This window comes from Cucumis sativus, chromosome 2 (assembly GCF_000004075.3).
Source record: "Cucumis sativus cultivar 9930 chromosome 2, Cucumber_9930_V3, whole genome shotgun sequence".
NCBI lineage: Eukaryota > Viridiplantae > Streptophyta > Magnoliopsida > Cucurbitales > Cucurbitaceae > Cucumis > Cucumis sativus.
In genome coordinates, this window is record NC_026656.2 from 15,178,181 (window position 1) to 15,248,589 (window position 70,409).

Sequence of the window (70,409 nt, forward strand, 5' to 3'; positions counted from 1 at the left end):
CCAAACTATATATCTATATATACACGCACAATTTTGTAAGTAGAAAGAGTCAAGAAAAAATCATTGTTGAAAGAGGGGTTATCTTTTTTTTGTATTATTTGACGCCGGCTTTGATCAAAATTAGGGTTTGGCCGGCAAGTTCAAGAAAATCATGATGCTATTAAATCCTCCCTCAATAACTTCATCATTCATCATCTTCTTCATCATAAACATATAATATATATATTAAACTAAATAACTCATCGTACATACTTATGAAAATGATCAGATCACCAAATCAGCTGCCTCAATTTCTCCTCTTCATCTTTGCAACTTCCCTTCTTTGCTTCAATAATTTCTGCTGTAAGTAGTAGAGGCTTAATTTTTATCAATATTTGTGTACATCTAATCGACCTGCAACGATCGACACCCCCATCTTTTTGTAGTTTATTTAATAGTTGGATTGTAAAAAGATAGATGGATGTTATTCTTAATGCATGAAAAGTAGTTTTCAATTTAGATGCTTTACTTTTTGCAAATTTTTTAAAATGTTTCTTATACTTTAGTATTATTCGTAAAATTCCTATAAGTTATAATTACCTTATTACATGTTCTATTTATAAGTTTGATTTTAATTATATTTTAGTGAAAATTTAGTTTGGGCTGTGATTCTACGAATGCAAAATTATTTTTTTACTAAAAAAGGTAATTCATAGAATCATTTTGCAATCACATTTTGAAGAATCAACTTTAATTAAAATGGTTTTTCCACAAAATATTTTTGACTAATTTGATTATCTATTCCAAGAGTGTGACTTTAATTTGGTTCAAAAATTCAAACAAAGAAAAAAACTTTTCAACGTATGAAGAAAGTTAATCCAACATGTTCTATCTTAAATACAGATGCAAAAAAAGTGATGATGGAGTACATCGGAGCGACCGGCATTCCGATCACCTTCGACAATGTCCCAATCTTTGATGATATCGACTTCCATTTCATCCTCAGCTTCGCCATTGATGCAGATCCCTCTGCCAATCCTCAAAATGGGAAATTCTCTCCATATTGGCAGCCCTCCCTTACCCCAGAATCAGTTGCAGCCATTAAAGCCCAACACCCCAACGTCAAAGCCCTAGCCAGCCTCTCTGGTTGGAGCCTTGACAACATCGTCCTCCGGTGGCGCAACCCTCCAGACCCTAACCTTTGGATCTCCAATGCCTTCTCCACTCTCCAAGACCTTGTCAACGAATACCACCTGGATGGCATCGACGTGGACTACGAGAACTTCCCGAGACATGGCTCCAACTTTGCTTTTTGCATTGGCGAGCTCATAACCCTATTGAAGAACCAAAGCGTGATCTCAGTAGCCACAATTGCACCATATTACTCAACAGTTTTGCCGTACTTGGAGCTCTTCCATGGCTATGGGAAGGTGATTGATTTTGTGAACTACCAATTTTATACTGATAAGGTGACAACTGCGGAGGCATATTTGAAGAGATTTAAGACTCGAGCTAAGGAGTTTGGAAGTGCAAAGTTGTTACCCAGCTATGAGGTGAATGGAAGAGGGATTCAAGGGGATGCTTTTTTTGAAGCTTTGAGTTTGTTGGATGAAAATGGATTTGATATTAATGGAGTCATGATCTTCTCTGCAGATGCTTCCTTGTCCAATGATTTCCTTTTTGAGACTAAATCTCAACAATTTTTACTTAATACCGCATAAATTCGACAAATTCAAACTTAAAAACGATGAGATGTCTTATCTATTCAATTATATGTTATTCGAATTATATATTTAAATGTGAATAAAACTATTTGTGTAATTCATAATCTATATATATGAGAGCGTTGAGGAGTACTCGAAGACTTTTTTATTTTTACTAATTAGGCCTTGCAACCCTCATAATGTTAATGTTCGTGAAAAGAGGATATAATTGATGAGATTAATTGGTATTATAAAATACTTTTTCATATATTAAGGTATAGTTTTTTCATTTATATATTTAATTTTAACCCGAACATTAGGTTGTAACCTTTTGGAAATCGATGTTTGAGTTGGGATATTTTGCTCCAAATTGGCTTGCTCCTCATACTTCAAGAAAGATCACGGATTGTAACGTTTTGTATTAGTCGTACGAATAACAATATAACTAGCATCATAGCCAAAAACTTGAAATGAGCAATAAGATGCGATCTTTCTGTACATCTCCTAAAAGGAAGAATAGCTACTCTTATTTATGAACTTCCATATGGCAAGGTGGGAATGGACTTCAACTTAGACAACGACGACCCTCGGTCTCAATCAAGTGGATTATTTTTAGGGTGGTAATTATTTGGGTCAAAAGAAGTAACTATCTTGGACTATATCATGACCTAATTAGATCCAACCAAAAACCTATTCAATTCAATAGTCATAATGGACGACCTTGTGAGTATGTGACGTTATGATTTCAAGCAACATAAGTATAATCAAAGCATCATCATATAATCTAATAAAAAGAGAGAGAAAAAGATTATATAAAATTAAGAATAATATTAAAAGTAAAATATATAAAACCAGTTTGCAGAGACCCAAATGAAAGGATTTAGGTTTACAAATGGAAGTAGGGTAGGGTAATTTAATTTAGGGAGAGAGGGGTAGCTAGTGATAACTAAGATCATATGGGTAATAATTATATTATGTAAACTTGTTAGAGATATTGTTGCTAATGTCTTGAGCCACAGCCTTTGCATCAAAAGAAACTCCAGCCAGCCCTTGCCTTGACAGTCCAACACAATACACATTCTTCTTTCCCTTCCAATGATTTGGAATCCCACTTTTTGGCATTCCCTTTTCATTTAGCACCAATTCATAATCCTACAATTATTCACATCATTAACATTTTTGTCAAATACTCAATTTGTATTCTCGGTTTGTAAGAAGTAAAATTAGCAAATTTACCAAAGTAATACCTGCAGCCAGTTGTTAGCAGAGCTTCTGTAGCCAGTGGCAAAGACAATGGCATCAAACTTCTTCCTCACTCCATTTTCAAACTCAATGGTTTCTCCATCAATGTTGGATATTTGTGGAACAACCTATATTATTCATCACAACCCAAGAATGGTATACTATATTTTGGAAATTAGAACACCAAACACATATATTCTTGGCCAATTAAAAATGATTCACTAATTACAATTAATTTTAGTAACTAGTAAATTGCAATCTTTTAAAACAATAATTAATTTTAAAAAGAAAAAAAGAAAAAAAACCTTAATTTGACCATCCTGGATCTTGGAAATGGTTCCGACGTCAATGACGGGGGTCTTGCCGGTAGCGTATTTGAGCTGCATAGGACCCAACTTGGGACGACATATCCCATAAGCCGACATGTCGCCAAATTTGAGCTTAGAGAGGCCTACAAGAATTCCATCCACAACACTAACTGGCAAATACTTCATCAATACCATTCCCACGCACACCACTTCCCTCTTCAGCACGTGCAACTTCAAAATACCATTTTCATTTCCAACCCTTAGATTTTATCCACCATATAAATTCTTATAATAAAAAATCAGATCACAATACAAACTTCCATCAAATGAGATTTTTTTTAAAAAAAAAGGTGCATTTAGATGGATGGATGGATGCAAATTCATAAAAAATTCCATTCCCATCTATAAGAACTAAAATAAAATCTAAATTATTGTTAAAGAAAATAACCGAATAGAAAAATTGTATTGAGTAGCTAAAGTTTCACTTAAACGGTCTATAAATATACTAAATCCTTCGGTAAACATAAACATATATATATATATATCCATTTAATTGTTAGTTCAATACGTGTTGTTAAGTCATGATTTAGAGGAGTAATAATGGATAATATTAAAAAAGTGAATTATGTCATCCATTGCATGGTGATGGATGAGTCAACTCTAAGATCAATATAACCTTAGACAACATACCATTTTAACTTACAAGTCTTTAAGGAAGAAAGGATAATGTTAGGATATGGGCAAGATTATTATTACACCTAATTTCATGCATCCTTTTAGATAGTAGAAAAATAATACGATTTAAAAAAAAAAATCTGTCATTGAATCTTTTAACTTTATATGAAATTTTAAAATTTTGCAACGTAGATTATATATACATATAGCTTAGTTGGCTATAAACATGTACTTAGAAAGAAAGAGTATCAAATTTTATATATGGATATGGAAGAAATGAAGTTGCTTCAAATTTTATGGGAATTTGAAATATTGTTGCATGTACATACAAACAGTTTCAACTTTATTACTTTCCTATTATGAATGAATGTTAATTAAACTATAGTTTGAAAATCTAATATTTATTGAACTTAAATATAGAAATAAGTACTTACAGGGTTTCTAATAATAATTGAAGGATGAGCTCCATAATTAGAGAGGTCAAGAGCAATTTCCATGCCGGAATTCCCACATCCAACCACCAATACATCTTTCCCTTCAAATGCTTTTCCACTCTTATACTTACTGGAATGAACAATCTCTCCCTCGAACGTGTCCAACCCCGTCACCTCCGGCACGTGCCCTACGCTGTTCTCTCCGCTTGCAACCACCAGGAACTCTGCTTTGTAAGCCTCCATCTCCCCCGTCTCAATGTGCCTCGCCTCCACCCTCCACTTCTTCATCTCCCCGTCTTCTTCATCCTCCAACCATGCCCTCTCCACGTTCCTGCGTATCAACAACAACTCTGTTGAACTTCTGTCTACGAGTTGATATTTTCGTTTAATATGGACGATATTAAAGGTTAATCAAAACGCTATTCTTTGTGAATATTTCATTAACAATAAGAAAAAAACCTTAACCCCCTAAGTCCGTTAACGTATGTTTTCTAATATTTACAGAAGTTTTATACTCTATTACATGAACTTAAATCAAAAAGATCAACCAATATGATTAAAGCTAAATATCTGAGTGTAAAAACAATTCAAGAGTTTATTTCAAAAAAATTATTTTAATGGTTGAGTACGATTTCTTATTTTAGTGATGTATTTGTGAAACAATGAGACCATAACATTTATAATATAAACATCATATATATTACCTGCTATATCGAGGCTTGATGTTGAACTTGGAAACGTACTCATCGAGGTACTTGAGAAATGTAGCTCGGGACATGAACGTTGGGGTGGAGGAGGAGTGGGGCATCAAGGGAAGAGAGCAAAACTCTTTGGCTAAGTGAAGGCATAAACGATCATAAGCTCTTTTCTTCCAAAGAGAAGCATAACAGTCTTCTTTCTCTAAAACAATGTTTGGAATTGAGAGGTGATTTAGGTAAGCTGAGGTAGCCAAGCCAGAAGGACCAGCACCAACTATCAAGACTCTCACTTCTTCCATTTTTACTATAATATGAACAGCTCTTTAGTAGTTTTTTCTTTAATTGTTTACTGTGTGATTTGTCTTTGAAGATTCATTTTGCTTTTATAGTGAGAGGGAGAAGGTAGCTGCCAAAGTTGTGAGGTTAATATAATTATCTTTGTAACGACGGTTTCATTATTTCTTGGTGTTTGTTTCCAGCAAAAAGCACTTTTTCCCCATGAATATATCGCGTTTAGGTTTGGTATCACCATTTTATTTGAAAATTGCAAAAGCAGTACCACTTTTTATCCCTTCTTCTAAGGGTTCAATGACATATTGGGATAGAGATTAATCCATACTTTCTTTTAGTTGATGACAAATGTCTTAACCAGTTAAAGGTATATGCATGATGCAATTAACGTTACTAAAGTCTTGTTTGATAACTATTTTTATGACTTTAGAAAATATGATCGACATGATCACCTTGTTTGAACAAAAATATTTTGATTCAAAGAAAAAAATTTAAAATGAAAGGAAAGTTCGGTTTGGTTTTTAAAAATATGGTAAAAATAAAAGAAGTATAGGTAGAATTAGTGAGAGTGTCGAGTCTTTTTAATCAAATCAAATATATATTCACGATCCAAAACTTCAACTAACAAATAGGAATCAGTAGCAAGACCAAGTTGAATTAATTATAGGAAGGTGCAAAGATTAGTTCCTCGAAGTCCATTTTCCAGTTACAATGATCAACACGAGAAATGAGTGTTCAAGATTTGAATATGCATGAAAAATAAAGTGCAAGCTAAGGAAGGTAAAGAATAGAAATGCGACCAACGTTCTACAACAGTCATTGGAGGAATAGCGAATTGACCAATGAAATTTTGATCATTGAATTATCGGGTATGATATTTTAGCTTCTTGTCTATGCATAACTCAATTGATTAAAATCCTAGTCAACATTCAATTATCTAATTATCCAATATGAGTATAGAATCCGTTCTACACAACACTTCCAAACGAATTAAGTTATGAACACTTCCTAACCCTAAATTTTTCTACATACCGCCGTTATTTTTTAAAACTAAACCAAATTGTGAAACTTGGCTTAATGCAACAAAAAAAATTCAAAACTTGTTTTTGTTTTCAAATCTTGAGTGAAGATTCAAATGTTTATACAATGTCCTAGCCTGGATTAAGATCCACGTAGGGATTAAGCTAAATCTGAATTTGACACCCGGTAGCTCTAATATTGATCTTGCAACTTGTCAAATGTTATCACTATTCGTCTCAAAATGCTTAATATTATTTTCATAAATCAAAATGATTTTTTTTTTTTTTTAGCAATTGTTACTTTCTCACTTACTCACATATTTTAAAAGTGTAAGAGAGTTACATGCATAAATGAATTTACCACAAAATTTACAAGTATCAAAGTCCCATGATGCCACATTGATGTCTATAATTATAGGAATTATAAACTCTCTCTTTCCAAAGTAAAATAGCCCACCCTAATCTAAATTCTAAATTAAATATATTTTGCTAACACACAAATGATATATATAGATAGAGTTGCGTGTGTATTTATAAAATGTTTTAGTTCGTTTTTTTATATTTAAAAACAACTATTACCTCTTTAATTTTTCTACATTGTACTAATTATTATTATATTATTGGAACACAATTAATATGTTTATGATTAATGTCACTTATAGCCATTTTTATACTAATTAAACAATGTAAATGATGATAGGTTTGAAGTATTTTAAAAAGATGTCATCTACACTTGATATAAGTATGAATCGAGATTTAACGTAATTGGTTACTTGTAAAGGACGAAATCGCAAAAGGTACATATTGGACTATACTTATAAAAAACGTTTACGTCGATATAATATGTTATTATTGACGTTATTTCGTTATGTCGATATAATATTTGTCATGATAAATATAGTTGATGAGTATTTAATTATTGTCGATCAATTACAAATGTTTCCATTCCATTATTGAAAATCTATTTTGAGAAATTAGGATATGATTAAGACCATTGGTTTAACTTTTTTCCAAATATATTAAGAGTGAGAGGAAGAGAAGAAAAATAAATGAGAGTTGGCTTCATTGCTACATAAATAGGCTTTTGATGACATTTAGAAAGTGTCATAATTAACATTTGTGATACTTTGTTTTGTGTGTCGTTGTATTGTCCGTAAAGATATGAACATTGCAAATAAGTTTTTTTTTCGTAATTATGAACTATACAAATATTTTTTCTTATGTTATAAAAAGTAATACTTACTGGAAATTCATAGTTAGTAAGATTGTCTCTCATTTTACCACTAGGTCAAACTATGATGGTTGGAAAAAGAGCAATTTGTAAAAAATTTATTTTGTTTTTAAAATTTAGCTGCGAATTCAACTCTTTTACTAAAAAAAAGATGAGGAGACCATTGTAGAAATCGAGAGTAAATAAGTATTGAGAATTTTGGGAAAATGTCATTTTTATTAAATTTGCAATATCGGGCCATTACTCAAAATATTTTTGAGAAATGAATTTGGAAAATATAGTAGTTGGAGGGAAAAATTGAATCCAAACTCTAACTTTCTTTTCCTATTTAATTCGAAATGTCTTTCTATATTGTTTTGTTTGATCATTAATGAAGCGAGAATGATAAAAGTGTTAAAGAGGTATTCACCTAATGAAAATGTCTAGATGCTATCGATCCAAAGTGTCCTTTTTCTTCAAAGAATCCCTTCCAAATTTTCATGATATATGAAAATGACAAAAATATTCTCAAACTACTTCACTTCTCTTAGTTGTTATCATCGACAACTACCATCGATCACACATCAACTTCAATTATTACATAAAAACCATATCAACAATTGTCACCACTTATCTACTAGTGATTGTACCAGTTGAACACAACCAACTTTGTTCGTCGGGGTTTGCCAACGACGACTATCACGAAAGGTCCCTTTGCAAGTAACACTAGTCACAATTACTATTTACCACTAATTGTCACCCAGTTATGCGTCAACTGATAATTGAATTGTAGAGTAAGTTACAAAATAAATTTGTGCATAATTTTTCCTCTTTTCTAATAAAATTGTAATCAAACACATATGAGTGTTAAATTCCAATCTCTTTTTCTTTTTATATTAAAAATGCTTAAAATAAAATGTATTTCTTAAAGAAGCTATACACAAAGTAAAAGTACTTAATGGAAGAAAAAAACTAATTAAACAAAGAAACATTCCCACCCATTAAAGAAAAATTTCCAACTATAAATATTTTCAAATTAGAAAATGGATAAATACCAATTAAATGGGAATAATATATTATTGTACCAAAAATAAATATGGATCATATAGTGTGAAAACTCTTCTATAAAATTAGGGTTTATATAGGATTGCTCTTCACATATAATTGAATCATAAAATTTGTGAGTGTGACAAGTCAAAAGTGTCAATGTGAATATATAATTTGAATTAATGATATAAATAAACACGTATATGATCTTCAATAATTATATTTCACATGCTATGTTGAACTAATAACTAAAGAGAATACAAGTCAAAACTTACTAGATTTTTACCATTTATTAAAGTGAAACTTAATTTTGTTACATGTGGCAAAATATTATGCCATGTGGATTCAACTCTATTTACTATCTAATTTAATGCACAATATCTTACCTCTTTTCAAGTTATTATGGATTTTAGGTAGAGAACACAATTTCTAATTCATCTAATTTTTTAGGTAGAGAACACAATTTCTAATTCATCTAATTTTAAATGCATTCGTATGAAATTTTAAAATCATATAGTATATGCTAGAGTGAACCTAACTAGTTCAATGGTATAAGTGAGAATAATTAGTTGACATACGAATAGTGGCCGAGACCTATAATTTTATGTTAGGGACGTAACTTTAATTTATATAAATTTAAAAGTTGAGTTCATTAGATTTTAAATTTGTATAGTGATATAGTAGATCAATAACATCTTGATTTTTTTTTTTGTATGTAATACGTCTTTTTTATTATAAAAGTGAAATGATTAGTTACAAATTATTTGAAATTTTAAGATTTAATTAGAAATATATATATATATATATATATATATATATATATATATATATATATATATATATATATATATATATTTATTTATTTATTTATTTATTTTGCCTTTACCAGTAATTTATAAACATTATTTATAATTTTAAATTTTAAATTAAAAGTTTAGATATCTAAACCCTAAATCTATTAGATAGTTATACGCAGATAAGAGACTTATTAGAGTCAAAATTGAAACTTTAGATACATATTAGTTATAATTTTAAAACTAGGGACGATTAAACTTGTACTAAAATGAATGTAATTTTAAACTACGAACAAAAAAATTCACCTTTTATACTTTTTAATTTTCAAAAACTAAAAACCAGTTTAAAAAATATTTGTATATATAAACCGCTTGGATCTAGATGTAAAAATTAAATTAAGTTTTTAACCCATTACAAATGTATCTATTGTACATATGCATATACACACGTACATGTACGTATGTATATAAATAAAGCAACGAAAATTAGTTAATATGTCACTACTTAACCAATGTAGCAAAGTGCCAAGTTTTGATCTAATGGAGGCATGGGTTAGGTATATACAAATGTATAACATCATGATGGGGAGGTATCTGCCTCCCTTCACTCATTCATTAATTTATTCACTCGTCATGTTGATCATATGGAATCTATGAAAATGTGAAAACAAATTGATAAAAATTTAATATTGTGTTCATGTTGCACATAAATATCAACTATAATATGACATAATAAATATAAATAATTCAAAAATATATATTGAAAGATTAAACATGTGTCATTTCAGGCAAGTTTCATCCTCATCTAAACTACTAAGGAGTAAATATCATATAACTCAATCGATACGTTGTTTCGTTCTAAACTTTAAACTAATAACAAGTCACTAGTTTTACTTGAAATTTCATTTGATATCCATTCAAAATTACTCGTAATTTTATCAACGGTTCAAACATTGATTAATACATAGTTTGAGTTTATAATTGGATACAAAAATGGTGGTTAGGTTTTAAGGGTTTTGAGCAATACAGACTTTTAAAGTCTGTGGGTATGAAGATATAGATGAATATTATGGAAAAAAGTAAAAAGAGGAAAAACCAAAGATAATTATAACAATTGTATTTTTTTGACAGGCAGACCCTTAGAAGGTGTGAATTATGAAACTTGTTGAATAACTTTCATATGACTTTTTTCACTAACAAAATGTAACGTAACTGACCATTCCATATTGTAATTCCCAATTCATAAATTGGCATTTGCTTACCATTCCATATTGTAATTCCCAATTCATAAATTGACATTTGCTTAGTTGTGTTCACAAATAATAATAATAATAATCCAAAAATCATGCACTGGATTTTCTCAAAGTCATGTGAAAGCTAACTTTTACTCTTTTTGTTTTGGTAAGATGGTTTAATATTTTGGTGGTATCTATCATTAAAACTATACCAAAAGGAGAAAATTTGAATTTGCATAGTTGGAGAGTTTTGTACTCTTTTCAAATTTTGAAATCACTTTCATACAGCTTCCATATTTGGTATGGCTATGAAGAATATATTCCACAAAACAATTTAATAAGAAAATGTCTTTTTTTTTTACACTTTAAGTGTTTAAATTATATACTTATTTATATTAGAACCATGCGGTGATACGCTCTTGTTTTCATAGTACGGTTTAAGGAGTCAATCGACTAAAATCTTGAAAATATTTATAGATATAGTAAAGTTTCATAATGTATCAATGATAGATACTGGTAAGCTTCTACCAATGTTACCTGTCAACACTGATAAATGACTTTTATTTGATTGTCACTGATAGACTTGTTTATCAGTGTACATCATTGATAGAATCTGAAATTTTGTTATATTTTATAATTAGTTTGGTTCATTTTATTATACTTGAGAATAACTCATATATATATGTATGAACAAAAACATCAAGTTTATGTATAACCATTAAATGAATTAGGACATACTCTTCGTCGCAAATGAATAATTAAGACACACTTATTTTATATTTGGTAAGGTAGCCAAATTTATTAGTTAAACACACAAGTTCATGTCGTTGCTACTATGCGTAGACTTAGTTTGAATCTTTAATCATTTACGTTTATTAGTATGTCTTATAAGTACATTATCATCCATTTATGATGGTTAAATTTATCATGTTACCTAACGTTGATAAACTATTGATACGTGTGTACATTTCGAATTTTAAGAAGGAGATATGAATGAACTGAAATATCACTGTTCAATGAAACAACTCTTGATGACATTAAAGTAAGGTTAAAGAAAAGCTTATAAGAATTGAAATTAAAGTCACTGCTTATATCAATAATGTACACATTCATGTCCAATGACTCAAACTAAAAGCTTCAAAGTTAAAACGTGTTTAGCTTGGAACAATCCTATATTCCTATATTGGATAACTTTCTAAAAAATTTTTAAAAAAACATGTGAGTGAAAACAAAGCATGCTTAAAAAATTTGTGTATTGGTTTATGAAAACAACTTTCACACTTATAAACCTTCAAGACAAACAAAAATGACGCAGGTGAAGTCGTAGGAGATAGAAAGAAATTTTAAAGTCTCGTTATTGGATCAGAATTCTAAGTCCTATATGATTTACACATTTTGGATTACGCAAATATTTTAGATCGTCTCCTCCTTTCAACTATACATATTTAAGAGAATACGTTTGAGCACCTATAACAAAGAATGTGTTGTTGAGCACGTATAGATGTTAATTTAACAAAGTTCTTGTTAGCATAGAGGTACATAGTGGAGTCAAGAACGATAACCTAAACTTTTTGAAGTTAAAAATAAAGGAAAAGTTTATAACTATCAACAACACTAACCTAAAATTTTTTAAGTTAAAAATAAAGGAAAAGTTTATAACTATTCAAACGTGAATTATGAAGTCTAAACAAGTGACAAAAAGGTTAAAAGTGAGGGTAGAATCTCGAAGTTTGCTAAGATGGTAAATTATGTTATAAACTTACCGTGAAAGATTTATGTATAGACTAATTGAGGTTTGAAATACTACTCAAAATCAAAATATTGAAATCTCAATTCCGTACTAAATAGTCTTTTTTCTTCTTATGATCTTTTTTTTTTAATATTTATTAGTCTACTACATAGTTTTTTTTTTCTTTTTATAATCTTCTTTTTCTAATATTTATTAGTCGTAAATTCAAATATCAGATTAAATAGTATTTTTTCTTTGAAATCTCATTTTTGTACTAAATAGTCTTTTTTTTTCTTTTTATAGTCTTCTTTTTTTAATATTTATTAATCCTAAATTCAAATAAATTCTCTTTTCTAATATTTATTAATCCTAAATTCAAATATTAGATTTATTAGATCCAAAGTAATCGAGTACGTAACTAAAATTTTAAAAAATTTACAAATATAACAAAATTTATATAAAAAATTTACAAATATAACAAAATTTATGATATAAGTCTTAACAAAAGACCACACGAAGTAAAACTCTACGTAGTCTATCAACGAGAAAAAACTACACAAAGTCTATCAATAATAAAATAATAGACACAAAGTAAAAACTACACAAAGTCTATCAATAATAAAATAACAGACACAGAGTAGGTAGTCTATCAACAATAGAATGAAAAAATCCTATCAATAATAAAATAATAGAACAATAGAATAATAGAGATGGTCTATTAACAATAGAATAATAGAACTATCCGTAACAAATAGAATAATAGAACTATTTTTGTTATAAAATATTGTTATATCCTTCCTTATTAAAATATGGTCATCAATTTGAATTGCAATTTTCCTATATAATTCGTTTAGGGTAATATTTTCTTTTGGGCCTAGGCCCCTATTTTCTATATTTGCTAGATCTTTTATTTTGGGCTTTAGCCCATTTATTAATTTTTTATTTTGGGCTTTAGCCCATTTATTAATTTTAGGTCATTTGAATGAGAACTTTTCATTTATATTTGATGATTCAACAACCAAAAACCAAGAATATAATTACAAAAGAAAGAAATAACAAAAAACTACAATTCTCAACATCAACCTTTCAAGTTACATGAAAAAGTAAAATTCATACCATGTAAAGCTAACAGTCATCCGAAAACTTAAAACAAATATTTCCATAACTTAACCTTGGTATCAAAAAGTCCAAATGAAAAAATTAGAATAAGGTAATAAATTTCTATCCATCTTCCAATATTCTCATAAAAATTGATATTTTTATTCATAAAACATGAAAGAAAAAAAAAACCATAAAAATAAATGATAAACGTTTTACCATATTCAAATTGTGTAAACTATTTATTAATTTAAAATTTCCACCAATAACAACAATTGAAAGCTCCTTAATTATTTACATTACTATTAAAACATTACAAAAAGTTGAACCATTGTTCTTTCTTTCTTTTTTTTTTAAAAAAGGATGAATGGATGGAAATTAAGACTTGCTCCTTTCAACTAAAAGAATGAAGACAGAAACCTTTACATGTGTGTGTATTTTCATCAAAAGAAAAAGAAAAATTAAAAAGGGGCAGAGACAATGTCTCTAAGTTGATAAAAAGGTTGTAACGACTCATCAATCTCTTCATCATGGTACCAATTTTTCACTATTGAATCTTTATCTTCCATAATTGCTTTACATTCCACTGGTTGTAATCCCTGCACCCATTATTTTCCACCCAATTTATTCACACCTCAATTATATATATTGGGTAATACCAAAAAGAATTTGTATATATATTTGTATCTAATTAATAATAATTACCTCTGTGAAAATCTTCATCGCTTCTTCTATTGTTGCTGTGTTCATTACATAAAGTGCTGCTTCCTGAAATATATATCAATCCAAATTGGTCATAATTAAGAAAAAATAAATGATGAGCTATATATATAACACCAAATTCAATCACCCAATCTAAAAAATAAAGCAAAAAAATATAAAATAGTGAAAATAATTTTGAAAAAGAGAGAGAGAGAGAGAGAGACTTACTCTTGCAAATTGGATTTGATGCATTTTGAGAGTTCTTGGCTCATTTTCAATGGACGATTTTCTATCAATACTTCCCATTATTGTTATTATTACTACTACAATTCCTTCTTAGCTTTTCTTCAATCTTCTTTAACGACAGCAAGTCGTCCCAAACACACAGCTCTAGAAAGAGAAACGAAGGATTATATGATCGAAAATGGCTTCCAACTGTTTTCACTTTTGAAAGAGAAAGAGAATGAAATGTTCCTCTTTGGTTGTATGATGTCTATATATACTGGAAGAGGAGGAGGAGGAGGAGGAGGAGAGTACTTGATTGAATCTGCCACGTGGAGTCTCTCAACCATTAGATTCGGGTACAACGTGGCAAGAGAAGGACGGGGATCTCCGACCACGTGGCCTTCTCATGTGCCTGTCAGCGTCACCTCCAAATCTCTTGTCTTGATCGGGTCTTTGCGTGACGGACCAATGGGCAGCTGCCATGGCGACACCACGCTGGGGTCGTGGCGTTGTGGAGAATCGCGTCCCAAGTGGACACGTGTGTGGTTGGAGAGAAGGGTGCATGGGACATCATGCACGTGAGTAGTCGTAGATTGAATTTCTATTACATCAACAGAACTAAACGAAAAGTCTAATTATAATATTTTTATATTTTTTATTATTTTTTCTTTTAAAAAATGGATTTAATGAATTCCATAATATTAATTAAAAATAATGTATGAGTTTTGATTAATTAATTAATATTTAAGTGTTCCGTAATCATCTTTTCTTAACAATAATAATATCTAAACACCAAGTTATTGATTAGGTTAGGTGGTAGTATATGTTGGATATATACCTAATCATTTTCTCACTACCCAAACAAATTAATCTTCAATAATAGCATCCTTCCATTTATATTTTATATTTTTTTATCGTTTCTATTTAAACGGACTAAAATGAACTAAAATTTTTGTAGTTTGTATCAATGATAGATATTGATAGCTAGACATAGATAAATTTCTATCACTATGAAGTTTCAGGGGAGTCTTTTAGCAAATTAGGTTAATCATTAGACATTGTTTGCTAATATTTTGCACGATTAACTCCTTCGTTAATTAATTATAACATGTCTATAAAGTCATTTTGGAAAAGTGGTCCATACCTGAGAGTGAAAGAGGAAAGCAAAATTAAAAATGGTGAAGAATATAAGATTTCAAATAGGATTTGAGAATTACTTTGTTAGGAAGAGAAAGATGAATGTACAAGTGTAACGTGTAACATTGGAGTTGTATAAATATAGAAAAAACCACACCACATGCAACATGCGACATTCTTTTGCCCATTTAGGTTTGAGAAATCATGAGATAATTAATCTTTCTCTATGTTAAATTCATGTATTTTTAAAATTGATATTTACTATTTACACTCATGGAACAATATTTTACAATTCAAACCGAGTATCGATTGTACACGTGTATAGCTAGGGTTTGGGGAAATTTCAACAAAGAAAAAAAAGGTGCATTTGACATTATATGCACGTGGAATTTTGTTATAACCAAACCTTAAGGAAACTCTTTTGGTACTTAAACATTTTCTCTTCAACTTTTTCTTTTTCTTTAATCAATAAATCAATTCCGTAATCCTTAAGCATGAGTGTGATTAATTAATATTTAATAATTATCTGAATTCCAAACAAAAATCTCACACAACTTTCCACAAATGTCTTATTCATTTTTATTTTTATTATTTTTAGAATTAGTTACATGACTTAATAAAGTTTTCAAAAAAATTTAGATTATAATCTAAACTAAAATAATTTACGCTACAAATCCAAACTATTCTAATCAAACTATAATAACTCACTTTTTTCTTTGAACACTCCTTAAGTGATTTGACACAAAAGTAAAAACTCTGCAACCCTATTCAATTGGTGAAGACATAAGACATATATACACCTTGATCAAGAGGTAGAATAGAAGTTTAATTTTCTCTGTTTTTACAAACAAGAAAAATAAGTAAACCTCCCAATAAATCAATAGTCTCCTCTTGGGAAATTGGTAGAAAAATTAAGGTTAAAAAAAAGTGATGTTAATTCAAACAAAAATATAAAATTAAAATTTGTCCTCCATGCTATGCCTCGCTTTACCATGACTAAGGGACGTGATGTGTTTGTGGTTCAGTGTGACATACAATAACACTCTCGACTTGAGCCCAAAACTAAGTTGTGTGCATAGGTTGATCTCGATTTTATTATTTAGGATGCTTTAAATAAAGTTCTTTTGTACATGATTGTTATACATACATCAATGTATGTAGTGGAAGTTATGTTAGCGATTGTTGATGAATTTTGAAGTGAGCCAAATATAAATTGTAGGGTTAAAAATTAAGACTAATTTTGGAGTAAATTATAGTTCTTGTAGTTGTAAATTATGATTACCAATGAAGACAATATATGCAATAAGAGCTATGAATTCTTCACCAATAAGAGCTACGAATTCTTCACTTGCTATCACGAATTCTTCACTTGCTATCTTTGCTAAGATGGAATTTGTAACGCATTTTGCAAACTATTAGAACAGTAACAATTCCACATAAAAAAATGTTAAGAAAAGAACGAGGGCTCTAAACACTAAAATTAACTTTGTAAGAAAAACTTCTAAATTTGGTGTTCATCAGTTAAATTCTCCTTTTGTATTCTCTAGTTTGAAAATGAGGAAGATAGTGTAAATAATTTAAGATGAAGGAGAAATATTGAAATTAATGTATCAAAATAATTTTTCATAAAGTGAATTTCAATCTCGTGGATTGTTAATTCTTCGGTGACATCGAACTAACAATTCATCATAAGACTTTTATGTTCGAGTAAACATAGAGAAGAGTTAAGCACTCTCGAAATGAATAGCAAAGTTTTACGTCAGCGATTGAAAGCAAGTGAAATACATAGTGAACTATAATCTATATTAAAGCTCGAACACTAGACTAATTAATGAGATAGATGAAATGAATGTCTAAGAAGATTGAAAGTAGTTCTTAATTATTCACTTTTATTACCACTACAAAAGAATAGAGATTTAGGAGTGATTGAATTGAATTCATGAAGAAATGAGTACAATTACAACTATGATTTAATATAAGGTAAAAATTGTGGTGAGTTATTTATATTATACGTAAAATAAATGTGTAACAATATCGAATTACGCTAATATTACAATGGAAACTATAATACATAATAAGGCTTCTTCTTCTCATAAAGGCGTAGTGAAGTTGGCTTGTAGAAGAGGAAAGCAATGCAAATTCCAACTTATTCAACTCGAGCTTAGTGGTCTTTACGATGTTGTGTTCTTCCTCTTCTTTTCAAATCTAATATACCAATCAGCTTTCATTTGGGTTTCACTTGTTCTTCTTCCCACCAGCCAAAATCCTTTGAATTTGGAGACCTCTGCTGAATGCTTGGTTGAAGAGGAGCCTGGTCTGGAATTCTGACACAAACGGGAACCAAGCGAGCACGGCCACGGGTGCAAAAATGACAACGCCCATCACGTACTCGTACCCTCTGGCTAGAGCTTTAACTGATCCCCACATCCCTATTGCTTTCATAATAGGTCTACATGCCTGTGCTATCTACAACCACAAAAACAATACTACATTAATTTTTTTTAAAAAAAAAACGTGACTTAATTAGATAACATTACCTCAAAACAAATTGACAATGAAAAGAGTATTCAATCTATCTTATAAAGAGTGTGTTGTTACATAATATGTCTTTTTTTTTTCTTTTTTTTAAAACAAATAATTTAAATTACTCTTTATTAGGTGAAGAGAAATTGAATCACTTCTTACATGTTTTGATTGAAGAATAAAATCTAGGAATTGTCTACCAGTTGTTAAAAACAGATTCTAGTTTATGTTTAGAATTCTGTTCCCAGATACAACATGGAATGAAATATTAGTTTTGTGAAATACCTAAATGCCTAAATCTAGTAGCAAGCCTTTTTTTTTTTTCTTTTGCAATATGTAAGGCGGAAGAACCAAGCATCTAATTTCAAAATTGATAATACAAATACTACCTAAGTTGTGCAATTATTTCAGATGTGCATATGCAGTAATGGAAGAGGGAAAGTTATAGTCAAAATCAAAGCCTAATATTTACTACCCTGATGAGGGACAGGCGTAGTTAGGAAAGTGAACGAAAAAAATAGGGCTTTAAGATGACATACTTGCAAAATAGCCCAGCCTGTGGGCATGAAGGCTAGAATGCTTGCAAAAATGTCGCCGACCGTGAGATGGAGAAGCATAAACAGCATTGTTACTACGACCACTGAACCAATAAACAGGAACAACTTCAGAAGTCTGAACAACAGCTGGAAGTCTGCACTGAATTTCTTTCTACCCATGGACACAATCTGCAGTTCAAACGATCATTAGTGAGTCAGAGATTCTGGAAATAAATAAGGTTTCTTCAATGCAGGAGAAGTTATTGGAGTTCAATTATTAACCTTCAGTATAACCATAACAGCAACAATGACAAGCCAGGATAAGCCATATACCTGAAAATGACAACAGAAAACAAAGATCAGAGGCTTTCTGCTCATTTGTTTGTTCCTTAAAACCAAATAGGAATCATAGGCTTACCGTGATGCTTTTATTATTTCCAGCCACATGTAGATGATACACTATTCCATACTGATAGAGAAAGAATCGGATAGATAGTACAATTTCCCAGAAGCGTCCAACGAATCCAGTGTGTTGAAGGTGTTCCTGTTCCTCATCCCACCAGGACTCCCAACTTTTGGTTGCAGGCACACCAATACCACCTCTGCTATTGATCCATTTTGACCAATCATCCCAATCATCAACTATCTTTTGCCATTCAAAACCTGAAGGGTTGAAAAGGAAAGGGGCAAACAACCAAGAAACAACCAGGAACCACATTGAGGATGTGACGAAAATGTAAGCTATAGCATCAGCAGGAGCTGTTCCATATATCTGGTATACTACAAGCAATATCATAAGCTCTAGTCCTTTGACAAAGTGACTCCTTGAATACATCCTATAGTTCTCAGCGTATTTCTCATGCCGCACGACAAAACCACGACCGGTAGCTCTATACTTTGCTCCACCATGAAGAACTGTGCGCCCATAATAATGCACCTTTGTGCCAAGAGAGAAGGTGAAGAAAACGGATGCTAGTTGTAGTTGCATGATTATCAAGTCACCTATTGCAGTTCTGAACCCTCTCTCAAGCCCTATTTCCATGATCATTGGCAAGGCAGTTAAAAGACCTAACTGAACAACTGATTGCGAAGCCATAGCGGCCTTTAAAGGATCATCTCCTTTTGCCCTAGCATATTTCATTATGGACTTCTCCAATCCACTCAATGACAGATAAAGTCTACCATATAAGAAAGCATATACTGTAATGACAATCATCTGCATGACAAAAAGAACAAATAATCATTGCATGAGAAAATTTCAGAGCTCATAAAGCAAATTAAATATACAAGTTAGTTCTGGAGGTAAAAGAAAAGATTTAAATGTGAAAACTCACCATTGCACTGACGTAAAATCCTACTGTTGTGAAGTAGAAAGACAACATGCGAAAAAAGTCAAAACGATGACCCAAACGATAGATGTCTCTGCTAAGAATTTGCTCTCCATTACCACAAGCTACCTTTGCCTCAAAAAGAGAGATTTGATTAAGACCAACATCTCTGCCTTTCCCAACTTGAATATACTCGTGGTGAGTTACATTTCCTCGTCTCAACGTCGAGTTGAAGCCTATGGGGGAAATTTTTTTTTAAAAAAAGATAACAATAATTGAGAAGAAAATATCACTTGACTAGTGGAAGTGAAGTGTAAAGAAAAATACCAGCAAAGATATCCTCACTAAGGTTGATGCCTAGAGAAGCTTTGCTCATGCCCCCACGAGTAATATGGAAAATTCGATCGAAAACATCTGGATGACCATAGTGAAACCTCACCCTAGAACCAGTCAATTCAGAGTTAAATTTATGAATAATATCTATGTTAGGTAATAAGATATGTAAAATAAGTTAAGTCCAAGAAGGAAACCTTACTTTAGAGGCCTTGCAAGAACCCGCTGACCAATAGTAACAAAACTAGTTTCTTGATTTGACATAAACCAAGCCAAAGAAGAAACACTGCAGCGGAAGAATTGATGTTAGAAAAAGAAGTCGTAACAACTTTTCATAGATCTTGTTAAGAGAGAAACCTAACCTTCCAGTAAAAATATGTTCACGCACACCCAAAATTGTAGGTGGACGAACACCATGGTCCTCATTGAACTCTTCTAAAAGGTTCCGCATTTTGAAAGCTTCTTCCAAGTAATTGTCCTAGGAGGGATCCAGAAAGTTAACCATCATTATTCAGCATCTATGTCATAACCAAAATCAAGCAGCAATATCTAGGTTTTGGTGGTTTACCTGATTCATGTCAATGGCTTGAAGTGCTTCACCTCTCGTAAAAATGATGGCATGGTTTTGATTTTCAGGCTTCCCTTCTCCAATCTTAGCTGAACCAGGTAGCTTAATCCGATAGATTTCCTTTTAAAAAGAAAAAAAAAACAAGATTACTCTAATGGTAAGAGGAATGAATATTTTTAATCCTTGAGTTTAACTTATTATTACCTGGTCAAGATTATCAACACCTTTGACCAAAACAGAATAGTAAACTTTTTGTGCTTTTCCACCTTCCCTCTCTTCAACTTCATCAATATATGCCACTCGAAGAGATGGATTACTGTGCCCAAAAAGAAAGTGAAAGGGAAAAAAGTTTATATAGAAATCGCTCCAAGCAAAAACAAGTCTTGAAAAAATCATTAATTCAATTGCACTGAAGAGGTTGGGAACATACTTAACCATCAAATTCAGAATATCTGTGGCTCGACGTTCCCCACTCCGTTTCTGATTTCCATAGTTCTGGCAAGTAGCAACGTACGTGAATTTCATGTCAGCCACGGCCTCTAATTGAGCATATAGGGATCTTTGGCTTCTTTTATCCTCTTCTGACGGAACTGTGATTGCTTTGTAGCCTTCAAGTATCTCTATCATTATCAAAAGCAATAATTAAGGAAACCATAGTTAGTTAATACTCATTAGAGAGTGCGCACAAACAGTACCGATAAGAAAACAAGACATCTCAATCACACAAAAAGAGAGAATAGAAAACAAGCATTCTTGACAGGTAAATATTGCACATTACTATAAAAGGTTAACATCCACATCTTACCACTTTCAGAAGCCATGTCAAGAAATGCTTGAAGCTTCAGAGCCCTTCGATAATACATCATACCCCTAACTGCAATAATTGTGTTAATGCCAGCAATGGAGATGCATAAATGAACTCGAAAGTAAATGTAGTGCATTTAAGCTACCTGTTCTTGATAGAGTTTGTCCTCGTAAGGACGCCCAATGACGAAGGTGTAATATGTTTTCTTCATTTTCCCATATCTCACTGTCTTTTTTACAATTGAGTCGCTCCATAAAGTTGTTCCATTCATCTAGCAAGAAGGCAAATGTTCATGAGATAAGTCACTTAGAAATCACTTATCAAAGAACCAAGAGATATTTTGTGTCATTTCCATATATCACTCACCTGGATAGATTTTCTGCAAATAATATATGATGGAGACACCATCCTCATTTTCCATCTCAAGATCAGTTTTAGAATATACAGTCTCCTCACCATAGTATGGGGTCATAACACTGTGAACAACCCAAAAATATTCATCTCAAGGTCAATTTTAGAACAGACACGCCAGTTCACTATGTTTTGAAGACATAATGCTGTAGACAACCAAAAAACATTACCAAATACAGGAACTGGGGTATATTAATAACATTAGTTTTAACTAAAGATTTTTCTTAAGAAAAACCGAAAAGTAATTTTTTACTTGAAATGCCAAGAGGTCGAATAAAATCTCTAATTTCTACATGAAAGATTAAAAGAAAAATTCATTCCTGCAGTGGTAAGACATGAAACATGAATGTGTGCTTAATAAAGCCACCGGCACATTTATAACTTCTTTTAGTTCGTAACCATTCAGATATTTAATTTTAGATCAGCCACAGGAATAAGCATAGAAAGGGCGATGCATCCAAACTCAAATTTGGAAGAAAGTTCATATAGAGTCAAAGAAAACCAGACCTGAATGATAACATCTTACGGACTCGTGGGGCACGAGGCATATCCATAAATAATGAATTTGTAAAAAATGCAATTCTTCGCCGTGCTTCAAGATTTATAGGAACCTCAGTAGCAGATTCTTTCACAGTCAATAGTAGATAGAGGCGTCTAATCTGACAACACCCACAAAAACAAAATTGTATTATTTCAATTAATCAGTTGAAATCTTAGAATGATAGATAATTTCTTGAAAGTAATATTATTTTCTTTTTCAATATACCCACCTGCTCTTCCCATTGAGCAGTAACTGAAGGAGGAAAGTTTATGGCAGGTTTAGTGTCAGTACCAGCAAAGAGTTGCCTTCCTGAGTCCTTGTTATGACCCAGTTCTGCCAATTCACTGAAAGATATATTAAGTTACCAGTTTAGCATATAGCAGTAACCATTGGAAGATGCTAGTAGACATAAATAAATTTACTTCAAATTGCACAAATTATATTTACTAACCGGACTTCATTGAGCATCATATCTCGAGTGACAACTTCTAACATATCTTGCAGCAAAAGCACCACTATATCTCGCTTGGACGGATCTCCATCTTTCTGAAACAGAAAACAAGAGCAAAGTTTCCAATCTGAAGTAATAGATCAATAAATACTTCAGAATTGCATCATAACTTACCAAGATCTCCACGAGTTCCACAAATTTCTTGCACAAAATGAGTAATGGACCCATTTTGAAGTTTGTAAGAAGTGTGTTCTTCCCAATATTATTTTCAACTTCTTTAATAATGGTCCCAATAATCCTGTAAAATTCAAAGTGGAATAAGAATTCATGAAAACAGTTGACATAGGTTCTTGGTTTTACAAATGATATAGAACAAAAGGTTAAGATTTTTCGTGTTTTCTATGGGCAGGAAAGGAAAACTATGATTATTTGATGATGTTTGGTTCAATAAGTAGGACTGTAGCTTGGAACCTTTTCTCATTTTCTCCAACCACCAGAACATTCAGGACATTTTTGAAAGATTCATAACACTCTATCACTGCACATTTCATGTACTCATCGGCACAAATGCGCTTCCAGAGGTCAGAATCTCTGGATCGAAATTCAGCAGCCATATCCAATGCTATTGGAATCTGTAGCAGTAGAAAAACTGTTAACAGTTGCTACAGGTATGCCTAAAAATTAAAAGAAAACATAAAGGGACCGTATTGACCTTGCTCGCTAGTAAAAAGGGAGGCCATTGGATTATTTTTAGACTGGGATCTGAGGAATAAGGAACTAGCAAGAGATCCACCTCCCTGTTTCATTTGAAAATCCAGTTTAGTTTTAAAATTATAATTAGAAGGGTGCTTGGAATGAAGAAACAAAATATAACTTAGTTTACACAGCCTTTCCTGTCACTTATTAGATCTTCCTCTCGGAAACTACATATCACTTCATTCCACAACTGTGCAAACTTGGCAGCTTCACTTCTCCTGTTGGTGGTAATCTACTCAGAAATAAAAAGAAATTACTACAGATATAATGCTTGAACCACTTATTTTATACATCTTAGAGAAAGGTAATTTAAAAAATTCAAAAATAAAAGAGCAACCTCATCAAAACGCTTTGAGAAGGAGAATCCCCTTTTCTTAGACTTATCTGATGGCACCAAGTATGTGTTGAATGCACCTGGTAAGGACTGAAACCTAGATCTAAGCATACCTAGAGTTCGTATCTGTTATGAAAAGTAAAATCAAATCAAGTCAAACCAATCACATTTAACCTTGTAATTAAAAATAAGAAATTCAAATAAACATTGTTAAACACTTGGCTATATTAACACAAGAAACTTTCGTAATTTAATTGAATGCACAATTATTTGCTGAATGAAAAATAGTCAGTACAGTGTAATAGTTTCAACCTAAAGTATATGCTCAAACAATTACTTTCGCCATATTCTTCTGAAAGATCAAAGTGTAACAATTTCTAAGCCAGTTCGAGACATCAGAATATACCAACTTATTGTGCATGCTAGGCTAAAAAGAGGTTGAAGAAAAATAGGTGAATGGATAGTCCATTAAGGATGAGGAGTTACTTCATAAGGTTAATAAATAAAATTAAATAATAATGGTTAAACAAGCAGAATATCACCTCTCCCAATCGATCACAAGCTCCAATGAAACCACCATATATAGTCGAAAATATAGCATACCAAATTTGAGTATCCATGAAATAAACCTGCATTCAAATTAAAAAGTACAAGAGGTTGTATCCAAGACAATACAAAAATTCTTCAATACATTGTACAGCTATGGCATAAAACAAAAACAAAGAAGTGAACAGAGAACATACCAAAATTACTGGCATCCACAGTGACACAACTGCCCCATAGTTGTGCTTGGCTGCATGGAAAAGATAATTTCAGCACAAGCAAAAGTAATCAAAGCATTAAAGTGAAGTGATCAGACATGAAACAAACACCTTTAGGAAAAAATTCATGCCATTCGTATTCAACTCGATGAATATTCATTATATCTTTTGTTGGCTTCACCAATGGCTTTATCTGAAGGGATTAAATACAGTGGTTAGAGGACCTTATTGACCAAAACCTCAATATATTTAACTACTGAAATTGTTGTCCTTGCTATTTTAAAATTTTATTACCTGAACAAAATAGCTAAAGGCAAATTTGCAGCATAAGAGTGACACCCAAAAGATGGTATACCTGAAATCAGATAATGTCTTAGCATGAAGTACACACTAACTAATAAAAAAAAATAGAATTTGCAATTTCATAAATAACAAGGAAAAATTGAGATCCATAGCCTGTCACTCACTTAATAAGTGAAAATTGACTTTCATGCATTCCTCTTCCGACATATATTCTTGGCTGCAGAAAGCGACACAGTTATCAAGGACCTTACCATGAGACCTAGAATATTCAAGGCCTCCAACGAGAAGCTTATAAACACACAGTTAAGAACACAAGTGAACCAGAGGCATGAGACCAGATTTTTCCCACTTGAAAAAAGCCAAAATAGTCTACCACAAATATTTGTAGAGAATCAAAGGAAAAGAGAAAAATGATAAACATGTTGCAGACAAATTACTGGTGTAAGCACACCATGTACAGGAATCATGATTGTTAGTTAGGCACCAAAGTTTTACCTTCTACAGCTGGATTGAAATTAGGAAGATCGATAAGTGTATTACTAAATCTGGGAGAAAAGATGGTCTCGGAAGAATCATCACTAATTTAGTGGGGTGCATGACAATAGCAGTAAGGTATATAATTGCATCAAAACTGTGAAGTGGTCAAAATGTATTTATTTGATGGAACACTTACGGACTATAAAGGGGAGGAATAGAAACAGAGGAGAGAGAGAGAATTGAGCAGCATATCTACCTGAGACCACCAAAGTAGAAATCTGATAATGTGCCAATCCGAGTTTTCAATCCAACGTCGAAGCATTGGAAATATGAATAAAACTGCTGCAAGTAGATTTGGTAGCAGATATAGAGCAACTGCCATTATATATAGAGGAGGAATGCCCCTCAACGGGTTAAGAAATGACAGCACGTCTCTGAATTTCTCAGAAGCCATCTTGAAAGTGTGAAGATAGCATAGGGGAAGAGCAACAGCCCAACCAAGACTGACAATAACCTTTAGAATGTTTCTAAGAACATCAGTGAACTTCCATCGGTGAAACCCTGGAAAATTTAAAGCTAAGTCCAAGATACCTGCATTAAAAGATGCACGTCATTTATGATAAACATATAAACGAAGGACTGCACTAAAAGGAGATGGATTCATAATTCCTCTCCCCGTCCATTTCAATGGATAATTCATATAAACTTTCAAAAATACAAATACCGAATAAAGATATAGTAATATCTTAAAGAAAGATTTCTCCAAGTTTGACCAGTGATTTAACCAGAAATTAAATCATGAAGAAATTATGTAAGATTTCAATCACTATAGCATTCTCAACAACTTCTAAGCATTAAGGCTCCTGAATGAGAATATTTTACTTTGAAGAAGACGAAGGACTGCAGCAGTGATGAAAATGCTTGATAAGGCGTACAAGACATCCTTTTGGAAAATCTCCAATGGTGAAACTCCTTTCCATGCACCAATGGCCATTGCCTATAACAAACAAATTGAAGAGTAGATAAAGTAAGGAACCCAAAATTAGGAGTAACATGAAAAACCATCAAAGAATTTGTGTGTTCTATAATTGGATACCTGAAGAGCTAGAACATAAAAGGTCCATAATCGATCAAAACTTCGGAATGTGTGCCAAAATGTTCTTGTCTCAACAAAATAAGATTTTCCTGTACTTCCAGATTTTCTTTGCGGTCCCTTTCTTCCCTGGTACAACAAAATTTTTCATCAAAGTGTTGGCAACAAAACTGCTTGAACAAAGGGATCAACACAGAGTTCTTAAAATAAAATTGTAAAAAAACCTGTGCTAGGTCACGCGTTGATTTGAAAAATTCACCATCATCTCGCATGGGCCAACCAAGAGAAAAGCAATCAGATGACCTACAAAGCAATCAGATAACATTCAAAACCAAATAAAGACCAACAGTATTTGGAAGGTCAAGTCTTTGTTTCAAGCTAACCAGAAGTACTCATTCAGATCATCATAGTTGCACCAGACTGAGTGTGGAGCTTTTCCATTTTGGCTCTTCTTGGCCTCCTGAAGAACAAAAGTAAATCCATTGTTGTTGAAACAAAATGGTAGGCGGTTGATATAATATTAAATTTGTCTTCACTCTTCATCTATTAGCTTAACTTTTTTAATTAATTATTTAAAAATGTCATTTCGACTTGTTGGGTTTCATTATATTTCAAGTACACACATGAAGGGGAGTATTAAATGATATGATACTAAATTTGTCTTCACCCATTAGTTTAAGTTTTTTGGATAATTGATAATTTAAGAATTTGAAATAAAATGATATGCAGCTTAAGGATTTGGCTGACTGACCTTTTCAATGACTCGGTAAAGGGGAGTTATAACCTTCCGCAAGAAAGCTTCATCGTCCCCACCATAAGAAGGCTTAATATTTTCACCAGTAACAATGCTCACGTTTCCAGCCAACAAGCCATGAAGTTCATATGCCATCTAGTTATGAACAATTCCAAAGACTATAATGTTAAGGGAATATATTAACAAATTCTTTAGTACAGTGATCAAAAGGAGAAAAAATCCTTACATTATGAAATATGTAACTCAAACATTCTGGCATGAACCGAACATTTGCTGCTTCACCCCAGATGAGAAGATACAAACCCATGTAGAGTATCTTCCTTTGCTGAATTTCTAGCTCACCTTGAGGGAGCCTAGACAAATTAAGATTTTAGTCATTTAGGTGCAGTGTTAATCATTTGATTTTTTGTTTTTAGTTATTAAAAATTAAGCTTATAAACACAACTTGCACTTATAAATTTCTTTATTTTGTTATCCACTTTCTATCAATGATTTAAAAAACAAAGCCAAATTTTGAAACCAAAAAAAAAAGTAATTTTTGTTTTAAGAATTTTACTATGAATTCAAAAGTTTTTATAAGAGAGGCGAAAAACCTAGTAAGAAAATAGGGAGACAACATGCATAAATTTCACAAATGTAAAACCAAAAATAAATCGCTATCAAACAGAGTGGTAATTTTCACATCTTCCGATCAGCCATAATAATTCAATTATAAAATTCCAAAAGCACAATGGACATTTTAAAATTTGATAAAAAAAAAATGATTTCTCACCTTAGACTATGTTTTCGTCCCAAAAACTTGCACCACGTTTTGTAATTCTTAAACAATTTGTTCATTACTGCATCAACTGCTCGTTCATCAAGCTGCATTTAAAGAACACTTGAATATGCCACGGAGCAGAGAGGGGAAAGAAAAGCAATCTCATAGTTTGATAAACAATGGGATTCTCTAACCACCAGAAGAAAATCATATAAATGAACTTGATAATTTGTTTGAATCAACGTACATTGGATAGACATATCTTTAAAATGACATGATTTGCATGTAAGAGTACGTATTGTACCTTGTTTAGAGGTTCAGGCTTGGGGTGAAGCCTTATATGAGAATTAGCAAGCAGAAGGATCAAATGTTCTCGCTGATTTCTAACATTATCTCTCTGTAGCCACAAATATGTCAGTTGCATATCGTTTATCTCTTAAGGCAGTTAGTAGAATTCTTGAGTATTACGAAAAACGTACCTGAAATCCAAACATTGCCCTTAACCAATCCAGTAGGTCCAGATCACCAGCTTTCTGCCTGCGTTGCTCAAACGCACTTGGCCAGTTCAAGCCACGAGTATTCCACAAGGCACCCACAGCAGCCTTAACCTAAAAGTAATGGAAAAAAGGACAAAGATAAGGTTGAATTTGGTTATGATAACATGAAGACCCTTATTAGCCAAGAAGCACAGACCCTTTAGTTTGACTAGTGACACTTGTTGGACACGTATTCAACACTTGTTGGACACAATGGATATGTTAGAGATTAGTTTTACAAAGTTAAAATAGGACCAACATTTGTTAGACATTTGTTAGGCGAGCAAACAAACACTTGTAACGTAAACTCAAACAGAAACATATATGACAAAAATAATAAAAGAAAAAATAAGAATAGAATACATCAAACTAACTTAACTTTGAATTTCCCTTATTGTATAAAAATGATATATATTCTAATCAAGGTGTCCAAGTCGAGTCTGCGTTCTAGATTTTGAAAAAAAATGGTGTCATCACAGCTATGCCTATGTTGTATTTTGTCTCGTATTTGTATCCATGCTTCTTAGCTTATCAGTTGCAAGACACAAACCTCTTCAAGCTGCATTATAGACTGGGAAGCACCAGCAGAATCAAGAGGTAGAATGTTATAGGGTGCATAGATTTCAGTCTTTTCTTGGACATCCCTCGCAGCAGCAATAATCTGTAGATGTAGAACATTACTATAGACATCTTCATAGCAACCAATTAGGCGAAATGGTAAGTAAGATGAATTAGACAATTGACACTAAATGGAACAAACCTCCGGAGCAACTTCTTCAACTTTCTCGGTCTTATTAACGGCACAAAGCACTTCGAAAAGCACACCGGCTGTTTGGTAAGCTTTACCGAGCTGGGCTCTGCCAAAAGATCAGAAGGGGAAAGAATTTCGCGATGAGACACATTGAAACAGAGTGTAAATGAAACTTGAGAAATTTACGAGAGTACCTGTCTGCTTGCTCTCCTTGATCAAGAGCACTGACATAATGCTTGTAATATTGTTGATAGAAGGCTTCGATTTCCCTAGCATCTGTTTTCTTCACTCGAGATGCAAGACTCGATGCATTATCCTGGACCAAAGACGACACGCTTCAAATTAGTTCTATTCAAAGTTCTTCCGTCGATAATCGGAGGACTTTACAGGCCACCGCCAAATTCATGGCGGGGAAACAGAGCAAAGCAAAATATTGGAGACGGGGCGCGCCACAATATGGCTTTTGTAACTTTATGCGTAAGAGAGAACATTTGTGAATGTAACCATATTTTTAAATTTGAAATTTCACTAATTATTATTTAAATGATATATTAGCATTTACATTATAGGACCATATATTATAAATTGTAACAGAAACAAAATTTACATTTCCACTGCTATAGATAGTAATATGTTAGAAAATATTTTTAGTGGCATCCTTCTTACATATTACTTTTATTGATTATTTAAATTTAAAAGAAAATAGATCACAAGCAATAAATTAAAATAGTATAAAGAATTATAGTATTAGAAAATTTAATTTATTGTATGTCACTTTAACACCCTTTTAAAAATAGAATAGAGTTTACATACACTAATGTTTGGTTCATTATTAATATGAAACTAAATTTATGATAATCGTATACTATAAATTTGAGTGCAGTAACAATATCATTAAATAAATTTTACAAGTTAAGACACATAATTGCATGTGCAATAATTTTGAATGGATAAATGATTTGAGTAGGTGTTGGGTATAGTTTAAATAATTTGTATTGGGTGACACGGTTTTGATTTATTTGTGTGTTTCTTGATATGAATAATGACATCACTTAATGACAGTCATGCAGTTAAGATTGCAAAAGCACATGGACGGATCCTTTATGAAACTGCATGGAATTAGCCATGCAATATTATATATACGTACCCTCTCTAATCGTTGTAAAAGTGCTGTTTTAAACTGCCTGACACCACGACCACTGGAGCTGGGATCCAACCTATGGGCCTTCTCAAACGCATAAAATCGACCTAATTATTTCATTGGATCACAATTACGGTGAGATAGAGATCAAATACGAATTAAGCATATATATAACCAACAAAACCAATATGAATATTAACGTACAGAGATATGCAACACGAGGGCGTTCTGCTTCGATCTCTGTAGCGACACGAAGAATAGGAGCAATGGAAGCCAAAGACGAGGGAACCACCTCATTGTCAAACACCTCTGTTGAGAAGACAGTGGTAGCAGCGCTACGAGATGGCCGCCTTGTCAGCCCTTGAGGGCCAGACTCCAGCGTCGACATAACTCACACGTCCACCACCACCACCACAGCAGTAGTATATATATAAATATATATCCTCTTTAAATATTCACGCCCCAAACAATGATCATAAACGCACATGTGAGATCCAGATCAAAAGGCTATAGCATTACAATCCGAAGATGTATAAATAGTGATGCCATGGAAGAAGAAAACTTACGTAGTTAAAAGGAGATGGAAGAGGGAAATGGGAGGCGCCTTCTCCTAATGGAAGGTGGAGGAGAGGCAAAAATAGAAGGGGAAGCTGAAGAATGAATAATAATAATAAAACGAAAGGGGAGAGAGAGAGAGATTGTGTGATTATGTTCCTTACAGTTATTTTTTTATGGGACACGTGGCAATTGGAGATTGATGGGATTCTTAAACAAAGACTGTGGTTCAACGTCCTTCTCGGATGTTTGTTTTGTTCTGAATTCTAATCCTCTCTGTTGTCTTTCTATTCTTATGTTTCTTTTCTTTCCTAACAATCCATTCTTCTAACAACAAAAATAATTAGTAGAAAAACGTTTTAGGAACTATATCACATCTAAACGATAGAAATTTTAATATCATATAAAAATATAGTTAATAAAAACTTACAACGACAGAAAGTTAATTACTATTTTACCAAAATATGAGTGCACGTTCATTTTTTATATGACTCAATCATATATTGTGTCAAAAGTTAAGGATTACATTTATTTCATTAATCTCCCTCATCGCATGACCTTCGGGTCTAAATTGTCTTATCGACTTTATGCCTTTGACATGAATCTTACGATGACTTTTAACAAATTTACTCTCTTTTAGAAGAAAGCTTAGGGCATAAAGATACCAGAGACTCGAGTTGGCTCAAACCCTAGAAGGCATGGGAGCATATCTACCATTAAAAAATATTTTTTTTGGTACACCATTGATCTTTTTAAATCGGATGATATCTATAACCAAAAGGGCTAGCTCTATAACGACATTGATTAGGAGTCCCTTACGTGCTATATTTACTCTTTTAGTCCAACTGTGGCCACTTTGCTTTATAGCTTAGAGCAATTTTTTTTGTTGAGGTCATCGAATCGCAAGACGATATCGGAGTTATCAGTTGTTGAATCTTGAAACAGAGATGTTATATTTAAACAAGTTAACGTGTTTATTATTGCTTCATATTGATGACTTTTTTTTTTTGGATTTTTTTATAATTTAAACAAAAAAAATTAATATCAATAATATTACTGCTGCAAAGCCTTAATTATTCCCTGTTTTCTAGTCTGTTGGAGGTCAAGAAGATTCAAGATCCCACATAACTTCCTTTAAATTCGTGCTCTTAATAAAACTTCTTGTATTTATTTATTGTGTAATATAATTATTTAATTATTACATTCACATTATCCATTATCAGTCATGTAAATAAAAGTATTAGATACAATGAATTTATATAAGACTAAACCTTAAAATATTTAATCTCTAATTTATAAATCGATTAATGTAATTTATAAAATTTTTAAAATGTAATTAAGAGTTTAATTATTATTTATAAAATTGCCGAATGAAAGATTTGCTTCTAAAATATCTTTGAGTTGGCGTTAATGGCGGGTAGTGTTAGTAGTTGTTTTTTTTCTTTTTTTTTTTCTTTTTTGTGCTATCCAAAGACAATGAAATTGAAAGGAGAAAACAAATTGTTGAGAAGAGTCGAAACTAAAAAAAAGAAAAAGAAGAAGAGGTGTTTATGTATATTTTGTGATTATGGATCATGAACGAACTATGAAGTTAAAAAATGGAAATTAATCTAATTTCTGTAATACAATGATCATGTATCATAAATTATTTGAGTTCTCGATGGAGTATGTTGCCTCAAATTCGTGGATCTCAAGCTTTGGTAAGGATCATTTGGATCAAGATTACGTGGTGTAACTTCTTCTTCTTCTCCATGCTCACCCGCCATTGTTGTTCCGAACTGTTGCACTACCAAAACTGAAGTTGTTGCCGCAAAATCCGATGAGGCTAGCAAATCGCCTATTGCTCCCAGCTCTGGACATTCACTCCAGTCCGTTAGTCCGGCAGTGAGGGGTGATATGTGAGATTCACCTCTACCAACGATGAACAGGTCGTGAGCATCGTTCATTGATCTTATGGCCGCCACTGTCTCTTCGCCGTTGTTCAACACTTTTTCTGTGTAAGTAATTGACTCACTGTTTGGGTTCCTTGCCCTAAATTCGCTTATATGATCTTCGTCCAGTTTCCTATCTCTGTTCATTTCTGTTTCCATTGTTGAAATTCTTGATGTGTTTTCTTCTAGTTTTGGTTCCATTATTTCTTGTGCGGCGATGAATCTCATTACGGTTAAATTCACTCCTGGATGTTCTGACATTCTCCATGCATATGATAGGGCTTCTCTATCATCTTGCCCACCAAAGAACAACACGATTATGTTATAATGAGTTCCTTTGTTTGATGTGGCTCGATTCGCGCCGTTTAAGCCTCGATCGACTAGGATTCCGACGGAGCAAGGGGCATTAGCTAATACATTTTGGTTTACCAATCTAAATGCTGGATTTGAGGCTTCCATTCCTCCATCCACTGTTTGTTGTTTATGGAATGGGATGATTATGAACGCAACTCGTTTATCTTCAGCTAAATTGCAGATGTCTTCGTGCATTGTGGAGTAAGGGGAAATGGCGGTGAGAGGTTGAACAGAGACGCAATCGACGTGTTGTTCATAGTTCTCGAATGCATTAATGATGTGATCTGATTGAGCTTGTGTTCGATTTAATGCAGGGCGGCCTGATTTTCTGGTGTTGTGGACAATGAGCATGGCGGAGGCTCGACCTGTGAGTTCAACCAAGTGTAGCACGTAAATGCAAATTGGGGATCTTTTAGTTGGATGGGAAGCATCAAGGAGGTTGATGATAGTTGGCACATTTCGAGGTGTGTGTATACAAACTAATACTCTAAATTCTGAATCTGGTTTTGATGCTTGGATTGTTCGTTTCTTATAGGGTAGAAACCTTCTTGTTGGCCTATAGATTATGGTAACTACTGGTGTTATTATCCCTGTCATAATGAGAGCTACAATCACCATGACTGTGAATGTTTGATCATCTAACACCTGCATATTTAGTTTAAATTGATTATTTGATAAGAATGGTACGAAAAAATAATGGTAAAGAAAGAGATAACACGTTGAAAATGATCATTATTTATTGAGTGTTTACCTTCTGATCCTTTCCGACATTGAGGATGATCATTTCAATAAGGCCTTTGGTGTTCATAAGCAAACCTAACGTGACGCCTTCACGATAGGACATTTGATAACAAATGGAGGCAAGAAGAGTTCCTATGACTTTGCCAAGGAAAGCAAGGAGAGTGATACATAGAATAGATATCCAAGCGAATATTCCTTCTATGCTTGAAATATTAGTCTTAAGCCCACTTATTGCGAAGAAAAGAGGAAGCAAGAGGCCTGAAACAAAATCCTCAAGTTTCTCAATTAAAGCCACCCCAAGTGAACCATTTGGGATAACTAAACCAAACACAAAAGCCCCAAAAACGGAGTGTGTTCCTATGGCATCTGTAACAAATCCTGAGATCATAACTCCTGTCAGAATCAAACATATGTAGAACTCACTCACACTTTCCCCTTCTGGAGTTTTTCGAATCATCCATGAAATCATTGGTCTAACGATGAAAATGCAAAACAAAACGAAGGCTGCACTTGACAGTACAACCCATAATGAAGCAAAAGATGAGGAATCATTCTCCGATAAGGCTATGGCTAAAGCTAAGAGAACCCAAGCACACATATCGTTGAAAAGTGCAGATGCCATAGCCATCCTTCCCAGCTCTGAATTTATAAGTTTAAGCTCTGCAAGAATTCTAGCTAGCACTGGGAAAGCAGTCACAGAGAGCGCAATACCAAGAAACATAATGTAAGTGTTGTAGTTCAATTTTTGGCTTTCTTTGTGCAATTGGAATGAAAAGGCAGCTCCTATTCCGAACGGAAGAATCATTCCTGCTACAGCTATTGCCATTGCCTTCTTCCCTGTTCGACGAATCACTGAGAGATCCATTTCAACACCAACCAAGAACAGAAAGTAGAGAAGCCCCACATTGGCCATTGTCTCAAGCACCATTACACTTCTTAGAGGAAATACCGTGTTGGCAAATTTAGAACTCCTCCCTAGTACCGAAGGCCCCAAAATCACTCCACCCTATTACATAAAGAAACCAAATTCAAGGCTCGATTAGTGATATAAAATTAAACTTGCCTTCACTAATTGGTGATATAAGACTCCAAATGTCATCACCAATGCCAATAAGTTAGTTGCAAGAAAGAACCTAACTAGAGAATCTCAAAACTCACCAAAATTTCAGAGATGACTCGAGGTTGACGAAAGGGTTTTAAGAGGAAAACCAAAATGCGAGTCATCACAACCACCATTGTTAACTGCAAGATGAAAAGGGGGAGAGAATAATCCAAAGGGTTGTCACCTTGCCACACCCCATTTGTCGTAATCATCGTCGGCGCATAGCAGACAATGGTATCATCTGTGCCATTGGATATCGAAGCTTGTCCATCCATTTCTTCTTCTATTTACTTAATCACCTCTTTCTTACAATACAAGCAAAGCCACCATTAACAAAGAACTTCGAATGAAACTTGTGGAATCTAAGCTAAAGGAAGTATTCATATTGAGGATTTGGTTTGGTTAGCATTTTGTGTGTTGTACCAGCGAGGACCAGCTTGCTTGGAATGGGGAAACGAAAACAGAAAGAGAAATTTTGAAGTAATATTTGTATTTGAGAAAAGTTGGTTGGAGATGTGTGGTCAAAGATAGATTGACTATTTCTAGACCCCAAATTATTCTTGGTGGGTTGATCAGAGGCTTGTAAATAGGCTTTTCTTAGGCAATGAACAATATTAACCTACGTTTAGGGAATAATATAGATAGACAGTCAATTTTTGTTGGGGAGAATTTGCGTTAGAGTTGCAATGGCATGAGTATTTTAAATTATTTATTTAGAAACATGGAACTTTATGTTGGTTATGTTTTCTTAAATTATTTCTCAAATTTTGAAACATGGAACTTTCTCAAATTTTGATTTAAATTCATTGCTATCTTCTATGTACCAATAGTTTAGATTTAAATATATTTTTAAAAATAACAAAATAAATTAAAATATTTACGAGCTATAACAAAACTTGTCATATAAGTTGTAAATATTTTTGTAAAATTTTCTATTTTCAAAATTTTTCCTTAGATTTATCGGATTCAAGACCTTTATTAGAAGGCTTATCCTATTTTGGCCTATAAATGTTTAAAATTTATTCTAGATAAAATTTGTACACATAACTATTTTTATCCTTGCCATTAATTTTTCTTCTAAAATAAATCATGTACAAAAAACTTGATATAGGTATATGTTTTATTCATTTACTTCATCCTTATATTCTCTGAGGTCGTATGTAAAATCAAAGTTTTCAAATAAATTTAAATTATTGTTGTAAAGAGAAACCAATCACAAGGAGAGCGACTAAAATAAACATAGCTCAATATTGTTATAGTGTTTGTATTATAAAACTCGAGATCATAGATTTTATTTTCCTATCCATACATCTATTTAAAATAGTAAGAACTAATATAGATTTACTTTTAACTTTTCTTTCTCTTACATAATATACTATTAAAAATAAATTTGTATATAGTATCAAGTTTCTATTTAAAAATAAGATTTAAACAAACCCATTTACAATTATCATCCATCATCTTATTTCATTCTCCAGTATCAACATTTTTCTTTTCTAAATTGTACTTTATGCGGAATACTTGCTCCTGTCTATTCGATAACCATGCTAGAAAAGAACTTTTAGATAAAGCAAAATTTTATTGCAATTTTTGGAGCTTATGAATGATAATTGATATAAGAGTCTTATAAAGGAGTCTATCAATAAAATATAATTTATTACTTGATAAAATTTTCTGTAATTTTTTGAAACGATGTTATACATTTAATTATTAGTTTTAAAAATATTATCCGTTATAATTAGTTTGTTACAGTTAGCTCAATTTTTACCATCGAGAATTTAAAGATATAATTGTAATTACTATATCTTATAAGTGATTTTTGCAATTGTCCAAATTTTTTTTAGATTTAATCTTCTCTTATTTTAATCATCTTCTCAACATAGATTCCTAATCTAATGAATGATTGATTATTAATGATCCATCCAATTGTACATGAATAACAAATTATGTCTTGATTTATCAAAAGGGAAACTCAAGATTTAAAAATCTCTTGAAAGTGCTAACATTTGGAATTGTGACTCAAATTTGATGGCTTTATGCATCATCTTTTATGAATGATGAAAAGCATAAATAAATAATGTTACCTTTTTTATGCTTTGATTTGTTTTTCTTTCTTTGTTTGTTCAAATGCCATATGACATTATATTTTTAATTCAACAATGGGATGCAGCTAAAGCAGTGGAGTTGTCACCAAATCTCAACTTGAGAGATTGCCACATGGTTCACCACTTTCTTATTAAAGCCACCAAGTTCTCTATATTTGATTTTCATTTTGTTCCTAGATGTTACATTATATTTTGCCACCTAATTTCAAATCTAGTTTATTTTCAAAACTTTTTCTACTTCGTTGTGTTATTCTTGAAGAGCAACTCGTGTGAGATGCTTACTATTGAAATTGTGTCACAATTACTTTCAAGGCAGTGATCATTCCACGACACAACAATTGATTTGTTCGACACTCCAATCTACACACAAAAAACTTGAGTTACGAAATTCATGTTGACATCATTATTGTTAATATTAATCGTGAACATGATCTTTAACTTTTCAATAATTTGTCAATTAATAGATCGTTCCTCAACATCCATATCCCTTAAACTCTCGCTAAAATGTAAAAGTTTATTGGTTTCAATTGAAAGATTGGTGGTGTGTTTTAAAGATAAATTCACTTTTGTTAATAAATAGTTAGTTAAGTCGATTCGAAACCTCTATTGTAGGTTTGGTGAGGCACCATTATAACTATAAGTGTACGAAACGAAAATCCACTGGTGAGTGAGATTATTCCTTTCTTTTTCTTTTTTCTTTTTTCAATATAGTTTAAACATTATTAGTCCATGTGAAGGAAATGAAAATATAATTTTAAAAGAGAAAAAGTTAGTGGCAAATTTTTGTAACCTTTAATTCTTTCAATTGTTTTAAATTCAACGATTGAATTTTGATAAAATAAAAACACATTTATAATGATAAATATTTCACTCCATTTGAGTAAGAAATGGTTTGAGATACATCTTAGTCCCTGCTTATCTTTATATGATCTATCTAAAAATTCAATTATGATTTAACAATAAATCGAACATATAAGCTCAATTTACAAATATGTTAGTAATACATTGTGGTTTAAATTTTTGTACCTCAATTATATTAAAATTGATAAATTTTTGTTACGTAACTAAATGAGGTTAAAAAATGTATTCGAATTTGATTAAGTTAAAATAGTTAAAGTTTTGAAAAAATATATATTTTTTTTTGTAGAAAAAAATGTTTCTTAATAGACATGGTTGACTAGGTATTTTCCAAAAATTAGAGAAAATTTTAAAAAATAAAATTGGTTTGCAAAACTAAGATGGAGATTAGAGCATGAAAAGAAAAATGATAATATGATAATTTACATGTATATATATATATATTCATAAGTAATTATGGATATTTTAATTGTTAATCCAATATTGTAGTATTGAAGATTTTTTGACCATATTTATTTGTTATTCTTTTAAAGACTTATCTCTAAATTGTATATAAGAAAAATTCTCAATAATACGACAAACCAATTTTTTTGACTATTTGATTTCTTCTGTCCGTTACAAAAACTACAATTTTTCCTTTTCAAATAACAATATTCTTTTTACACCTTCATTTCATGAATTGTGATCTCAATTAATTATCAAACATACCCAAAAAAAATAGAAAAGAAAAAAAATCATAATTAATGTTTTATATTATCAAACTATAATCAATCCTAATCAAATTGGTGAGACTCGATATTTATATTATAACGTAGTGTTACAATGGTGAGCTAATATTTCAAAATATGTAAGACAAGAAAATTATTGATTGAAATATAGATGGATATTTTTCTATTTATTATGCAACTTTATTATAAGTTTGGATGAAAATAAACTTTACTATTGTTATTGACAGAAAATGTTGCTCAAAATGTGATTAGCTAAACATATGATTGTTGTTTGTTGAGGAAATTTTAGGTTTTAGAAGGCAGTCGATGCAGTATGATTATTAATGCAAAATTGAGAAATGAAAGAAGTATTCAAACTTATAAATAATTGTAGACAATTTTTAGTTGAAGGTTTAGAGATTCCTAAAAGGCAGCGTTACAATAAACAAACAACAAATTAAGAGAAAAACAGAGTGGAAAATGATAAGAAGAGATGATTCTGTTTGAGTGGATTGAAGTTTGGATTTGAATAAATTAGGCAAAGGATAGAGGCAAGTGCGCATTAACCCACCTCTCAAATGCGTTACTTTACAAGAGTTTCAACCAATATTCTGACCAAAATTCCCCATTTCATAGTATGAAATTTCCAAGTTCTCACATTTTTCTTCTGGGTATTAAAATAGCAACAAAAATCTCTTCCCTTTTCCTCTATAAGCTTCATTTGATTCATTCCCCATGTTGTACACCTTTTGATTTCTCCCTGCTCCCGCTTTCAACTTCACCCGCCCTCAATTCTTTCCTTCTTCAACTTTCCTGTTTCATTCGTGGGGAAGACGAGTCAACCGATTTCTGTGAGTTTGTTTCGATTTTCAAGTTCTGGGTTCTTTGTATTTCGCCTATTTTTGCTGATGCTTACGACTTTTCTTTCGCATTCTTCATAACTTCCCGCCATGCCACAGTTTATCGTCTATGAGTTTTCTGTAATCGAGAAGTCGATTGTCTTTCTTCTGTGTAATTACTGAGTTTCTGAGTCTGATGATTCACAGGTGATTTTGTTTATTATTTCTTCTCCAGTATGGTTTCTTTTCCAGCCTTAATTTGGAATCATGAATGCCTCTATATCCTTTTGGGTCTTCAGATATTTTGATGTCTTAGAAGGAAAGAAGGATATTAGGAAATTTAGGAATCTTTACTTTTAAATAATGGGGACTTCTGGAGCTCATGTTACTCTTTCTTGCAATAAGACGTGGAATATTGGAAGTTGGAGTACCTTTATAGGGAAAGGAACAAATTGGGGCATTGGATTTGTAGCCAAAACGTAGTATCTGAAGTTATTGGTATGCCGCATATATAAATTCATTAGTTTGCACCATGCACAAGGGGGACAAATATAATTTTTTTTTCTAAGTTAATTCTTAAATTTGAATGATTAGTAGAAGAATTAGAGGGAGAACACCATGAAAAAAAGTTTGGGATTTCACAAGGTTGGCCGCTTCTTTCCATTCTTTTTTCTTGCCAGTGGATATTTGGGAGGTCCTCTAGTTTTAATCCAATCATTGGAATGCTTTTATTGCATTTATCCAAAGACTCTTCCTGTTCCTTCTTAAACTATGGCCACACAAAATTTGGGACTTATGTTCTTTTGCCTTTCTGTTCATAAATTCAACATATATGAACATTCTTCAGAAGGAATTTCCATCATCACCTACTAAAATCACTATGATAGAACAAATGTTTCATGTTTTACTCTGCTTCTCTACAATGGTAAGAGCAACTTGATTGGAGAAGAGAACTGGGGCACCCCTTCTGAATTATTTCTTCTGTATTCAAACCTTAATACTGGATGGACATGGACCTCATATATCTGTTTTTTATATTTTTTTATTATTCAGGCCCTTCCACATTGCGAACTGCACTCTTTTGATCACTGTAATAATACGTCAGAGATGGTGTTTGTACTTCTGTTATGGATTTATTTATTTGTTTTCTTTTTCTCCCTTTCATTATTGTCCATACTTGTAGTTAACCACAACGAATTATAAACTATTAAACTGTATTACGATCTTCTCATTTATTACTTTGTTATTGCATCTCAAGATATTCTTGCAAAATGTTGTACTTCTATATCTTACATGATTCTTGGCAGTTTGTGAGAATGAGAGTTAATTGTCAAGCTATGGCATGTTGCTTTCTTTTGTTTTATACCGCTGGTGTTCCTAATTCCTATTTGATGCTCAGGTTATTGAGCAGTAAAATTGACAGGTAACTCCAGTGTGGATTTACGTGGATGCATTTGTAATACATATTCATCAGTTAGCATTTTTCATGGAATTGATTCCTGTATCTACTTGGTGTTCAGTGTTCTGTTCTTTAGGCTTCTGCCTTTAGGATTGCCTTGAGTCTTTAAAATCTCTATTAACAAAACCATCGTCTATCTAAAATAAAGTTGAAGTCAATTTATGCCTAATTTATCTAATTGGCTTCCATGTATGTAATAGTTGGAGATGAAGCATTTTGGAAAGAAACCATTTTCAGTCTGAATGACACTGCTACAACTCTAGCGGTGGGGTAAAGTGTGTTGGAATTGTATATTGAACAGCAGATCAGAGATTGACTGCAGCAAAAGAGAAGAAATTAACAGGTTTTTTTTTTTTTTTTTTTTTTCACAATAGTTACTTGTATTCAATATTGCATTTTCTTCTATTCTTCATATTCAGCATTTCTTTGGATTTGACATTCATTCATTCTTTCTGTCTCAAGTAGTTTTATTATTTTTCCCCTTTAAATATATGGTAATGTATAAAACTCAAGGTAGATCCACATTTGTCATTATTTTTTTATTGTTGGTTCTCATGTAGGTAATAAGTAGGGATGAAACATTTTGAGAATGGTGAATCTGACTTGGAAGAGGGTAAAATGGGAAAGGACAGAGACAAAGCATTACGCAATAACAGGGCATTCAGATTACATAACCAGGCCTTATTGTCTGGCCTTGCATACTGCATTTCTTCGTGCAGCATGATACTAGTAAACAAGCTTGTGCTTTCCAGTTATGATTTCAATGCTGGGATATCATTGATGGTCTATCAGGTTATTTCTCATTGTTGAAAATATGTTGAGAAGTTAACATCTATTTTTCCGTTATAGCAGCTCTCATGTTTAACATAACTTCTGAGTTAATTGGAAGACTAACAAGTTGTTGCTCTGTTTATTGATGCAGAATTTTATATCAGTGAGTATTGTGACAATATTGAGTGTTATGGGCATTATATCCACGGAACCACTCACTTGGAGGCTGGTTAAAGTGTGGATGCCTGTTAATGTTATCTTTGTTGGGATGCTCATTACTAGTATCTTCAGGTAGGATCTTTCTTTTCCTTATTCCTTAATTACAGAATGTAAATATGTAATTTACTGAAAGGAAGTTATGAAGATTTCTGACTTGACATTTTTCACTGGTTTTTCTTGAAAATGTATGTGTAATTCTTGATCAATCAACACATGCATAATTATTATTTTTTTAATGTTGATCGCAGAACATAGTAAATAATTTGACTTCTACCTAAGCTTCTTGATGAATATTGTTGCACAAAACCATCTTGGGTATCCCAAATCTTTAAAAATGGATTCGTACGCAGGATTTCTCAGTCGGCATCAGTTTAGCCAAACTTTTCTGAGTTTTTTGTACCACATCTTAGTGGAGAAAATAGTTTTCTGCCTTTGGGTCAAGTCCAAGATCTTAACAAGATGGTATATTCTTTTATTACTAATTTGCCTGGTGAAGTTTAAACTGAATTGTCTTCTACTACCCAAACCAATTTTTCTAAAATGAATCAATCCTTTTGGGTTTGGATCAGTTATATTTCTGTCTGTAACTTATCTGTAGGTTTGTGTTTCATGTACTTTCTTAAGCAGTGTTTACTTCTCCTGCAGTTTGAAATACATTAATGTTGCTATGGTCACAGTTCTGAAGAATGTTACCAATGTAATAACGGCAGTTGGTGAAATGTATCTTTTTGGCAAGCATCATGACAACAGGGTCTGGGCTGCACTTTTTCTCATGGTATATAGCATATTTGAGTACTATTATAAGAACTAGTTGCAAAAGGCACAGTTTATGTTATTTTGTTGCATCCTTGGTGATCATGAATTAAAATGGCCATTTGAAATTCAAATGCATTCTGCAGATAATCTCAGCAATTACTGGGGGGCTTACTGATCTATCTTTTCATGCGGTTGGATATGCGTGGCAAATTATCAACTGCTTCTTGACTGCATCGTATTCCGTATGTACATATCTTTAAGGCTTTTATATTTTGTTCATTCTTATGGTTCCATTTCAATTGTTTTATTTGTTTCATACCATTTCCACCACCTGAACGATTCTTACATTTTCTATTGCTTCCTTTTAGTTCTACTTCTGCATCTTTTCTAATTACTTTAGTGGTTCCAGGAGTTACCGACGTTTGTTGCTTTCTCAAAAATGAATTGGTTCTGTTTGTTTGAAAATAATTCAATGTTCAAATTGTGAAAATGATAGCTAAGAGTTAGAGGGAGTTCAATGTGGATGTATCAATCTAAATTTATTCATTACTCCATTTCGGGCAGTTGATCTTAGCTGTCTTAAATATGCAGTTATATTAGCTTCCACAATACAGCTGATGTTCAATTTTTATGCAGCTAACTCTACGGAGGGTTATGGATACAGCAAAGCAGCTAACCAAATCTGGAAACTTGAATGAGTTCTCAATGGTCCTCCTAAATAACACTCTTTCTCTTCCTCTTGGGATATTTCTTGTTTTTGTGTTTAATGAGATTGATTATCTCTCAAGAACGTAAGTATCTTTCATCTGCCTTTTCTCTTTCTGCTAGTTTATTAAATGATTCTCTTTGTTTCCATATAACGTTACCACATTTCTAGCATCTACTTTATCTCCTTTTTTGAGATTTGTTTCTCTTTAGTCAAATGATTTTCATAGGAAAAATTAATCAAAGCCTCCAATCATCAACTTTGGTTTTTCCATTTTTGCTGTTTATTTTATAATAACTAAAATATTGGGTCCTGTGATTGAATTATGCTCTAGGCTCATCTCACTAATTCTTACCGCCTACTCCAAGGCTTGATCCAATAGACCTTAACATTATTAAGTTTCTACTTAGAGATTGACCATGAGCTTGGACTTCAGAGAGAAATTATTAGTTTCCATGGAGGAAAGTTGTAACATAAAATTATGTACTATTGACTTGGAAAGCCTTTTTCTTGCCATTCATGTGCATTTTGAGTCTTCGACCTGCATAAATTTGAACTTTATAAGTGTTGAATTCTTGGCAGACCGCTTTTGAGATTGCCGATGTTCTGGTTGGTGATTACGTTCAGTGGTGTTTTGGGTCTAGGAATTAGTTTCACGTCCATGTGGTTTCTCCATCAAACTGGGGCAACAACGTACAGGTAAAATGAGGAAAAAGAGAATCTAATGCTGATGCTATTTTTAAGACTCGTATGAATGACAAGGCACAGTACATATGGTTTATTTGTGCAGCATTTTTAACTAAGAATCTCATGCATTGTGCTTTGATACCATACTAAATCACCATCTTAGAAAAAGCTGATAATTAGTGGATTTCAAGCTTGGCTTCTGACTTCTCTACACCATGACATGTGCAGCAGGTGGTGAAGCATCCTTTGTGATGAATGCCTGTTTTAAAATCTGTTTATATGTAGAAAGATGGTGAAACAAATATTTGCAAATATACTAGTATAGTCTCTCCTTAATTCTTACTTCGTTTTGTGTGTCAAAGACTTCATTGCTGATTATCCACTATTAGTTACTTGTTCACTGACTAAATTTTCTCTTTTTCAACTTGCATTTCCATAAATAGTATGCCTCTACTTGCTAGATTTAAAAATATGTTAAAAAAAGACTCCCAGTTCAGGTTGAGCTAACTAAATAATATTCTCATCTGATCTTCTGCAATATAACTTGCAGCCTAGTGGGTTCACTAAACAAGATCCCTCTCTCTATTGCTGGTATCTTCCTTTTCAAGGTCCCTACAAGTGTGGAGAACTCGGCGAGTATATTTTTCGGTGAGCTTTCCTCATGAATTGCCTGATCCTAATATTACAGTTCCTTGGCAGCTATATGTCTGAAAATCAAATGCTTGATTCGCATTTGCCAAACAACTAAAGGAAATGGTAATTTGCAGGGCTTTTGGCTGGTGTGTTTTTTGCGAGAGCCAAAATTCGAGAGAGAAGTTAATCCTTGGAAGTCAAAAGTGATATCTGAAAAAGAACTTATCGTCGACCTCGTTCTTATTGAACTACTGCTTGCTGAAGCTGGTTTGCAGTTGACTATGATTTGGAATAGAAAATGGAACCATCTCTCATTGCTGCGGTTCCTTTTTTTTCACTGAGGTGGTTTTCAGCTTTGTAATTGGGATGAAGCTGGAAAAAATTCTGTTGAAATCCAATTTTGACTTTGCTTTGTTTGCTGTATGGAAAGGAAAGACAATGCAGATCATTGATTGTTGTAGTTTCATCTGTAAGTTGGATGTTCTTTGTTGTTTTTCTGTCATTTTTAATGGTTGTAATTACGGGACATTCTCTATTTGTAAATGGGTTTGTCTAATTAAAAAAAAATTAATTTTATTCGTGCGTGAGTATTCGAACTTTTCCCGAGAAATCATAGAACTCAGTTTTAAAGCTGGAATTCATTTTTGGCTCAATTATGGTTAACTTTTTTAACTTTTAATTTTAAGGAGTGAACTTAGTTCATAAATAATTGATATGATTTTCCATTCTAAAGATGGATGGATCCATCTTTCATATCTACAATTATTGTACTAAAAAACCTTTAATCTTATTTAAGTTGGATTAATTATATATATTCTTCCAAACTTCAATTATAAATTTGCCTATAAATTAACAAAAAAAAAATCAAGTCAAATAGAAAATGTTTGAACTTAATTATGAAAAGACATGAAACTAGCAGGTGTGTTAAAAAGAACAAATAACCCGGCCAACTTGGATTACCCAACTCTAACCGCCATGAGGGAGAAAAAACAAGTTGAGTCGTATTGTCGGGTTGTGCAAGTAAAGGGTGGGTTGACTTTTGTACATCCGTAGAAACGAATTCCAAATTGAGACAAATTGGTATTGAGAAAAACATCAACACATGAAGGAAAGAGTGTTTGATAGCTTGTTTGTTTCAAGAATTAGTGACATTATTATAACAAAACTCATTCATCTATTTGGTTTGGCTACTATGATATGAGAAGAGATTTTGATTGTTGATGTGTTTGAAGTAAAAAGTGAAAAATACCCTTGATTTTTCAAACAAATACAGTAATTTGATTACGTCTAATTGTCATATGATTACCACATCTAACTCTCATCGGATTACCATTAGATAGTCCTCATTTTGAAACAATCATTTGATTACTTTTGGATTGTCTTATACTAATTGCTAACGATATTAATTTGTCATCTGATTGTTATTTAATTGCAAATAAAATCTTTTTTTTTTATAATTATTAAGAATTTGAGTATTTTATATGATTGTTATATAATTTCTAGTGGTAACAACTGTGTATGATTACTATGTGATAATAAGTCATGTAATACTGATTGTTATCTAATTACAAATCAATAAAGTGATAATGATTTATAGTTGTATTGTTATTAGATTGATTGATTAGTTACTAATTGTTGTATAATAATTATTTTATAGATGATTGATTAAATATGTAAAGAAAAAAAAGTTTGTTTTAAGTTAAATGAAATTAAAGAAAGAAAAATGAAAGAAATACAAATTATTTTTGAAAAAGAAAGAGAGAAAAAAAATACAATTTTAATAAAGAATGGTAGTTTTTATTTTTTAAATCATGGTTGCAAATATATAAATATATTTTGCTTTCTCATGCAATTTCTTTACTTAAATAATGAAAAAATAAATTTTGAAGCGAAGTAAAATTGAGTAAAAGAGAAAACGAGGAAGGAACGATTTCTCATTCGAACTCCTCTCGCAATGGAGACCTTGCAGAATCCAAACGCAAACACCAATTCCAATCCAAATACCATATCTTCCCCAATTCGTGTGTTATGGCCTACCATCGATGGCTCTCTGGGTTTGTCGGAGGAAGAATCGGTGAGCTATGCTCGTAGGTTCTACAAATTTGGATTTGCATTGCTTCCATTTCTTTGGGCGGTTAATTGCTTCTACTTCTGGCCTGTTCTTCGATCCCGCTCGTTTCCTCGCATCCGACCCTGTGAGTTTTCCTCTCTTAACTTCTACTTTCAATTATTTCTGAAATTTTCACACTCATTGCTGTTCAAAGAAAAATATGATTAGGATCCTATTGTTGGATTTATCATACCTCAATATTCATGAGCATCAACAATTATATTTTAACTTCATTTTGCTTCACTGGTTATGTTTTAATGTGTGGTAGGCAATAACTCAAATTATTTTGTACAGAAATACATGACGCTATTGTAATGTAGATATTTGTGTTAGAAAACCCGACGCCCATCGGTCAATCCTTGTTCATCTGTTGTTTTTTCCGTAGGCTTGGTTTGTAAATACTAAGCCTGTTTGTTTGTGCAAATATCCTACCTTTTTAATTATTCCTTCTCATTGTTGTTTGCTTGGTCGTGGCGACTACATTATTGTTTTGAGTTTGATAGCTTTTATAATAATACTTTAAGGATGATACCTTGGTACTTCTCATAATTTGATGAATTAAATGGATAGAAGATCAGTAATCGTGTTCAAATTCAATAAATTGAGCCTTAAGAATTTGTTGTTCTTTTCCTTATGCTTGGTCGGTAGATACTAGAAGTTCTAACCTGTTTATTTGTGCAAATACCCTGACTGTTTTATGTTCTACAAAGGACAGACATATATAGATTGGGTACATCAAATGGGGATTGGAGGAATTTGAACCTTTGATCCCAAGTAAGGTAGCACACTCTAATTACTATTGGTCTAGGCTCACTTTAGTCAAAGTGCTAATGCTTTTGAAGGAAGGTAAAATTTATTGGCTCTTACGCTCCAAGTATCACATTTGTAAATAAGCTTTTGATTGTTTGTTGAAGTTGTAGTTCAATTGAGCTTTATTATGCATATCCCGTCTTCTTATGATTCTTTTTGTGAAAATTTTGGTCAAGATTCTTGCATGTTGTCTGCCAAGTATGCAGCAATTTAAACTTTTGGCCTCAGATTATTTGTCATAGTAGTTGGTCCTTTCAACTTCATTTGGCATATCCTCTTTTTGGGAATTATGCGTGTGAACTTTGTTATGCATTTATTTTATGCACCTCGAGCTGTGTATACACGTCTATATGTACAAATTTAATCATAAACCAACTAGGAAAATTAGGATGGTTATGTATATAAGAAGGTTGGGTCTTGTGTGTTTGCATGCATATGGACGAGAAATGCTCAAAGGGGGACATTCCATGGTTGTTTACTATACATTGAATGCATTATCTCTATCTTTACGTATCTTCTTCGTCGTATGAGTATTGATTGTTTGGAGTGGAGATACTCTCCAAAACCCGTGGTTCAAGCCCACGGAAAATAGGAGTGGCTTGGTTTTGTGTGTTGTTGCTAATTTAGTTAATAAGGGTGGCCTATCTTGAATTGCATGCGTATATATCAATGAATTTGATTCAAAAATGAAGGTTGGTCGGTTGTCTTTTTTTGATAAGTGTATAATAGGGGTGATTAAACTTAGTTATTATGTACTTGTTCTTACCATTCAATTGAAACATCCATGCTAGCTACACAGAACCTTGTTAGTAATAATTAATAAGTAAAATTGTTTTATAGTTTTATTTATAGTTTACTTTAACAACGACTACTATAATTTTAATATAACAATGAATTTATTTGAGATGAATAGTGTGTATGCTTCAAAGCTTTTCAGTCGGTCATTCTGATAAGATCAATAATTCTGAGGATACTCCTTTTCCAAGACCATTAATCATTGGTAACACAAATAGAATTCTATATTTATTTGCAAAAAAATCGTAGAAGTTCCACATGTTTTATAAAGATGAGTTGTTTCTTTGGGTTTGTTTATTATGAAAAGTTTGACACTAGATAAAATCCAGAATTTTGTATCATCTCTCTCTGAATGGCTATCCCATGAAATTTTTAGGATGAGATCGCGTCCATAGTATCAATGAGGAGACGGTACTGAGGACTCGTTCGTTCAAATGCTATAATAGGTTACAACTTCTGAAGGAAGTCAGTCAACATATTTTCAGTCATAACTTCTCGATCTTTAGTCAAGAGTACCGAAGAATTAATGAGGGTATAACTGGGCCCAGGAGTGAAGTTGAGGACTTACGAGTTTCTGTCTTCCTACCTTTTATGGATGGTGTTCCTTACATACAGATATTATGATTGATTCTCATCTTTTATTCAAATAACTTATGGTCTTTTCATTTTTTTTGTAATCTCCTTGATTTTTTTGGGAGATGGTCAGATATCTTGTCAAGTTCCCATAACTTTAGGCTATCATAATTCTTTCCTGGAAATTTTGGGTATGTATTTCTGTTTATAGTTATTCCTAGAACCAGGTGTGGTAGAATATTAATTTTTATTTAATAGACATTTACTTGAGCTGTTTTTCACATTAACTACTTTTAGGGTCAGTCCAATTACCTAACAATTTGAAATTGTTGTTTCTTTAGATATTGTTGGCTCAGCTATCGGCTTTGGTGTTTTCATGGCCATTATTTCGTCTTGGGCATTAACATTTTCCATTGGAGGAGAACGCCTGTTTGGACCTGTTTGGGATAAACTAGTGATGTACAATCTTGCTGACAAAGTAGGATTAACAGGTTGGAGCTAGTCTGGTTCCCTCCCTTCGGCAACCAACTTCAACCTTCTTCTATATTTCAAAATTTGTAACTCTTGACGGTCATTGTTTTCTTGAAAGATCAAAGTTGAAGCTTTTGGTTTCCCTTCTTCAAGTGCTCCAATTGTCGAACATGAACATTTGCATTACCCATGTTGATTCATGTTAATAGTTGATGCACAAGTTTGAACCGGGTCTCCCTTCAACTGCGAACTAAGATTTGTGGATAAAAATCTAAACCGGTTCTCTTGAATTCTTCTTTGCTTTCTTTTTGTCCCACTTTCAATACTATAAGTCGTGCTCTTTTCTGGTTCCCCTACTTCAGAACATCCATTTTGAAGGTGGAATACATCTGGAAGCAAGTTAGAAACTCCCTTAAAATTCTTAGGGGATGGTAGTGTACAGTGATCAACAATCCCCAAAAGAAAGGTATGATTATTGTATACTGTAGCACTCCTTGTTATGGATATATTAGGATAACTAGTACGGTTGGTAAAAGCGTATTTTAGTAAATATAGTTTTCTTTAGAACTTTTAGTTATAAATTAGAGGGAGTGTGGTTGAGAGAATTTTTCTGTGGGATTTTCTATCGAGAGGGCTATTAGGGAGAGGCTGGCTCTCTTGAAAGGCTAGATTATCTTGTTACTCTTCCTATTGATATTACAACAAATTTTCATATATTTCTATCATAGTGTTCATGGTTGGTTTAGTTGTTCTTGAGTATTCTTGTTAAGGAGTATCTTAAAAAATACCTCTACGATGGGACAGTTGGGAGATTATGTGTATATATATAGTTCTTAAGGATATTATTGTATTCCCAATTTGAGACATGTGCCATAGTTGATGGATTGGATCAGATAGCATTGAAACAAGTTTGTTTTCAAATGCTAGTTTTGGATAATTGCCTCCATCAGATTAATCTGGGATTCACTTAATTAACTTCGGTTAGTAGAAATGCTAACCTCTTGACATTTTTGTGGTGTTATCAATATCCAAATGGGAAAGCTAATCCCTAAAATAGAAAAAGAGGGAACCAAAAAACTTGCCAGAAATAGGGAAGGATGGTGGATGGGTAGGGTTGGTGGGGATTTGCTTCTTGAATGATGTTTGTTTGGTTAGGTTTTCTTTATTACTATTCTTCTTTTCATGAATCTCATCTCAGCACATAGGGGTTAGGATTGGCCTGGATTCCCCACCGAGTCGAGTTTTGAAAGTAAAAGATTTGTTGCCTCCATGGAGCACCAAACTATTTTTTTTTTCTTCTTAATCAATCCTTATTTATTTGAACAACAAAATCATTGATTTTGTTACTGTGAGGTTAGTTTTGTTATTGACTTTTTCAACTAAAAGAACATAGTGTTGGACGTTTGTCGCATAATGATGATGATTTCTGATTTTAATCACATTAGATATGAATGGATATTAACAGTTGGCACATAGGGTTCTGCCTAGTTCAAAATTGATAGTTGTTGCTGAATTTAGAAAAAAAATGTTCAATGTTGATAATAAATAAAATGATTTGGTTAATTTCTGAATCTTTTCTCTTGTGGATTAAGTTATTGGATATGGAAAAAAGTGCTTTTTTTTATAAATGTGGAAAGATGAGGATTGCTGAATCAGTCCGTACAAAACCAACTTCTATCATTAAAATGATTCTGATTCTGAGTGATTTTGTCAAGGGAGCAGTAGGTTTTATATATATCTTTTTATTTTGTTAAAGGAAAACAATTATATTGGAGAAAACACTGTTGATTGAAATTGTTATTTTTATCTCTCTACATTAAACTTATTGATATATCAATAGTTCTGGAGATCATTTTATGCCCTATTAATCTCTATAGTTATATGTCTACTGATTTTTACTTGATTATTATTCATCGGATCACATCGCATAGGGAGAAATCAAATCTCTATATCATTTCCAAGCTGCCAAAGTAGATTTGAAATTTGATTGGCTCATATATCTATCAACTTCCCTTGTGATTTGAATGCTTTTAATCAAATTCTATTGTTTCTGATTATTTATTTATTTTTGGTTTGTGTAAAAACTAAGATTTAAAAAGAAAAGTAAAAGATAAGAAGAGTTATCAAATGAATAAGACATTGTCACAGATTTTATTGAATATAATCTGTGGGTACTTTGGATAATTACTTATTTTTATCTTGTTGTGTAACAAAAACTTCTCAACAAAACCAAAAGGTTGTTGTTGTTGTTATTTATTATTATTAGTATTTAAAGGAAATACTTGAAAGAAAAAAAAAGAAAAAGAAAAGAAAAAAGAAATTCTTTTGATGGCATATGACAAGCTGTGTGTAACTGCACAGCCAGAAATGTATTAAGAGGGCATTTGGATTGTTTCTCAAAATCTCTAATGAACCAACAAATCAATTGCCTTTCCCCTGCATAGGTTGGTGAGATCACAATAACAAATAAAATTTTTTAACTGTCCACAATTAAGACATTACCCCATTTTGTTATTTCTGATGTAATAAGTTGTTCTGTTTTGGCGCTAACTTCACTAAATTAAGGTTCCAAATTTCATTATGCTGATTAAGCTATAGGTGGGGCTTCTTTTTGGGTTTTGTGCACTTTATTGCCAGCTTCAATTGGAAACATACACACAGATGTATGGTTGAAATGACAAGTTTTAAGAAAAACTTAGACTTTACTCTCCAATTTAGTTTATATGATTTGATAAAAAAAAAAATTCTATAATATGAACTATTTATGAGAATTTTGTCAAATCACAAACACTAAATTACACACTTATAATTTAACCTATATTTATCTATACAAGATAGCCTTCCTGTGGTCTTAAAGACAAACATAATTTGTAATTTTGGAGAAGAGATCAAATTATTAATTTGTGTCAAACTATGATATGTATTTATAAGAGCAGGGGAGGTGGGCAATTGGATTGCATGACCAAGTTGTCCCTTTCCATTTGTTTTCTTGGATTTTGTTAGGGTCTTTTTTAACACATTTTGAGTTTGATTATCTTTGTCTAGTTTAAACCTCGAAAGTTACTTTTCTCTAGGTTAAATTATAAATTAATACTACCTCAATTCTCAAGATTGTGTTAAGTAGGGGAGGAAGCAAGAAGCAAGAAGCAAGAAGCAAGCTTTTTAAGAGAAGAAAGATAGAATGTACCAACATGAGAGTTTAGAGATATAGAGAATATAATTCTAGATGTAATAATCTCTTCCTCATTGTATAATAGTTGTTAATTAAATTAATTAAAGTCTTGAGTTTGACCCAAATTTGAATTTCAATTGACAGTTCAATGTGATCCATTTTTGGCAAATTAAGATGTCATCAGAATCTCTTTACTGAGATTTAGTTAACTTCAATGGGAAAAGAAATTATGAAAACAAAGAAAAATATTAAATATTGTTGCTTACCCAAAAAGGGAGAAAAGGGTTTGACTCTTGGGTTAAATTTTATTTTACCCCAACGTTAAAAAACTTATGTTTTATTATTATTATTATTTATTATTATTATTATTAATTAGATAAGATAATTTTTTATTTTTACAAAATTTATGAGTGTGAATAGTGAAATCTTTAATTCTTCAAATCATCACATAATGCCAATTGAATTAATTTGCAAATTGACGATGTATAATTTTATTTTGAAACATTGAAAATTATATTTATTGAAAGTTGTGAGCTAAACATTTGGTGACAATTTTACACTAAAGACAAAGTTTAGCTATTATTTCATCTTCGTTGTCTTTTTTTCCCCATATATTTTACTTTTGATTTCTTTAAAGAATAATTTCTTTTATAAATGAAATTGGTAATTAAAAAAAATATATAGTTGGAAATCTAAATTAAATTTCAAACTTTTAAATGACATTGATCATTATTGCTTATAAAAACTGCTAAAAACGAGTTTTAAAAAGGACAATAACACTTCTAAATAATATTAAAAAGAAGGTCGTTTAATATATATATGCCTTCAAATTTTGTTTTGTTTTGTTTTGAATCTCTCATCTCATTTGACTTTTATCCTTTTTTTTTTTTTTTGGATCATTTTAAATTCCATTTTTCTTTTATGAAGTGCTTTTTTTCTTTTAGAAATATATAACTTTGTGAAACAACACTGTGTAAATCAACAAAAACATACACACGTCTTCCAAATTATATAATTTTCATTGAAAATATATACACACACACACACACATAGTCTCATTTTTTCTTCATGAGCTGAACACAAGGAGATTTTAAAGCTTAGATCTACCTATGTACCTTAACCAATTAAAATAATGAACAACTAATGAAAGAAATTAAATGATGTTTATATTACACTTTAGTGTGTATATACACTACTAATTAAAAATAAATTAATGATTGAGAACTTACTCTTTGATCTCAAAGTGCAAAGGGGTAATCCGATCCCAATAAATAATTTTAGTTTAAGAAAATGAGTTAATTAAGAGATAGTAAAGAGAGTTTTACCAACTTCTTCCAACTGATATTAATGAGCTTTCCCCTAAGATAATTTATAACAAAAAAAAATATATTTTGGAAGAGGATGATATAAAAGAGAAGGGGAAGAATTAATTGTAGTGAAGAGATTATCCCAAATAAGGTACTATTACAAAGCCAGCCCATTTACCTAATTAGATCACAAAATGCCTTATAATAGGATGTGTTATATGTTCTAATTATACAAACAAAATAAATAATACAATGCCTCCTTCTCAAAAATTTACTTGAACAACCAAAATAAAATATGAAATAAGTTAAAGCTGTTTGTTTTCTTTGTGTTTTTCAAATCTCTCAAAACCCCATTTCACAATATTTTCATCTTCCTCAATAATAAACTTTTTCTTTTTTAATCTCTCTTTTCCTCTTGAGCTAGGGTTTCTAAGTGTGTTTTTGGATTTTTGAGAATGATGAGATCAAAAAGTAGTAGTAGCAGTGGCGGCAGTAGCGGCGGTGGCGGTGGAAGCAGCGGTGTCAGCTGCTACCGAGGCCACTGGCGACCGGCGGAGGACAATAAACTCCGGCAGCTTGTTGAACAGTTTGGCCCTCAAAACTGGAATTACATTGCTGAACACTTTGAGGGCAGATCTGGTAATTTCCATTTAACATCTATTTCCCTTTGTAGGGTTCTTTTAAAAAGAAAATAGTTTTGTTTCTGTAGTTTAAATTTTTTTATGATTTAGTTGATAATTTTCAACATGAAGATGAAATTTGATGTCAATTATATTAATAATAGTTGACAAAGAGGAAACAGAATTAAAACTTCACTTGGAAAGGCAAAGTTTATCACATTCTAAACCCATTTTACATATCATATGTTTCAATAATAGTGAAATGTTAAATAACAAAACAAAAACTTTAATAATATATTTATATACCATATTTTATAAATATAAAAGTGATCTTCGTCTATTAAATTTATAAACTAATCAATGATCTAACATTATATCAAGTCATCTTCTCCGTTCTTTACATTTTTGTTAAGAGTCCAAATAATGTAAATCAATGATAATAGTTATTATTAACTTTTAAATGATAGGGAATAATAATGGTTAATTTTCTCCGACTAAATTAATTTTCTTTGGTGTAGGAAAAAGTTGTAGATTGAGATGGTACAATCAATTAGATCCAAATATAAACAAGAACCCATTCAGTGAAGAAGAAGAAGAGAGACTTCTAATGTTTCAACAGCTTCATGGGAACAAATGGGCATTAATAGCAAGACATTTCAAAGGAAGAACAGATAATGCAGTGAAGAATCATTACCATGTAATAATGGCTAGAAGAAGAAGAGAACGTTTCACAATATTCACTAACCACAACAAAAATAATAACACTATTCGACATAGCTTACTATCCTTTTCCAAGACGACGGCAGCCGTCAAATGGACTCCTCTTACAGCTGGGGCTCCGGTGCTGCTCGGAAATGGTCGTGGAAAGTCGTCTTTGCCAGCCGTAGTGGCATCGGGATCCGGTGAGGGTGAGGATCACAAGAGAAGGATTCCATTCATAGACTTTCTTGGTATGGGAAGCTCTTAGTTTAGCAAAGTTTGAAATTTTTTTTTCTTATGGTGTGTGAGTTTCTTCTTGGTTGTCAAATGTTTTGATATGTTAAGAGAAATTATGAATTGCCAACTATTATAAGAGAGAAATCATGGTCCATTCACTTTTTTTTTTTTTTTTAATATAACTTTTGTTTGTTTAGTTTTTTTTTTTTTTTTTTTTTTAAACTTAGAATCTCTGAAAGATATAAGTAAACCTATTAAATTATATGCACGAACATGTTAAAGTTTTTAAGTTGAGAAAATATACTTAAAAGGTCTATTTGGATTTACTAGAGAAATTGGTTTAAATTAGATATCAAACACTTGAATAATAATTTTAAAAATGATTCATATTTCAAATTAAGCGAAATACATCCATTTTAACAATTTACAAGAGACAATAGAATTGGTAGGCTCACCACGTTGAAATATCATAGTTAGAGAAGGAAAAATGAGTAATTGATGAATTACATATAAAATGTTTAATAATGTTATTATAGAAATTGCAAATTATTTAGGGTAGATTAATTAATTTATAATTGATGTTTTAGAAAATAAGAAGTGTGTTTGGTAAAGCCTATTTGAAAATAATTATAAAAAAAAAAAACAATAACTCAAAAGGTCAAAACAACACTTAAAATCTCATTCTTTTCCATTTTCAATACTGCTTTCGAGGTGATATATCTTGGTACCATTATCGTTAGACCAACTTCATGTTCTTTTTTCTTTTCTTTATTACTGTTATCCCTTTAAGAAATCTTCACCTCTTTACAACGAGAGGGATGAACTTGAAGACAAGAGGAGGAAGACGACCCAACGTGGCCTCCAAACACCTATAATCTACTCTGCCTGAAATGGAGAGATACAGCTCCCAAACAGATGCTTCTTAGTTCTTTCTCTTAATTTCTTTCTTTTTTTTCTTTTTCCATTTTCCATATTCCACGTTGCTTCCTAGTGATTGGAGTAAATTAGTTTAAGAAAAATAAAATATGAATTTCTTGAGTGTATGATAAATTTAAGGGAACAATTATTCTATTTGTTTGTGAATCGAAAAAAAATGTTTTGAGATTTAATTACAATTGTAGTTTAATAGCTTTTATATACCAACAACTAACTATAGGTAGATGTAATAATGTATAAGGTTGGAAAACACCAACCCTAGCTCTGGAAAAAAGAAAATAGTGTAGCGCTTGCACACCATTATAAAATAATCTTTTTTGACGTTTTATTTTTAACACACATATATGTTAGTGGGAGAATCAACCCTCTTTACCTTTAATCTTTAGACAATTAGTATATCAACTTTTACGTTAATTACATATATATATATATATATATATATTTATTTATTTATTTCTCTCTCTTTACCTAATTCGAATAATTGAAATTATTCTAACATATTGTTTTAAGCAATTAATTTCATATGAACTAACAGGGAAACCCAATAGACCTAGATTTTAAAATCTTTTAGATTGAGCTAATCAACCTTCGTTATCATTTCACAAGGTGGGCCTTGGTGCTGAAATACATCTTGCCAATGAGAGGGTGGAGTCCCTTGTTCAAGACGTGGATTCAGTCCTTAAGAGAAAACCTATCGAATTCCATCTTGCCAACTATTCACTCAGTCTTACCCTCTGAAATGGAAGACTTATTGGGTCAACGCTTATGAGCTATCCTCACCTATGCAGATCTAAAGATAACTTAATCTCTTAATCATAATCTAACTATATATAAACTCTTGTTCACACGAGATTATCAATATAAACGAAATAGTCAATTTTAAATAGTATATAAAGTTATGTAAAATCTTTACATAGAATGCCCCCACTTTCATGTATTTATATATATAAACGATTCAAGATCACATGCATCATTTGTACCCAATTAACTACAAAACGGTCGCATCCATAGTGTTCCAAAAAAAAAACCAACCTTATCCATATACTATACTCAACTTGATCCACGTTTATGTAAAGTTCAAGGCTATATACTCGAACTTGATCCACGTTTATGTCTTACCTAAAGTTCAAGTTTACTCAAAATATATAGTCTTGAAACTTTAGTATCGAAACCTTAGTTTATTGAATTTAAGATTATAGTATTCAATTTCATTAATAATTTCTCAACCAAGTCAGTCCAATTTGAAAATTTTATAATATTATAATGTTTAACAATAGACGGTTCTTTCGATGTTTCTTGAAACTTATTTTGTTTGTCCCTGTAAACATATTTTCATTCTCCATGTAAACATATTTTCTTGGGTATACTTCAATACTATGTGAAACTCTCTACATAACATGTAGAGACGTAGCTGGTGAGAGTTGGGTTGAGTGTGCATGTGAAATGGTAAGTTACTTCTCTTAAATCACCAACAAATCCAAAAAGTTAAATGGATGGTTTATGAGTTGGGTTGAGTGTGCATGGGAAATGGTAAGTTACTTCTCTTCAATCACCAACAAATCCAAAAGTTAAATGGATGGTTTATTATGGGTTAATCAGGGAGAGTTGAAAAGTTTGTCTAACAGGGTTAAAAGAAAGCAAAAAAAAAAAAGAGTCTAATATGAGGTTTAGCTTATGTTTTGGACTTTTTATTACTTCGGTGGTGAATGAGTTTTGTTATGATTGTTGGAATTTCAGGAAATTGATTAGCTTATGATTCGAAGCATGAACGTCGGTAGTGCTGTGAGTACTTTATTTTACTATATGTTTTATTATTTAGCTAATCTTATATATGGATTTTTCACGAAACCAATAATTATGCATGATTTAGAGAGAAGTTATGAAAGTTTTTGAAATTGCCATGATTTTTTTAAAAAAATACAGAACTCTCAATTGCAAGCACCGTAGCTATGCTGGAACCTGGAGTCACCAACCACATGATTTGAGTCGATTAATCGATGAAAAATGGATTGAAAGTTGTGTTACCTGATCTGCATTTGCATTATTGAAGGCGATTTATGTTTCCAGGAGGCCACGAGCTCTTTCAAGTACCCATTTAACAATTGTTTGAATTCAGCAAGCAATGTTGCAGCTGCTTCTTCAGTTGCTGTTACGTTTAAGATGATATCTATATTTGCTATCTATAGATCATCTATCAGAATAGCACCACCTTGCCTTCAATTTCATTTTTCCCCACTTTCTTGGCAACTTCTCTCTCTCTATCTCTCTTCTTTGACTATGTAAACTCTGCTGCATGCAAAGAAAGATGGTTACATATGATATCACCACATGACATCATATCAATCTTTACTCGAAGAAACATCCTAAAAACCATCTCATATGGACATGGGGGAAGAGAATCCACCATATTAATATATAACCAACACAAATGAATGAAATTTGATCAAATAGTAATAATAATACTTATCATTAACTAGTGTTTTTAATTAGAACAATTTATTGCGTTCAACAAATATGAAGAATTTACAGAGGGGACAATTTATTTATTCTCTAGAGCTTAACAATAACAATAACAAATAACAAATGGGGATTAAGACTGGTCTGGATTCGCTGAGTTTTGAAGGCTTTGTTGTCTCCATGGAGCACCAAACTCTTTTTTTTCTCTTAATCAATCCTTGCTTATTTGAACAACAAAATCATTGTGTTACTGTGAGGTTAGTTTTATTGTTGCCTTTTTCAATTAAAAGAAAATAGTGTTAAGGCACATAATGATAATATGATAGATTTCTGATTTTAATTACAATTGATATGAATGGATATCAACACAGTTGGCACATTCTCTATTTGTCATCTTTTATTTATAACAGCCTTAACATTAATATTCTCACAGTTATCTCAAGAAGGAATCTAAAAGCCATTTCATAAAGTTTTCCTTTCTTTCTTGTTGTTGTTATTTTAAAAAACAAACTTATTTTAAACAACCATCTCAGAAGTAGAGGAAAAGTTGACATCAAGGGAGAAATAAACAGCATAAGTGAAAGAAGAGTTGAAAACTCCATAATCAACTTCACATCGGAACAAATGAGATAAGCAAAGTGGAATGAAACACAAACTTATGAAGTTGGTGTTGTGAAGAAGACGAGATAAGACCCAAAAAGAGAGTGACTTAAGCAATTGAATAACAAATTTAATATGTCCATTCCTCTTCTTCCCCATCTGCACCATTTTCTTCTTCTCCTCCTCCATTTGCACTTACGATCATAATCTCACACACTTCATCGTCCTTTGTTTATACATCTAACTATTTGTTGCTACTATATTCTTTGACCTTAATACATATAATTTGTTGCCATTTTTATACTAACACACAGCAAATCCCCAAAATTCTAGATTAAGTAAACAATATGTAACAACAAAATCAAATCCCACCTCCCAAAATAGAATAGACCATAATTCTATCCCAAATCTTGGCTCAATCAATTTCAAATTTATAAATTTTAAAATAAAAAAAAAATCTATCATCAAAACAAAATTATTCTTATTATTATTATGCATATGAAATATCAAATAAATAAATACGAATAGATCAAAGTTTGATTCTCTTTCACTAATATATATATATATATATATATATTTGTTTTTTTTTTAAAAGGTAATAAATTTTCCTTCCAAATTTTACTAACTTTCGAATAATAAATGAGATGACATTTCAAAAGTATTAAGAAAAATATTTATTTTATTTGTTGAGATCTTGAATTAATACTTTTATAACTTGAGATGTCCTGGTGAGGAAGTTGTCAGTATAGTTGAGATCTTGGTGCACACTCATATCTCCTCACAAATTTGTATGTATACACAAATTCATTGTGCTTGTTTATAGAGTACATTATTTTGTATTCTTCATATCTCAATGTGGTGGAATACTAATTAGTGGGCGATTAGAGGTTGGGGATTCTTCGGTTTTCTCTTGCTTTGTCTCGTGATTTTCTTGTGTACGTGTTGGTGAGTGTTTTGTGAAAAAAAACAATTCACATCCATGCATTGCTATCAATAAAATACTAAAACTAGACTGAACAATAATCAACAAAGCCGCTTACGTACGATTCTCCCCTAATACTCGATGAAACCTCATGGTATATTTTTTCCCCATTTTAACAAATATTTAATTATTTGTTTGCGTAATCAACAATTGCAACCTTAAAATTTGGACTTAGAAAATGGATGGTTATAACTAAGCATCCTTTGGTTTAGGGATTTGACGAAAAGGTGAAATTAGGGTTGAATAAGAAAATTGTATATATATTGATGAGTTAATTCTGTTAGTTTGCATAATATGACAAATCAAGAGGAAGCAAATGTGGAAGTGAAGGAGATGAGAACTTTGGGGAGGCCTCTTATTATTTGCATGTCTTTGTTCTGTATTGGATTCAATCTTGCATTGTCATTTTACTTATTACAACAATATAAACACAAGCTATGGAGGTGGATAATAGAGCAGTGGAGTGGTGTAGGAGCTTTGGAACTCCATTTTTCTGAGGAATGTCTTCTCTGGAGTATTATCCACTTATCAGCATGGTTATTACTTAGAGATAGATTGACTGTTTATCTTGACAATCCGATCAAAAGGGAGAATAATAATACTAATTATAAAGCTCGGTTTCTTGAACTTTTTCCACACCTTTTAGTTTCTCTCCTCCATGGGGCATCAAATTATAAGTACTTGAGCATCAACATCTACTCTCTTCAGTGGCTTTGCTTCACAGCAGTTTGCATATCTCAACTATATCGACGTAGAGTTGAATACATTACTATAAACTCTTTAATGGGTATCACCATAGCTTTTGCTGTCAATGCTGACTACGCACTTGTGGGTTACCTACTTCTCTTTTGGGGAATACCCATTTCACTTGTATACATCAACATTTTTTCTGGGTTACGGGCCATTTTATAACAACACCCATTCGGTATTTCCCTTCTCTATCCCTCCTATCTTTTCTTTTTCTTTTTAATTAATTTCATTCATCAAAACACATTCATATGGGAGAGTTTCTTTTTATTCTTTTTTCATATTAAGTTCAATGGTTATAAACGATAGCAGTTTTGTTTAGATTGTGATTTGATTGCATATCTTTTATTGGCATGAAAAAAAAAATGGTGTGAATCATTTAAATATTTGTTAATAATTATTATATTTTAAACTGATGAATCTGTCATTAATCTTCCAAATTTAAAAATTCAAGGAATATATGCAAATGCTATAATAACTTTGGAGTGGGCGAGTGAAAATTGGAACACATTTGATCTCTCCATGTATTTGGCCACACAAACACATCCAACTCAAGTCTTATCATCAAATCCCAAATACACATATCTTTGTACACATAAAATACTCTGTCACATAAAAGAGATATAGTTGATTTGAGAGGTCATCTAATTAGTTATGAGGACAAAGAAGAAATTACTACAATAAAAAATTTCAGGAACTAAGATTATCTGATGTTTCAAGGAAGTAGGAAGTTGTTCCACATTTGTCACATAAAAGAAATAGTTACTGATAGAAGAAAACACACCTTAAATGATTTGCTAGATTTTTTAAAAATTATATGGATTCATCTCACGTTTAAATAAATATAAATTAAAATGTTTAGTTATGTGCTTTTAATTTTAAATGTAGTCCTAACTATTTATATTTTGAGTATGACATTTTTGGTTTTTTATGTTCAAATGAAACTAATAATTAAACATTCTGGTATTTATGTATTATTTTAACATTTGATAATTGTTTTTATTTATTTGGAAATAGAAAGAAAGTTAGGTCCCATTTGGGTATGGTATCAATTGTGTATATTGTATAGTAAGTTTAAAAACAATTATAAAATTAAATGGGCAATATTATATACATGCACGGTGTTTTACAGTTTTGATCATCCTTCCTCCAACACATATATGGAATGAATTAAAACAAAAATGGAGTTTTTTAATAGTATGATATAAAGAAATTAAACTAAACTCATTAAATTATTGATAGCTAATTGGAATGAATTAGAAATAATTTAACATAGACCATTCAAACATGAATGGAAACGCTAACCATTATGTCACTCATTATCTCACGAAGGGAGTAGTAGGAGAGTCCAATTTGTAGAGATAGTGAACAATCCAATACCAAAATGGCATCATAAGCAACCTACCTGATCATAATAAAATCCTTAAATGAACAAAGTAGAATATATAATAAATGAAACAGTGTATAACTATTTTAGAAAGTTGATGGTAAGGAATATTGAAGAGAATAGAAACACCAAAAGTGACAAGATTGCCGAAAACTCCATAGTCAATGTTGCATTCCATGTACTGAGATAAAGGGAATAAAGGGAGTGGAAGGAGAGTCCTCCAACTTGTAAAGAAGTGAACAATCCAATACCAAAATGCAGCCTACCAACAAATATCGTACTTTTACCAACAAATACCATATTTCTATACCAAGTCTCCAACATAGTCGTCTTCTTCTTCCTCTCCCCCATTTGCACATGAGGATGATAATAGGCTTCTTCGACTTTCACACCCATCGTCCTTTGTTCATCTAATTATTTGTTGCTGACCTTAATTCATAATCTGTTGCCATTTTTATACTAACACACAACAAATCCCCCGAAATTCTAAATTAAGTAAACAATGTAACAACAAAATTAAATCCCAACAAATGAATTTGGAGATAATATAGTTATAAAATACCACATCCCACACTAGTACAAAAGTGGCCTACGACGACAGTTATTTACTGTCGTAAACGAAATTCACGACAATTATTTTCAGTCATAGAAGCGGGAGTCATGGAAAGTCCTTCGATGACAGATTTTAAAAAATGTTGCAATAAGTTATTTTATGACATGAAATAAATGTCGTTAATCAGAATTCAATGATGTCAAATAACTGTCATATTTTATTTTATGACAACAAATAACTATCATCATTTGTGTATTAACGACGGTTAAATAAATGTCGCGAATTCATTTATTGTGACAATTTTTTAATTGTAATGAATATGTTAATCGCCGATAGTTTTTTTTGTATAAAAATGTCATTGTTTTGCTATTGACGACATTTTTTTCCTGTCACATATTAGGGCAATCGTGACAATTTATTTTATTAAACAACTGTCATCGTTTTCGGATTGACAACAATTAATAACTGTCACAAATTCATTTATTACGTCATTTATTTTCTGTTGCAAATTTCTCAATTTACTACAGTTTTTTCCTGTTCTCCTTGCCGCTCCACCATTACACGAACCATTTGAATGACAATAATGTAGCTGAGAATGACAATTTTGAATTTATAATATTGACACCCATATAGAAAAAAGTAGCCAACACTTCAATATATATACGATATAATACAATTTATAATATTCGTACATTTCCAATCAAGTGTCAACAATTTACAAGTACGGAATCCCAACCCTTAATCAAAAAATATTTTAAATAACATTAGAATACATCTAACAAGATTTTCTGCAGAAGCATAAACGACCAACCGAGAATGTTCGTCTCTGAAAATGTTCTTTGAAAGAAAACTCATGAAGTTGTCGACTCCGGTTGAACCTACAAAGACAACATGAATATAAGCATCCATAACACATACATTTGTGAACCAACATTACCACAACAAAGAAGAAAATGGAGGACTACCATGTAGTAATGTGAATGTAAAAGAAACATTATATATATTATGAATCTTGTTTCTAATCAAGAACTTATTTCCTAACCATGTACTTGATGAGCGTTTGTAGAATTTAATATCAGCAACCAAAATCTATAAACTAATTCAAGATAGAGCGAGCTTATGTTGTAAAAGAACACCTTAGAATAAATATAATAGAGGAACGCATGAATTTCAGCACACATGACAAAGTAAACTTTTTGAAGGTAAGAATCCTATATAAAATTCCCTAAACCTTGGAGTCGTCTCCCAATTTCTTTTTTAAGTTTCCGAAGCCAAAACAATGCAGTTTAAAATGTTTGAAGAGAATTATTGGTGACGTAAACGAATAAATATAATTGATATAAGCATTTAAGAATAGCTTCATCTCCATTTTTTATGAAGTTAATTTTGCCACAACAATTGCAGCAGCCTCTTGATCCAAACCCTTGCACCAATTCCTGAAATCAATGCCTCAAATATTTAGCTTTTCCCCAACTTCGAGATAGAGAAAGAGAACCAAACAGAGAATTCATCTGTTTGTATTGGCTTCTCATTATTCATGGAGACAAAAAGAGACAAATACAGAGAGCAAATGCTTTGCGTGTTCATCTATATCCGCACTATAAACCAGTATATCATCAAAGAACACCAAAACACAGCGCCGAAGGAAAGGTTTAAATACCTGGTTCATCAAAGATTGGAAGGTTGCCAGAGCATTCGTGAGACCAAACGACATTACTAGAAACTCATAGTGCCCTTCATGTGTGCGGAACGCAGTTTTCTCCACATCTTCCTCTTTCATTCTAATCTGGTGATAACCAGATTTCAGATCTAATTTCGAGAAAACCGTTGCCCCATTCAGCTCATCTAATAATTCCTCTATCACAGGAATTGGGAACTTATCCGATACTGTCGCCTGATTTAACTTGCGGTAATCGACACAAAATCTCCATCCACCATCTTTTTTCTTCACTAACAACACCGGGCTGGAGTAAGGGCTATGACTAGGGCGAATAACCCCTGCTTGAAGCATCTCGACCACCAGTTTTTCTATTTCTTCTTTCTGCACATGACCGTATTTGTAAGGTCTTACGTTGATAGGTTTATGGTCAGGTAGGGTTAATATTCGGTGATCAATAGCTCTTTTTGGAGGTAATTTCTTCGGTGTCTCAAATATCTCCGCATAATACTTGAGCAGGGATCGGATCATAGATATTTCCTCCTCATCTCCTTTTAATCTTGTCCCCAGTTCATATTCATTCTCTACTTCCATCTCATAATTCTGGAATTCTAAGAGGAAGCCTTGATCTTCTATATGTAAGGATTCAACTTGCTTACTTCACTATTTCTCCCTTACAATGGCCAAAAACAGAGGTAGCCCTCTGCTATCTTTATTTATATATAGCCAAAATGAGTACAGAAAAACATAAAGATTCAAGAAAAACAAGGAATAATAAAGACAAACCCAGCTTCCTCTAGGAAAAGACTGGATATTCCTCTAGGCTAAGCAGCCGCCAACTTCAGGATAAAAATAAAACCTACCTCCCCTAGACCTAAAAAACCTATTTATATTCCTTCTCTCATCTTTCTCTTATTTCTGTGCCTGGGCCCCACCTGCACGATCTCCTCCTCTTTTTCCTTCCTCATTATTAATTTGTCCAGTTACTTTTCTGCCCCTCCTTTGATATGTATGAATAATTGGAGGTCTTACAATACCCCGGGGCTCCAAGTTCACCTTGTCCTCAAGGTGAAACTGAGGGAACTGCTGATTCAATAGGTAAACTGATTCCCACGTTGCTTCACTGTCTGGTAAGTTCTTCCATTTGATCAGCCACTCATTGCCTCCTAGCTCCTTGTTCCACCTTTTTCCCAGCACGTTTTCCGGCCACAATTGTAGTTCAAAATCCTCAGTTAGTATAGGCTGTTGTTGCTGGACTACATGTTGTTTTCCCAACTTCAGTTTCAGTTGAGACACGTTGTTTTCCCAACTTCAGTTTCAGTTGAGACACGTGAAAGACATTGTGAATGGCGGCCTCGGGCGGTAGTTGCAATCGATAAGCGACCTCTCCTATCTCTTCAATAACCTCATACGGCCCATAAAATTTTGGGGATAGCTTTTCACATTTCTTCCGAGCTAGTGATCTTTGTCGATAGGGTCGTAGTTTCAAATACACTTCATCCCCAATTTTGAATTTGAGCTCCCTGCGGTTTCGGTCTGCCATTTTCTTCATTCTATTTTGAGCTATGCATAGGTTTTCCTTCAGTGCATTGAGTGCTAAATCTCTCTCCTTCAACATGACTTCTACGTCATTGTTAGGAGATTGCTTCCATCCATATGACAGCAGTGGCGGGGGAGTTCTTCCAAAAACAGATTGGTAAGGAGTAGTTTTGGTGGATGCGTGGAAGGTTGTGTTATACCATAATTCCGCCCAAGGGATCAGTTTATCCCATTTCTTCGGTTGTTCATTGCAAAAGCATCTCAAATAGGTCTCTAGGCATCTGTTTACACTCTCGGTTTGTCCATCGGTTTGGGGATGGAATGCCGTGCTTCTCTTCAAAATGGTGTCCATGGTAGTGAACAACTCCTTCCAGAAATTGCTAAGGAAGATCTTATCACGGTCGGTAATAATGGACTTGGGTATTCCATGTTTGCTGACCACTTTTTCCAAAAAAATTGAAGCCACTTGCTTGGCTGTGTACGGGTGTTTCAGAGGCAAGAAGTAGGAGTACTTACTTAGGCGGTCGACGACTACCATAATCACGTTGTAACCTCCTGCTATTGGCAGCCCTTCAATAAAATCCATGGTCCAATCCTCCAATATCTTGTCGGGGATAGGAATGGGTTGCAGAACTCCCGCAGGCTTAGTAGCTTCGAACTTATTACGTTGACAAGTGTCACATTCTTCTACATATCTCTTGATATCAGCCTTCATTCCTTTCCAAAATAGTTCCCCACTCATTCTTTTATAGGTTCTCAAGAATCCCGAGTGCCCTCCTAATATGGAATCATGGAACGTGTGTAGAAGACTCGGAATGAGGGAGGAATTTCGCGGCAGCACCATCCTTCCTTTATATAGCAGCCTGCCATTGTTCCACTGGTATTTCCCACCTTGATCCACCTCTCCCTTAAGTTCGGCAATAATTTTCTGAAGTTCTTGATCCATTTCAACTTCCTTCTCTATTATCTCTATATCAACTATGCCTGTGGTTGTCATTGTATTTAACTCCACCGAATGGTCCTTCCTTGAGAGAGCATCCGCCACCTTATTCTGCAGACCCGGCTGGTATAAGATCTCAAAGTCATACCCCAAAAGTTTTGTGAGCCACTTTTGGAATTGAGGCTGAACTTCCCTCTGTTCTAACAGAAATTTCAGAGCCTTCTGATCTGAAACAATTGTGAACTTTCTGCCCAGGAGATAATGTCTCCATTTTTGCACCGAAAGGACAACCGCCATCAATTCCCTTTCATAGATCGACTTACCCTGGGCTCTTGGGGACAGTTTCTGGCTGAAGAATGCGATGGGATGACCATCCTGTGATAAAACTGCACCTAAACCTACTCCTGAAGCATCAGTTTCGATTGTGAAGGGCTGAGACCAATCCGGCAATGCTAATACCGGTAAGGTTGTCATTGCTAGCTTCAGCTGGTCAAACGCTATTGTAGCTTCCTCATTCCAATGGAATGCATTTTTCTGAAGTAATTTGGTTAAGGGTGCAGCTATTTCTCCATAGCTTTTCACAAATCTTCTATAATACCCAGTCAGTCCAAGGAATCCCCTCAGCCCAGTTATATCTTTCGGCCGTGGCCAATTTACCATACTGCGAATCTTGTCCTCATCAGCCTCCACTCCTCTGCTGGAAATCAGATGACCCAAATATTGAACTTGGGAATGAGCAATGACACATTTAGACCTATTTGCAAACAATTCATGGTCCCTCAAGATAGCAAAAACCATTCCTAAATGTTTCATGTGCTCATCTATGTCCACACTATAAACTAGAATGTCATAAAAAAAAACCAGGACACACCTTCGAAGGAATGGTTTGAACACCTCGTTCATGAGAGATTGGAAGGTGGCAGGAGCATTCGTAAGGCCGAAAGGCATCACCAAGAACTCATAATGTCCTTCATGCGTGCGGAAAGCTGTTTTCTCCACATCTTCCTCCCTCATCCTAATCTGGTGGTATCCAGATTTAAGGTCTAACTTTGAGAAAGCTGTCGCACCATGAAGTTCATCTAAGAGTTCTTCGATCACGGGAATTGGAAATTTATCAGCCACCGTTACTTGATTGAGTTTCCTGTAATCTACACAAAATCTCCACCCTCCATCTTTTTTCTTCACTAAGAGGACCGGGCTCGAATATGGGCTGCGGCTTGGACGAATCACCCCAGCTTGTAACATTTCTAACACCAATTTTTCAATCTCTTCCTTTTGTACATGGCCATACTTATATGGTCTTACATTAATTGGTTTCTGATCGGCCACGGTCAGAATGCGATGGTCTATGGCTCTCCTTGGCGGTAAACCCGTGGGCAACCTAAAGACATCTGCATATTGCTCGAGCAATCGCTGAACCATGGGTAATCCTTCTTCCTTTCCCTTCAATTCAGCTTCTGTTTCCGATTCTCCTTCATAGTTTACTTCATAGTTTTGGAATTCCAAGAGGAATCCTTGGTCCCCGGATTGCCACGTTTTCTCTAAGGTTCTCAATGAACATTCTGACTTCGTTAGAGAAGGGTCACCTTTTAGGATTATTCTTCTACCCTTCATCCAAAACGTCATGGTTAGGGATGGCCAGTGAACCTTCATGGTTCCTGTCGAATCTAGCCATTGCATCCCAAGCACCAAGTCTACCGTTCCTAACTCTACCGCTAGGAAATCTGCTACGATTGTTAACTCTTTTAACTTCACCTTCACCCTCTTGCAAATCCCACTTCCTTCACATTGGTTGCCATTCCCAATGGTAACTCCAAAACGAGTTCCCGGATCGATGCTCAGCTGTAGTTCATCTACCAACACTTAGCTGATGAAGTTATTGGTCGCCCCGCTGTCAATCAGAATAACTACTTCCCTTCCGTTCACATGTCCTTTTAATTTCATCGTCCCCTTTGATGTAACTCCCGTGATCAACCTCAATTCAATAGGGTTATCCATATTCAATTCCAGATGATTCAGTTCTATTACTTCGCTTGCCTCATCCTCTGTATCCTCTTCCCTTTTGTGGTCTTCTTCCTCATTTAGTATAAGGAGCATCAACTCTCTTTTTTCTCTCCCTTTACATCGATGGCCTGGGGCGTACTTTTCATTACATCTGAAACAAAGCCCCTTATCCAGCCTTGCTCTAAATTCCGTATCCGACAGCCGTTTAATTGGGAGATCTTTTTTCTGGTAATCATTTTTCAATGGAATAGTTACCTGCTTCATCACAAACTCTGTCTTTTTACTTTCTGTCTTCTCATTTTTTCCTTGAAATTTGCTGCTGTTCTCATTCCTTTTGGGCTCAACTATATCCAACTCTTCCATCGCCAGTTTTAATGCTATATTCCTATCATTCGCCAGCTGAGCTTCCTTCATACATTCCTCTAAAGTTTGAGGGTGTCTGCTGATTACTTCCGCTTGCAGTGAGGGTTCCAGACCCGTTAAAAACGCATCCAGCAGAACACTTTCTGCCATGTCCGGGAGGGGGCTGAGTATGTAACAAACTTCTTAACGTACTCGCTGTATGAGCCTTCTTGCTTAATACGGATTAATCTTGCCCCCAAGCTCTGCTGTCCTGTATCATTAAAGAAATCAAACATCCTTTCCTTCAAGTCCTCCCAAGATTCCACCCTCTTTCTACGATTACTCCATCTAAACCAGTCT

General features: G+C 32.7%; 8 protein-coding genes, 1 long non-coding RNA gene and 1 other non-coding gene across 13 annotated transcripts; 5 read left to right on the forward strand and 5 right to left on the reverse strand.

The window, feature by feature from the left end:
- Positions 1-896: 896 nt before the first annotated feature.
- LOC101220224 (chitinase 1) lies at positions 897-1,700 on the forward strand. The gene has a single exon (XM_004147323.1). The coding sequence runs from the start codon at positions 897-899 to the stop codon at positions 1,698-1,700; it is 804 nt and encodes a 267-aa protein (XP_004147371.1).
- A 954-nt stretch (positions 1,701-2,654) lies between these two features.
- LOC101219985 (probable indole-3-pyruvate monooxygenase YUCCA10) lies at positions 2,655-5,338 on the reverse strand. Its single transcript, XM_004147322.1, has 5 exons — positions 5,046-5,338; positions 4,342-4,672; positions 3,230-3,463; positions 2,930-3,052; positions 2,655-2,834 (listed from the first exon to the last, which is right to left on the reverse strand). The coding sequence occupies exons 1-5, from the start codon at positions 5,336-5,338 to the stop codon at positions 2,655-2,657; spliced, it is 1,161 nt and encodes a 386-aa protein (XP_004147370.1).
- Positions 5,339-13,683: 8,345 nt separating this feature from the next.
- Positions 13,684-14,618, reverse strand: LOC105434623. Its single transcript, XM_011651099.2, has 3 exons — positions 14,393-14,618; positions 14,168-14,230; positions 13,684-14,061 (listed from the first exon to the last, which is right to left on the reverse strand). The coding sequence occupies exons 1-3, from the start codon at positions 14,468-14,470 to the stop codon at positions 13,924-13,926; spliced, it is 279 nt and encodes a 92-aa protein (XP_011649401.1). The 5' UTR covers positions 14,471-14,618; the 3' UTR covers positions 13,684-13,923.
- Positions 14,619-17,395: 2,777 nt separating this feature from the next.
- LOC101219503 (callose synthase 5-like) lies at positions 17,396-31,291 on the reverse strand. The gene is made up of 42 exons (XM_031880788.1): positions 30,893-31,291; positions 30,695-30,795; positions 29,742-29,863; positions 29,557-29,653; positions 29,347-29,457; positions 28,740-28,868; positions 28,565-28,657; positions 28,273-28,364; positions 27,727-27,853; positions 27,498-27,635; positions 27,130-27,206; positions 26,971-27,049; positions 26,750-26,875; positions 26,536-26,650; positions 25,910-26,244; positions 25,341-25,393; positions 25,168-25,228; positions 24,985-25,066; positions 24,856-24,905; positions 24,655-24,741; positions 24,116-24,238; positions 23,916-24,010; positions 23,735-23,819; positions 23,494-23,654; positions 23,197-23,320; positions 23,023-23,117; positions 22,801-22,915; positions 22,538-22,689; positions 21,986-22,095; positions 21,765-21,890; positions 21,620-21,688; positions 21,245-21,434; positions 21,019-21,130; positions 20,815-20,934; positions 20,609-20,724; positions 20,449-20,532; positions 20,241-20,353; positions 19,920-20,149; positions 19,004-19,801; positions 18,868-18,918; positions 18,589-18,774; positions 17,396-17,992 (listed from the first exon to the last, which is right to left on the reverse strand). Exons 1-42 carry the CDS (start codon positions 31,074-31,076, stop codon positions 17,762-17,764), a joined length of 5,745 nt encoding a protein of 1,914 aa, XP_031736648.1. The 5' UTR covers positions 31,077-31,291; the 3' UTR covers positions 17,396-17,761.
- On the reverse strand, positions 21,612-21,691 carry LOC116402310. The gene has a single exon (XR_004214822.1). It is a non-coding gene; the product is annotated as a small nucleolar RNA J33 (small nucleolar RNA).
- A 1,532-nt stretch (positions 31,292-32,823) lies between the features above and the next one.
- Positions 32,824-37,787, forward strand: LOC116402053. The gene is made up of 4 exons (XR_004214406.1): positions 32,824-33,240; positions 33,454-33,752; positions 33,843-33,992; positions 37,542-37,787. It is a non-coding gene; the product is annotated as an uncharacterized LOC116402053 (long non-coding RNA).
- On the reverse strand, positions 32,846-35,654 carry LOC101219265 (cation/H(+) antiporter 15). The gene is made up of 3 exons (XM_004147320.3): positions 35,428-35,654; positions 34,280-35,275; positions 32,846-34,173 (listed from the first exon to the last, which is right to left on the reverse strand). Exons 1-3 carry the CDS (start codon positions 35,644-35,646, stop codon positions 32,875-32,877), a joined length of 2,514 nt encoding a protein of 837 aa, XP_004147368.1. The 5' UTR covers positions 35,647-35,654; the 3' UTR covers positions 32,846-32,874.
- A 1,685-nt stretch (positions 37,788-39,472) lies between the features above and the next one.
- LOC101219024 (GDP-mannose transporter GONST1) lies at positions 39,473-45,741 on the forward strand. Of its 4 annotated transcripts, XM_011651102.2 has the most exons (11): positions 39,479-39,892; positions 40,001-40,087; positions 41,540-41,682; positions 41,900-42,131; positions 42,262-42,401; positions 42,975-43,104; positions 43,229-43,327; positions 43,722-43,876; positions 44,374-44,490; positions 45,029-45,126; positions 45,246-45,741. In XM_011651102.2, the coding sequence occupies exons 4-11, from the start codon at positions 41,913-41,915 to the stop codon at positions 45,296-45,298; spliced, it is 1,011 nt and encodes a 336-aa protein (XP_011649404.1). In that variant the 5' UTR covers positions 39,479-39,892; positions 40,001-40,087; positions 41,540-41,682; positions 41,900-41,912; the 3' UTR covers positions 45,299-45,741. The 4 variants fall into 4 exon arrangements, with proteins under 4 accessions (XP_031736843.1, XP_011649404.1, XP_011649405.1 ...); XM_011651103.2 differs by lacking the exon at positions 40,001-40,087; XM_031880983.1 differs by lacking the exons at positions 40,001-40,087; positions 44,374-44,490 and having other exon boundaries at positions 39,473-39,892.
- Positions 45,742-46,952: 1,211 nt separating this feature from the next.
- LOC105434624 (probable gamma-secretase subunit PEN-2) lies at positions 46,953-50,173 on the forward strand. Its single transcript, XM_011651104.2, has 2 exons — positions 46,953-47,306; positions 49,741-50,173. The coding sequence occupies exons 1-2, from the start codon at positions 47,066-47,068 to the stop codon at positions 49,899-49,901; spliced, it is 402 nt and encodes a 133-aa protein (XP_011649406.1). The 5' UTR covers positions 46,953-47,065; the 3' UTR covers positions 49,902-50,173.
- Positions 50,174-54,548: 4,375 nt separating this feature from the next.
- LOC101218795 (transcription factor MYB52) lies at positions 54,549-55,936 on the forward strand. Its single transcript, XM_004147318.3, has 2 exons — positions 54,549-54,988; positions 55,488-55,936. The coding sequence occupies exons 1-2, from the start codon at positions 54,805-54,807 to the stop codon at positions 55,934-55,936; spliced, it is 633 nt and encodes a 210-aa protein (XP_004147366.1). The 5' UTR covers positions 54,549-54,804.
- The last annotated feature ends 14,473 nt before the right edge of the window (positions 55,937-70,409 follow it).

What these genes read in the sequence shown, in the direction of transcription:
- LOC105434623 (XM_011651099.2), bottom strand. Translation starts at nt 14,470, where the DNA reads ATGGGAAGTATTGATAGAAAATCGTCCATTGAAAATGAGCCAAGAACT. An exon ending in ATCAAATCCAATTTGCAAGA is followed by an intron (nt 14,231 to 14,392) that starts GTAAGTCTCTCT and finishes TATATATTTCAG; the next exon opens with GAAGCAGCACTTTATGTAAT. An exon ending in CGATGAAGATTTTCACAGAG is followed by an intron (nt 14,062 to 14,167) that starts GTAATTATTATT and finishes TAATGGGTGCAG; the next exon opens with GGATTACAACCAGTGGAATG.
- LOC101220224 (XM_004147323.1), top strand. Translation starts at nt 897, where the DNA reads ATGATGGAGTACATCGGAGCGACCGGCATTCCGATCACCTTCGACAAT.
- LOC101219985 (XM_004147322.1), bottom strand. Translation starts at nt 5,338, where the DNA reads ATGGAAGAAGTGAGAGTCTTGATAGTTGGTGCTGGTCCTTCTGGCTTG. An exon ending in TCCAGGATGGTCAAATTAAG is followed by an intron (nt 3,053 to 3,229) that starts GTTTTTTTTCTT and finishes TGAATAATATAG; the next exon opens with GTTGTTCCACAAATATCCAA. An exon ending in CTGCTAACAACTGGCTGCAG is followed by an intron (nt 2,835 to 2,929) that starts GTATTACTTTGG and finishes GAATAATTGTAG; the next exon opens with GATTATGAATTGGTGCTAAA.
- LOC101219024 (XM_011651102.2), top strand. Translation starts at nt 41,913, where the DNA reads ATGAAACATTTTGAGAATGGTGAATCTGACTTGGAAGAGGGTAAAATG. An exon ending in ACTGGGGCAACAACGTACAG is followed by an intron (nt 44,491 to 45,028) that starts GTAAAATGAGGA and finishes TATAACTTGCAG; the next exon opens with CCTAGTGGGTTCACTAAACA. An exon ending in CTCGGCGAGTATATTTTTCG is followed by an intron (nt 45,127 to 45,245) that starts GTGAGCTTTCCT and finishes GGTAATTTGCAG; the next exon opens with GGCTTTTGGCTGGTGTGTTT.
- LOC105434624 (XM_011651104.2), top strand. Translation starts at nt 47,066, where the DNA reads ATGGAGACCTTGCAGAATCCAAACGCAAACACCAATTCCAATCCAAAT. An exon ending in GTTTCCTCGCATCCGACCCT is followed by an intron (nt 47,307 to 49,740) that starts GTGAGTTTTCCT and finishes TTGTTTCTTTAG; the next exon opens with ATATTGTTGGCTCAGCTATC.
- LOC101218795 (XM_004147318.3), top strand. Translation starts at nt 54,805, where the DNA reads ATGATGAGATCAAAAAGTAGTAGTAGCAGTGGCGGCAGTAGCGGCGGT. An exon ending in ACACTTTGAGGGCAGATCTG is followed by an intron (nt 54,989 to 55,487) that starts GTAATTTCCATT and finishes TCTTTGGTGTAG; the next exon opens with GAAAAAGTTGTAGATTGAGA.
- LOC101219503 (XM_031880788.1), bottom strand. Translation starts at nt 31,076, where the DNA reads ATGTCGACGCTGGAGTCTGGCCCTCAAGGGCTGACAAGGCGGCCATCT. An exon ending in TGACATGGCTTCTGAAAGTG is followed by an intron (nt 21,435 to 21,619) that starts GTAAGATGTGGA and finishes TGATAATGATAG; the next exon opens with AGATACTTGAAGGCTACAAA. An exon ending in CAGGCTGGGCTATTTTGCAA is followed by an intron (nt 17,993 to 18,588) that starts GTATGTCATCTT and finishes TTGTGGTTGTAG; the next exon opens with ATAGCACAGGCATGTAGACC.
- LOC101219265 (XM_004147320.3), bottom strand. Translation starts at nt 35,646, where the DNA reads ATGGATGGACAAGCTTCGATATCCAATGGCACAGATGATACCATTGTC. An exon ending in GAGTCATCTCTGAAATTTTG is followed by an intron (nt 35,276 to 35,427) that starts GTGAGTTTTGAG and finishes TTTATGTAATAG; the next exon opens with GGTGGAGTGATTTTGGGGCC. An exon ending in ATGTCGGAAAGGATCAGAAG is followed by an intron (nt 34,174 to 34,279) that starts GTAAACACTCAA and finishes CTAAATATGCAG; the next exon opens with GTGTTAGATGATCAAACATT.